This window comes from Spodoptera frugiperda, chromosome 26, assembly GCF_023101765.2.
Source record: "Spodoptera frugiperda isolate SF20-4 chromosome 26, AGI-APGP_CSIRO_Sfru_2.0, whole genome shotgun sequence".
Taxonomy (NCBI): Eukaryota; Metazoa; Arthropoda; class Insecta; order Lepidoptera; family Noctuidae; genus Spodoptera; species Spodoptera frugiperda.
The window spans coordinates 12,041,097-12,093,133 of NC_064237.1; the positions used below are offsets into that span (position 1 = coordinate 12,041,097).

A 52,037-nucleotide genomic window follows, 5' to 3' on the forward strand; every position below is an offset into this window, starting at 1 on the left:
CTATTATACAACTTATCATCTAGTAACGTTGTCACTAAAATGATAAGCACTCAAGTTGTGAAAATTGTTAGACAATCTGTAATTAATCTTTTGACCGTCTGCTACAGACTACAAACAAGAACAGGGCTAACATACCATTGTTGGCTACAGCCGACAATAAAACGTTATTTTAAAAGTACATCTTGCGTAACGTCTGTCTATTATAGCCGAGCATGGCGGTCAAAAGGTTAAGGCAAATGCCTTTCCAAAACAAATGGAACAAAATACAAAATAAATAATAGTCAAACCGTCATTTTAAACATGTTGTATTTCAATTTGCTTATAATGTCATGATAAATATAATTTATAACAATTACATACTTAATAAAGTAATCATTTGCCATAAGTGATAAAAAAAATCTTACACCATTTACATTTCAAGGCTTTGGATGTTGTTCATTGTTCGTTCGAGTCCATGCGTCAATTGTCCGAATAAATTTTTAAAAACACTAAACTGGCCTGATTCTCCCTACTATAAATTTGTACCTTAACATTTTCTAAATAAAGTCTATTTTTCTATTCACTGGAATTAAAGTACGTAGCCAACGTCGTACGAAGCTGGCGTGCTCACTGTCTGGCAAACGAAGACAGCGCCTTATGGTACCCTTAGACGTCCACACTTCAAACGTTCCATAACAATTATGTTCAAATGTTAACGCAATTATACTACATATACTTCTGTATCTATTAACATATATCTTGCTTGCATTATTGTTCCTGTTGGCAGTATCGGTGAGTCGACCACTATCGGTATATACATATGTAAGAAAATATCAACATGCCCGCGGCCCACGGCCGGCCGGGGCTCTACTATAACTTGGTTAGCACGAAACATTTGAAGTATCACGTTTAAATTATGTAAGCGTAAAGTTTTCGGTATAAATAACCATTAAGTATAAGAGCGCTACACACATTGTGTATTTATTTATAATCCATCGATAACAATGCAGTATCCACAAACATACATATTACTCCATTACCAAGCTAAAAATGTAAATTTTCATAGACCCCAAAACGATTTTTATATATTTTTTATTTAAATCACAAGACACTATTTATTTAGACTAGTTTTTGATACTATAATGGCAACTAAACAGTTGTTTATTTATTTATTATTTATATATTTTTTACATAAAAAATATACTTATTACATCCAAGGTCCATTTATTACTTTAAAATATCACTGCATTGTTACATGACCATGTAAACAATCGGGAGTTGTATACAACAGATAGTTCATGATGAGTACACGTACACTAAAACGAAATATAAAACATCGCAACTAGTACGTCTCGGAGTAATTACAAACGAAGTGAGATTTTCAACCTAATATCGACCGGCCCGGTGTACCGACTCACCACGAACCGTCCGGCGGACCGACACACTCGCTCGCACAGTCGCCGTGCCGAGGGCACTACGGCGGCTACTATAGCGGCGCGTGCCGCGGGCACAGCGCGCGCAGCTCGGCGTCGTGCAGGCGCCAGGCGGCGGCGCGCGCGCACGGCAGGTGTGCCCGGGCGCGGCAGGCGCGCGCCGCGCACGCCAGCGCCGCGCCGGCCGCGCCGCAGTGCGCGCAGCGCGTGTTGCGCGCGCCCCACACGGCGGGCCCCAGCCCCCACAGGCGCGCGCCCGCCGCCAGCAGCCCGGGCGCCCACACGCCGCACGCCTCGTGGAACCACGCCTCGTCCGAGCTGTAGCGCCGCCGCGTCGCCTCGTCCAGCGCCCTGCGGGTAGTGCTATTAGTAAACTCGTTCTGGACGTGTACTTTCGCAGCGAATTCGTCGTTTTGGGTCAAACTCGGCCGCACGTACCATGTCTCGCTTTGAATAAGCTTCCGCTCAAACAACTCAATGATTCACTACTATACGATGTCAGTCAATCTACAGTTGAAATGTCAGTGTCATAGTTCAAGTTAGTCTCAGTAACATTAATTGTAGAAATTGTAAGTTTACGTAGACTGTTGGTACTTGGTTTTGTTAAATAAGTAGACAACCGATAGACATAAAGGTTTAATTACTACTACATTGAAATTGTTCCTACATATGATAAAAAAATACAATGTACAGTAACGCTCGTACTACAATGACTGTCACCGTGGATAGTTTCGTCATAAGATATATAGAGGCGGTGGAGGTACCTGTACTCGTCGCAGTCGTTGTCGAGCGTGTAGGGCCCGAAGAGGTCCCCGAGCGAGGCGGCGTGGGGCCCGCGCTGGCAGAAGGCGCAGAGCCAGGTGGCGTCGGGCGTGCTGGCGTCGTAGCGCAGCCCCAGCGTGGAGGCGTGCAGGCCGCGCACGGCGCGCACGCCGCGCACGCCGTTGCGGAAGTCCTCGCCCCCCTTGCGGCGCCCGCCCGCGTCCTCCTCCTCGCCGCCCGTCGTCGTGTTCATCACGCTCACGGACAGCGGCGAGTCGCGCGGCCCGCGTATCTACCACAGTTACGGACAGCCATCACTATATACATACATACATACATATCGTCACGCCTTTAATCCCCGAAGGGGTAGGCAGAGGTACTTCGCCCGACCCGGGAATCGAACCCGACGCCCCTTGCCAGCAGTCGCACTTGCAACCAGTAGGCCACCAAGGCAGTTTATATAATACTATATAGTGATGCAGTAGCATCACTATATAGTATTATATGAAGTCGTTTTCCGTTGTCCTGCTCTACGTGTGCGTTATTAGATCTTTAAAACTACCCCGGATTTTGGTACGACTTTATAACAGATAGGTAGAGTGATCAAGAGGAAGGTTTATATATTGTATAATAGCATGAGTAAGCTGCTAACGGCAAGCTAATATCATATAAAAGTGTCTATCAATAACACACTGTACTAGTTTCAGTTGTAAGAAAAAATAATGTTATATTATTGTAAGATGTATATGAAGGGTAACATTCGATAATCATTTAAAGCGTGCAATAAGTGGTCTGAACCTGTATGTAGGGTCCCCGCGACTTGCTGGAGCTGGCGTTGCTGCCGGAGTCGTACGCGTCCCGCGCCGCGTCGCGCGGCCCCTTGCGCGGGCGCCGGGCGTCCGCCTTCTTGCGCTGCGCCTTTTGGCCGCGCTCCGACCGCGCGGGCGCCGAGCGACGCCGCTTGCGCGCTGCCGCGGGGGCCGTGGCGCCCGCCGCTCCGCCGGCGCCTTCCGTGGCGGGCGCGGCGGGCGCTGGCGCCTCGTCCGCGTCCTGCCCCAGCGGCTCCTCCTCCAGCCCCGCGAACATCTTCTCCAACTGGTTCTCCACCTCCACGAAGCTGACGGCGGCCGGCTCGGCAGTGCGCGCGTCGCTCGCTTCGGGTTCGGCCGGCTTGCCTTCCGAAGGAGATTCCACGGGCACGTTTGGGGCTTCGGGGTTAGACGTCCGCGCACTACGGCGGCGCGGGGCGGCGGCCGGCGCCGGCGGGGGCGCGGGCTCGTTGGCCGGCGCGGGGGTGCAGCGGGCGCAGCAGGCGCGGCGGGCTCAGTGGGCTCGCCGGGTGCCTCGGCGGGCGCCGGCTCGGGTTCGGGTGCCGGGTCCACTGTGTCTGAAATCGAGACTTCGCGCCGCCTCGGGGCTAGCCAGAACACTGCGCAGCTTGTCCACGGTGACGGCGGCGGCGGGGGAGGGAGGCGCCACGGGCGCCGGCGCCGCTATCGGCGCACGGTCCGTGTCTGCGATCATGGCGGCGATGTCGTCTATCGTCTCGGCGGAGCCCGAACGTGTTTTTCTCCTAGCGTGCGGCTGGTCGGGGCGCGGCGAGGCGGGCCGCAGCTCGGCCGCGTCGGGCGCGGCGTGCGCGTCGCCGTTCTCACGGGGGAGCGCCGCGCTCGGCGCCGGGCTGGCGGCGGGGGCGCGGGCGACGGCGCAGGGGGCGCGGCCGATGGCACCGGCGGCGCGGGCGGTGGGGGCGCGGCCGCCACGCGTACGGTGCGCTCTGGCTTGCGTTTCCTCTTAGAGCCAGGCGGAGCGCCACACGAGTCCGCAGAGTCCTGGAATGACATGATATAAGTGACTACTGTCAATTTAATACACCAATTCCTAAATCATTTCTTCTCTGAACAAAAAAAAATTTACGAATAGATTTGCATGGTGTCTGCATATTACTTTTTGTATGGACTTTTAATAAGATTGCATTAATTGATGTCTAGTATTTCTTCTCAGAATGGACAGTGAGGAAATGCGTTTCTCGTATGGTGCACATGTAAAGTGTTAATTTAGTGACCTCGTTGGAGGAGGGCGGCGAGGGCGTGGGCGCGGCGCGCGAGTGCACGATGACGGAGTGCGGCGACACGGGCGACGGCGCCAGGCGCTCCAGCAGCGCGTCGACGCGCGCGTGCGGCAGGTGCGCGTGGCGCCGCGCGATCAGGCTGTTGATGGTGGGCGCGTCGCGCACCGACAGCGCGGGGCCCGCGCCCCCCGCGGGGGCGGGCGACGTGGCGGCGCCGTTGGCCGCGCGCCCGCCGCCCAGCGACAGGTCCACGCCGACCCGCGTGTACGCCATCAAGTCATCCGCGCGCAGCTTCTCTGCTGTAATGAAAGAACCAAATTGAATGATGTAGGTAATATAACTGTTCCTCCATACTTGTTTTAAATTTAAGACACTAGTTGCCTAAGGCGAGTGACATAAACACATGGTGCTATAGTATATAACAATCTAGGTGTAAGCTATGCTTGTGTAAGAAGTAGATAACGTTACCTCTCGATGGTGCCAAATGTTGATATAAATCTACTGGTGGTAACGCTGCACTCGCCTTAATGTCGCCTGGGGATGGGGTGTGCCTGAAAACATAGCGTACAAATATTTATACATCTGTTTTTGTTAAAATACAAATCAGAAACTGACAATAGGTTATCAATTAGAATAGTATCAATATTAATGCTTTCTTATACAATAAATCGGATGTTTAATAAAATATATTTAAATATGTAAGGAGTTTGAATGAAGTAAATATCTAGAAAACGAGGGAGCGGGTTTGTCATCTTCACGCTTGGCAATTGGGTTGGAGTAGCTTACAGCGGTTTAATTTCAAACACAGTTTCTACTATAAAGATATATAATCAGATGGCTATGTCATAAAGAGCTTACCTCATGTGATGTTTGTCGGGTGGGGTGGGTGTGTGTCTGTACAGTTCGGGCGGTGTCGCCGTGTGTCGGAACACTGAGTTCCCGCTGGCGGACTTTAACGCCTGCAATTGCAACAGACCCTACGATAGTAATCGATAAGGTAGATTAATATACAGAAGTTATTAGTATGCATAGTAGTATGGCTGTTATTTCTATACAATAGCTTAACAATGTAACAGAATAAATGCAGTCTATTGTAGGCAATAAGGCTTAAAAGAAGGTTCCAATCACGTTGTTGTAACTACTATATTATGTATTGAGAAAAAAATTGTTTTACGATTTATGTCAATTTATTCTTCGATTTCGTTACGTTTATTCTGTTACACCTTGTATAGACTCTGTACGATCTGCAATATAACATCAACAATATGGCTAGAATATGGCCAAAGAGCGGACACTGTGGTACCACGTACATTAAAGCTGAGTGAACTTTTTTTTTATATCCATCTCGTAAATCAGTTTTTTTTAAACTTAATCATTAAAAGAAGGACAGTACCCTTAGTACGAGTTTGCTTTACGTTTAGTGTAATCGAAACGAGAGCGTGTTCGGCGCTCTGATTGGTTGGTTTATTCGAGCTGGCCATGTATTTTATATGTACTACAATATTTGACGACGATTTAAAATATTGTATGAGGGCATTTAGGTATAAATAATTATATATACATCTGCGAGATCGGACAGAGTATTATACAATATTGTACTTATGAAATATTATGATTAATGTTAAAATCTACAATGAGAATAAAATCCAATGCCAAAGCTATGATCTTATATCAAATGATTAAAACTTCTTGGCAATGACAGTATTAGTAGTTATTTGTAAATATTAATTAAGCATATTTTGTTATTACCTAAAATACAGTAGAATTCACAAGTAAAGTAGTATTAGTATTTTTGACTTTTCAGTATTAGCATAGAGGCTGGTATTGAGTAGTATGACAATAGGCTTGCCCCCTACTATATGGAACTCATAACATATCTGACCCAAAGTAGGTGTCTCACTAAATATGTAAAGGTATATGATGTTAATACAATGTTGCTGGCACCATGCATAGTTAAAGTTTATGTCAAATTTATGTGAAAGTTGCTGCATGTTTGCTGCTCTTTTACGCAAAAACTACTGAATAGATTTTAATGAAATTTAGTACAGAGGTAAATAATATTCTGGAATAATACAGAGTATTGTTTACCCCGGAAACGCGGGTGAAGCCATTGGCAGAAGCTAGTAGAATATATAAGTACCTGAAGGGGGTCGGGGGGCGAAGGCGCCGGTACATGGTAAAGGTGAGGCGGCGGGGTGGGGGTGTGCCACGTCACGCCGCGGTCCGACGCCATATGTGCCTGCGGAGCCCGCGCCAGCAAGTTCGCCATCTGTAACTAATTTACAAACATTCTCATTGTGTATGTGTAAACCATTATACATACAATGCATCCTATACTAATCATATCCATATTATAAGTGTACATTTTTGTGTGTTTCTTACTCCTTTACACTAAAAATGGCTGAAGAGATTGGGAGGAAATTTGCAGTAAATGTCTTAAATAATATATAGGATAGTTTTTATCACACCAGAACGCAGGTGAAGCCGCTAGCAGAAGCTAATAGTACATTCATATAGGACATCAAACCTATGTCATTAATAAGGATTAGATTTGTAATTTAATCCATATTACTTTGCAATATAGAATACAGTATTATAATTTATTTTGTATGAGAAGCAAGAAGATTACAAAATGCTAAATATTTGGAGCTTGGAGTTAATAATCAAGTTTTATTCACACTGGCCTAGTGTCATGAGTGACCTAATTTTGGACTGAAATAGCCAGATGTGTCTAGATCCGCAGTAGGTTAGCTATATTTGTTTGTAGTAAAAATGGAATTAGACAAATGTAGTAACAAACCCAGCACAATACTAAAGCTCCCTTTAAACTACTCTTGGGTACAGGAAGGGTGCACATCATAGTATACCTCACTGATGGAATAGAAATAATTATTTGCATTAACAAAATGTAAACAACTTCCGACAACTTTTCATGAAACATGTGATCAAAATTAAAGAGAAATACTATCTGAAAGTTACTATTGAAATGGCACATTTAATACCAATCTCTTCAGCCATTTTAACATGACAGATTAACAACATACACACAAAGTTTTGCATTTATGATATTAGTAAGAAGTAAGATCAGCATAAACTGGCTAGTATTCTCATGATTATTTATTATTAGTAACACAGCTGTGTTAACACGAAACTATCCTAAACATACCTCTATCTATCCCTTAGGGAAGTAAGATGGGAGACATTCTTTGGCTTACATTTACTAAACACAAAAATTCCATATTTTCTTGAGCAGAACTGATTTTTCTATGACTAATAAAACATCTGTTTTGTACAACACTGTCAACTTGACAAATATTTTGGCATAATATACTTTAAATGCTAATATACACCATCTGCTTGTTTGTTACCTATTCCATAACAAAATGGCACATAAAAATGTTAAATAATAATAAAAAAATCTTATATTTAGGTCCCTTTCTTAAATAGGTAATTGAAGTTACTTAAAATAGGTTCTTTAATTAGTGTTTTTCAATACTTAGGTATTTCAAAATATTGACAAGTATAGTTTTGTATGATCATTTTTTAATTTAATAATTTTATGTACACATAAACAGTTCTAAAGACAACCGATTTAAAACTTTAAGTAGGTACATTTACAGCGCGGTGCGACATATCTATATTGGAATTTTTCAGAAACACCGACATATCACCAGTTATTTTATGAATCTATGAGTCGACTGTGGTCATTTCAAAGCTAATACTTTTAGAGAGAATATCAAAAACAATGTTTCCAATATTACTCGCACCTGCAACAACTCAGCAGGTATTGCAATTTCAACTCTAACTCTAAAAGTAAACAGTTTCAATTTAAATCCTTGGGTCCTGAGTACGAGGTGACCACTACACACTACTAAAGTATTACATAAAATATATTTTTTGTTTGAAATAATTTGTTGTTTTTTTGTAGTTGTTTTAATTTATACAAATTAAAACAACTACAAAATATAACAGTCTTATTCTTGATGGCCATACGGCCATCAAGAATAAGATTTGTATAGTCATAAGACTAAGACAAGTACAAAAAGTCAGATTGATCTGTTGTCAGGAAGGGGGGAGAAATTTTAATTACTGACACAAACAAACAAACAGGTCACACTAAATAAAACCATTTAAAACTCAATTTGATTTTTTCGTTAATCAAATAAACATATGATGATTAGTTACTTTGAATTTGATGCCTTTTTCTCAGGATTTTATTTAGTTATTTAGGCTTGTCCTAGTGTTTGTAATCAAAACATAGACTTAGTTACTGGACTCAAGTCCAGGTAAGAGAATTAAAAAATTTAAATCATACTATTTCCAAAACTCACATCATTTACCTATACTGAAAAAAAATAAATAATGCCCTTTGTGTTTGAAAAACTGGCTTAAAACATTTATTAGGTTTTAAGTCCTGAAGAGTCTAAATATGCTTATAGGAAAGTTGTTAAAAGTTTATTTTTGCACAGAAAGTTATTTCAATAATAATAGGTGTATTGTAATAAAGTTATATAAAACTTTGGGTATTGATATTGAATAAAAGTGAAGTTTAAGCTTGACAACGGCACTAGGTCAGAGTACCCATCACTGTAGGCCAGTAGGTTAGCAGCAAACAAGGTAAGCACTGTAGTTTAAACTTATTGCTGACTAAAAACTTTTTACTGTTTACTCCAAGCAACTATAAACAACATATTGATATCTATGGTATATTCACTATGATAGTAGGTACATGCCACTTTATGTGTCACCAGCAAGTGTGTCAATGAAAACAGCTGATTGGTATGTGATTTACACACGCTGATACACACTCAGGGGCAACTAACACAAAGGATATTAACATTTTAAATGATAAATGTGTTTTCGTAAGTATCACTCGTTTTCATTAACATTTAATGTTAAATCGAGACATGTAAATGAAACACTTCCGACAGGATGTTATGAAATTCATATAGGTTAGTTAGTGATCAACAAAATGTGAATAATAAGCACCACCTGCAGGGGGCTCCATCCTGAGCCCAGCTGCGATTGTCGACCATTGGGGTTGTGCTGCGAGCCGCCCGACATGGTACGCGGCTCTCTAGCGGCACTGTTTACTACACGTATTCAACACCAATCCGTCAACAAACACTTCTTCAGTCCACCATAATGATGCCGGCAAGTTTGAAGCCTTCGCCCGCGTAACTGCGCTCCCTTACGACGTGTACAGATACTTCTGAAACGTTTTCATCAGCGCATATTAAAATTTCAACTATCCTTAGGGTACCACACGTACTCCAGATGTGATTCAACTCACTTTCAAATGCAGTAAACACTTATTCCAAAGAAAACTTAGATTATTTAGTGCATGGTATGGTGTTCACAATTTTGATGCTCACTTCGCGTGACATTTTGAACGCATTTACGTTTTGAAATTAAGCACTTCTAGCACAAATTGAAGTTCAGATTCAGTTGCCGAACTACTGGGCACTGTATCTTACCAAATAAAACTTTATATTTCGCCGATAATTATCACAGAAAACGTAAAAATCCACAAAGTATTCAATAAAATCGCCTTCACAATGGTGGCCGATTAGGTTTTTGAAAGCACATACAACGCCATCTTGTGTCAAAACTTCAAAAAGATGTCGATAAAACAGTGAAACGGAAGCATGTTTTCTTTTGTCTTTGGTATACAAAAACATCTCGTGCTCAGAAAAAAGCTTAGTCGTAAATCATTTAAATTACTGGCATTTAATGAACAATTAATTATTAGGTATATTTAAAAAGGCGTAGTAACTAATAATTTTATGAGATTCTCAAAGAAGTTAATACATTGAATTAATTTATCGGTTTTTAGAAAACGGTCCTTTTGTTTTTATGCTATGGTAACATTACTGGGGCGTTGCTATAGCAACGAATGTTTTGTTTTCATTGTTACTGCTATCGTAATCTAATAAGTTTGTCGGTGTCTCACTGAGTTTTAAAGTTATAACTTCAATGAAAGACAGTGAAATCACAAAGTTTTTAGTGTCATTTACGGGTCAGATTGAATATGTGACTTTTCCTGGTGGTGTATTTGACGACCAATTATATGTACAGTATGAAACAGTTTGGGGACCTGATTGGGAGCCTGTTTCTGGTCTTACATCTGGCTCCAGTCAAATGGCACGTTGTGGGATTGATCCCGAACGAGTCGTATTTAATTTACCTTTAGAAATGGTTTTTAATAGCACTAATGTGTCGGGTTGTAAGTATTTCCGCAAAGGCCGCTAAGATAGCCTCTTATAGTGATATCTATTAGTTTAATGTACCTATAATGTTATTGTCATAAAATTTCCGTGGTGCTTGGCGACTGGGCTTCTCCAAGTTGTGCAGTCTCTTTTGTGCCTTAAGGCTTAAGTCATTCTGTCTCCTGCATTAGATTCACCGAGGAAAGTGGAAACTATTGTTTTCATTTTGCAGTTTCCATTAACAAAAGAAGATTTACCACCATCTGTCCAATAGAAAGAAAACAGTTTAGCTTCACCCAAAATTTCTTTAACTTTTTAGGTCCACACCTATATAATAAAATAAATAAGGAACTAATTATTCATTCACTCACCAAAACTAAACTGAAAAAAGAGGTCAGCGCATGGCTAAATAAGCTGGACTACGAGACGACTGAGCGCATTCTGAAACCTCTTTCATAAGATATAAATTAATAAATTAATGATATTTAACTCACATAGATACACACACACTCGCTCACACTACAATATTACAAACATACAGTGTACACAAATCTAATTTTATTTTATTTTTATTTATCACTCATTCACTCACTCACCTAACATGTTTGTCCATGTTTTATGTTTTATTTTTATTTTTTAGTTTATTTTATTTGTTTAACTTTAACTTAGGCTTAATGTTACTTTATGTGTTTAGATTTAACTTAAGCTTAATTTGTTGTAAGTTTTCCAGATTATGGTTTTTTGTATTGTTTTTGTAATTTAGTATTTAATACTATAATGTGATATAAGCAGTTCGACGTTTCCGGGGGTCACCCGGGCCTGGTGATCTGTAACACAGGTTCAACCTTTAACAGACACCAGTCTCATAGCTGTAGAACTTTATAAATGTTAAATTGTAAAAGCTTGAGAAAATAAAGATTTTTATTATTATTATTATATTATATTATTTTCTTCTCCTTTAATAACATCTTCTGATTTGTTTCGTTGCGGGATCCAATACAGTCATTCATTTGGGACGCGCCGGACTTCAGTGTTCCGGTGTTTTCATGTTTGTATCTACTGTAGACCCTGGCTTACAGGAGTTGCAGCGGTATGGGAGGTTGTGGCGGGCTAGTCCCAAAAAAAAAATACATCGACAAACAACAATCAGAGCAGTCAGATAACGGAAACAGTAACCTTAGTACGAGTTTGCTTTACGGTTAAATTAATCGAAACAAGAGCGCGTTCGGCGCTCTGATTGGCCGGCTCTTATAAACCATCTAATCAGAGCGCCGAACGCGCTCTCGTTTCGATACAAACTCATACTAAGGGTACTGTTTAACACCGTTATAGGGAGGCAGGGGTGACACTGTTCGAAAATAAAGATATTTGTGTAATTTTCAGGGCCACAGATAATTATTACTGTGAAGGCCCAGAACACAATCACAGGAGATGCTTTGCGGGGCTATTCTTTATTTCTGTTGCCTCCTACTACTGGGCTGGGTTTGACCTCAGCCCCCCTAGTCAGACCTCTCGCAGCCACACTGCTGGGTGAATGGGTTGCCTGGATTACTGGCCGATATCCAGAACTGTCAGACCCAAGAATGTTGGCTAGTGGCAAAGATAATTACTGTAAGTATTTGGGATAATGTTGGTAGTGAAATTCAGACATTATTAGATGTTAGGAGCTTTTGTATGCTATAAAAACAATTGCTTTAGCTAGTTATTTTTTTATTTGAACATTAATCTAAACGTCTGCTTGAAAACTTAGAAAATATTCTACAAATATGTTCTGTTAGTATTCGTTAATTACGTGAGAAGTTTGAGGTCGAGACAAATCTCAGTAATCTTGCGTTGGGGAAACAAAAAAATACACACTATTTTGGTTCATTATTCAATGCCTTAAGAGTGGCCAGATTAGAACAATGTTGAAGGAGCAGATAATTTTACTGAAAATTATATGGTCATGATGGTTCCAATAATAATCTCTCTTGAGCCCGCACATGATTCTCTATGCACTGTATTAGAGTAGATATTTTTAATTGTAGTAGAGACGAACTAAGTATTCTATTGTTCCATTTTTATTACACTTATAACTTTCAGCAATATTAATAACTAGTCTTAAATAGTCGTAAAGAAAAGCACGAAGCACCTAATTTTTTTCTTTCTATAATAACAATCTAATACGCTTACTAAGACTTACTAACTACATAAGAAACCTACGGTAGTGTGTACCCTATAGTTCTATACAATCCTTACACTACAATAAAAAAAAATCACGGAAGATTAGGGGATGGGGAAGGGGGTTAAATAAAATCTCACGACATCTCACCAAGGGGGGAGGGAGGGACAGAAAATTAAAAAAAAAACACCTCACGTAATTTATGGTCGCCCCATAACTTATTCTATTTTTTTTATAATGTTTCCAGTACTAAGGACGGAGTCTTACGGTAGTGTGACAGTTTCATTGTCTATGGTGTCAAAGGACCTACGGAAACTGGGCTATGACAATCAGCCTCCTGTTTATAAATTGGTTGCTGATTTTCAATGAATGCTTGCAAATGCATTTCGACATTAAAATAATTTAATAATTTTAAGTTGAATTTTATCGTAACGTTAGTAATGCCATCTAGTGTATAGTCAAAAGAAACAAACATAAGGGTGTACACAATTTAAATATTTTAAAATAAAATGCTTCAATGAAAATGTATTTTTATTTACATTCCTGACAGCTGGGGCCTTGCATCCGTTGACTGGCGAGACGGTCATATTCCGTTATAATTTGTCCTAGATAATTATGATAATTGAGACGCATCTTAATTACTAAGTGAAAACCTTGCCCGCATGATTGATAACTATGTCTCTAATTATGAACATATTTTTAACTTCATTGCCATATATTTGAAATTATGCGTTTGAAGAGATGAAGATTGTTGCAATACAAAAAAAAAAGAGAAATAGATAATTGAAAAGTCGAAAATACGAAATGTTATTAGGCTCTGGATTTTCGAAAATTCTCTGTAATAGCTTACAGACATCGCGATGTTTGGAGTTGTTAAAGAATTTATATCTGGTTAAAAGTTGTGGACTCATATCCACATAGTCCATTTCAGGAAAAAGATATCGTTTTGTGATGTCTTGCAACATGGATTTTAACAGAGTAGAAATCCCCATTACGATTTACCCCGCGCAGTATTGTATGGCGATTCGAATCTATACTAGGTGTTTTTAATGGACTAAGCCGGTAAACGAGCAGACGGATCACCTGATGGTAAGCAATCGCCGCCGCACATGGACACTCTGAAACACCAGAGGCGTTACAAGAGCGTTGCCGGGATTTTAGGGGTTGTTGGGAAATCGGGAATTGGGAAGATTGGGAAGGGTAATTGGGCCTCCGGTAACCTCACTCACACAACGCAAGTGTTGTTTCACGTCGGTGTTCTGTGAGGCTGTGGTATCACTCCGGTCGAGCCGTCCCATTTGCTGAAGCATGGCTCTCCCCAATTTGTACCTCAATGTCTTACAAAATATTTTAGGTAATTTATAAATCGAGTTGGTAAATATTATATTATGTGTCTACTTAGTTAAACAGTGATTCTCAGTGTGTAGTAGAGTTATCTTATTCTCTGTTATCTTTACTCTTAATAGATAATCTTGTTCTAGATGTACAGGAAAACATTTGAATCGTGGTAATATAGTTTTATGGCGGCTACAATGTGGATACATATTTACTTTTATGTACAAATATGTACGTAGGTGCTGGAACGATCTCAATTCAAAATTTGTGTATTAAGATTGATTCTTTACAGAAATTCAATTGATTATGTATCCTTATGAGTTTGCTTCACGTTGAACGAAAACGAAACGAAAGCGCGTTCGGCGCCCTGATTAGCCGGCGCGAATAAACCAACTAATCAGAGCGCCGAATGCGGTCTCGTTTCGTTTTCGTTCAACGTTAAGCAAACTCGTAGGTACTAAGGGTACTGAATTGAGATCGGTCGTCGTACGGTTGTTACACGGGGGTACGGAACCTAAATTTTCCGCAGCCTCGCACATGTGGACGTAACCAACTCTAGCGCTGGGTTGACTATATGATTGATCCGTGTGAACCGCATTCAAGTGTGGGAGAGCCATGCTTCGGCACGATACCACGGTCTCACAGAAAACCGACGTGAAACAACTCTTGCGTTGTGTTTCGTTGTGTGAGTGAGGTTACTGGAGGCCCAATAAATTACCCCCCGTCCCTATCTTCTCAAGGGCGGCGTCGATCGCTTACCATCCGGTGATCCGTCAGCTCGTTTACTGGCTTATCCCATAAAAAAACACTCCGGGAAGAAAAGTAAACAAATAGTGTGATTTAAAACAGGTACCTAGGTATGGTAGCAAGTAAGTACCGACTATAAACACTGCTTACGTGTACATTTGACGCAAGTGGTGAGTAAGGAATACATAGAAAGAATATTACTTTGCTTGTTTTGTTTGTTCCTTGTACCTTTGGAATTGGTTTATTTGTTACAATATTACTATTGACTTCTACGTGATTGTATGACTGCCATAGTAATAGGGTTGTCAGATGGCCGGGATTTCCGCGATTGTCCCGGAATGTTGTGTGCTGTCCCGTGTCCAGTAATTTTACTTTGCTGTCCCGGAATGAAAAAAATACTAGTATTTTTCACAAAAATACAATACTTTGACTACAAAAGTTAATCCAAACGTTCGCAAGTCGCGTTGCGTGAGTTGAGGAAGAGGAAGGGTGAGCGGCTCACTTCGCTTCGCTTTTTTCATCAACCAATAGTTCTAGGTACCTACTTAATTCTTAATTTTGCAGTTTAGTCTCGGATGGGACACCAAAACTCAGATTTCGTTCGTAGCCCTTTTTTTTTTGGTGACGGGGGGAACCTTCAAAAGGCGCCTAGCTTTTCGGGGATAAAAGACTAGGGAGTGTGGGATTTTTACCTCACTAAAACCACCCCGGTGGCCACCCTCTACACCTGTAAGGGGCACCGGGTCCTCTTAATAGACCTGCTCCGGAGCCCCATTTCGTTCGTAGCCCTAGGTCTAGGTAATTATCAGTCTGGATCTGGCGACCCTACACAATAAGCTGGCCGGTACCACAATAAGTGGAAACTATCGTTTACTTTTTCTTCTCCTCTAACAACATCTTCTGATTTGTTTCGTTGCGGGATCCAAGACAGTCATTCAATTCCCTGGGACGCGCCGGACTTCAGTGTTCCGGTGTTTTCATGTTTGTATCTACTGTAGATCCTGGCTTACAGGAGTTGCAGCGGTATGGGTGGATGCGACGGGCTTGTCCCTTAAAAAAAAAGCTGGAAGGTAGGTATCTGCTGTATAAAATACCATAATTCAGATCCGTATTTAGGTTAGTTTGGTGCAGTTTTCGTCTTGGCTAATAGCAACCAAAAGTTTGTTTTTTCCTCAGTAGTTGCGTACAATAGGTAGATCCCCGACACTTTCCTGTTAGTGGTAAACTGGTGCCGGCAGACGTCAAACACTGAACTTTAGCTTACCTACGTGATTTCAACACGTAAGGCCCACACTAGGGACAAGCCCACTTTTTATTGCGTCACAAATTATGAACAAACTCGTGAATCTGTACCTATTTACCCGACTGAGCCAGAAGGAGGGTTATTTAATATTATATTTTTTATATTATAAAGCTAAAGAGTTTGTTTGTTTGAACGTGCTAATCTCCGGAACCACTAGTTCGAAATGCATAATTAATTATAAATCAAATAATGTTTATACTAGGTATATCATATAATTTAGGGGTAAATGTTGCAGATTGTTAGAAAAGAGACAAAGTAAAATTAATTATTTTGATAAAATATATGAAAATGCATAGGTATTATAAACACATCCAAATATTATTACTGAATAACAGAACAATAGGGACAAATGAAAACGTATCCACTATTTTATCACAGCTACGAATAACCAATGAAATATATGTATAAAATGTGTAACGAAAAATCTTTCACAGACATCTAGAAACAATGTGATTGAGAGAAAGTAAACCAACATTTTAACAAGTTTTTAACGACTACCATTAAGTAAAGAAGTCGATAAAAATTGTATTTATAAATAGATAAATGTATTATCCTCCCTTTTTTTTGAGGGTGGAAAATCATCCAATGACTTCTCCCGCCTTGGGTGAGGTGAGAGAGAGTGTCAGACTCTTACTGACTAAAAACCACCCCGTTCCTTCTCCTGCTTTTCGAGCCGGAGCCCCGGTAAACCCGCTAGGTAGTCCGCGGCTCCGAGTAGTCCGTAGCTCCGGGCCTTGTACTAAAACACTAATGGACACTAATAATTCTGATTTTATTGGTTTATAATTAATGTCTTTTATACGAATAAGAATAATAAAGAAAGTAATACGATGTTTGTCAACAGATCATGAACAACCCTATCTTCTTTTTTTTCTTAATTAAATGTGTTTCGCTCAAGGGATTTGAATTTGATTTTTAAAACAAGATGGCTTTGATTTGACGCAACAATATTAAGATTATTTAATTTTCGAAGTAACATATTTACTTCTTTTTTTACGAAACACGCTACGGCGTGTTTACGTCTACAGAGTGATACCACGGCCTCACAGGAAACAGACGTGAAACAACGCTTGCGTTGTGTTTCGTTGTTTTGTTTGTGTTTTTGGTACCTATAAGTAGTCTTCACTTCTACATAAACAGCAAAACTGCAGGTTTCCCGCAATTAATACAACTGATTAACCAGGGAATTTTACATTTATAATTATAGACTAATGTAATGTGATATTATTGTGGTATTTTCAGAATATTTGAGTCAGACATTGCGTCAAATTCTTTGGATTTTCCTCGTAAATGGATGTGCGTGTCGCTGGTCACGCCGCCCGTCGCGCCGCGCCTCCAATTCCAGTAATATTTTAATTCTGACGCCCCAATATTGAAATGCTACTCAATTTTAAGTCGTACTTAAATATCGTGCTATCTCTATCATTTTATAAAGAATTGATAGTGACAGAACTACATTTGAGAGCGTTTGAGTATTCGGGCGTAAGTCGCATAAACTATTTGACTAACAAACCATTCATATATTCCTAGAAAGGTTGAGCAATGTGTCTTCTTTTACATATTATGTTAAATTGTTGCCAAGCCTAATAATCAATTAAGAAGTTATAAACTTGTGATCTACTACTGAAAAAGAGAAGTTACTTGCTCGTCCTTCTCTATAGAAATCTACTCTTTGAATTGAGCAAATAGGTAGCTTCACTATGGGTGATCTACATGACAGAGAGACACTTTTATTCTTAAACTAGCGACCCGCCCCAGTTTCACATGGTTACAATGGTGATATATTATGCATGTGTTATACATATAAACTTTCCTCTTGAATCACTCTATCTATTAAAAAAACTGCATCAAAATCCGTTGCGTAGTTTTAAAGATTTAAGCAGACAGAGGGACAGAGAAAGCGACTTTGTTTTATACTATGTAGTGATATTCTGTTTAAATTTCAAAGGACCTTTTTTTTTTTAATTCACTTTAACTTGAACAGCGATGTGTGTTCAGTGATTTCTTTTGTAAAGGATAATGTCCTTCATTAATGATTCTCGGTAGATTATAATCTAAATCCACTCATATTTCCTGCTCTCCATCTCAGTAGGTAACTATATCAACCAATGCAAAACTTTCCTTAAGTTGAAAAAAACCAGGGTTTCTTAGAATTCACAATTCAATATGCGTCGGCCCTGGTATTTAGTCGTTTGTCTTATATAGATACTCCAACCAGTTTGTTCAATAATTCATATCGAACGCATCGTAAATAAACGCTTGTCTCTTACATAATACTTCTGCCAATTAATTGACGTTTTAATTAACATCTTCGATACCTATAGCTTGTGCTCTAAATTCTCACGTAGTATCTAAAGAAAATTAATGAACCGTATCGTCGTCGTTTGATAGAAGAACAAAATATCTATGTAATTATACACGGTGTACTTAACAAAAAGAGGGTATACATATGTATCAAGTGTACGGTTTCTAGATAACATAACAAACGATACGGGAAGGGTTTTTTAAACTCATGTTTTCATGGAACGAAGTTATGAATTTTTCCATTTGTTTTTCATGCGAATTAAAATTAGGTAGATAGGTACTAGGCGATCAGATTTACAGAAGAAATGTTTCGTAATTAGCGAGTGACACGTCCCCTGTAGTGTTGTGACACATTTGTATGATTTATAAAATCAAGAACAATGCGACACCAATTATTTGGTACCAATATTTTTTAAAACGTATTTTAAGCTGAAACTTTGTGTAGAGATTCTATTCAACTTGTATTCTTCAGTGCTTCTTGATGTATATGGGTATTTTGTTACACGCTGTATAAAAGAAAGTCGTTTTACTTACACTACTTATAACTAAAGAAGGGCTAAATTAAATTGGTTGAAAATTGGTCGAAGGTACTTTTATCCTTAAAGACTTTCCGAACATCCTATGGGAAAATGCGTACGAAGTCGCGGGCAGAAACTAGTGTTTGAATAGATTTTGTATAATGACGACTGATGAGCCGAGCGAATTCTAGCTTTCAGTTGGTGATTGGCGGGACTCTAGCAAAAACTAAGAGTGAAATGGCGAAACGAAATCTCTTATTGGTGACCCCTTGTGTCTCTGATCCAACGGAGTAAGTACATATGATCCGTAGCTGCGGTCTATCTAGCGGGTTTACCAGGGCTTCGGCTTGAAAAGCAGGAGTAGGAACGGGGTGGTTTTTAGTCAGTAAGAGTCTGACACTCCCTCTCGCCTCGCCCAATGATTATACCGCCTTAAAAAAACGGAGTAAGTAGTTAGGCAAGTAAGATTTTGCCTAAAAATCTTGCTATTTCTGTTTTTGTAGATATATCGGAATCAACAATTGCATTGCATCAAAATGCAACGCATTTTTCCTCAGTAATAGTTGTAGGTGTCCGAGAGCGATGTTGAAAGCTTACTATCAGGTGATCAGTCGTTTACCGACGTATCTTAAAAAGAATATATGTAAACAGACAAATAGGCAGTTTCTACTGAGAACACTTGAGAATTAATTGTTTGGCTACTTAATGGACTTATCATTGTGACTATATCTTCGAGGGTTTTACGTATTAGCAATGGAATTTACACTCAACGGTGATTTTACCTACTTATAGCGGTGTTCTTGATCGATAATTTATGACTTATTATTTGAAGTAGGTCTTCGTACGTAATTTAATGATAATTGGTTTTTAAGTGACACATAGTGTGATAAATTCAGGATCTACCTTAAAAAAAATAAGTATATTACTGCGTACAAGGTACTAAAATTCTCTAGAATTATTTTTATAAGCGAACTAGCTGTTACCCGCGACTTCGTCCGCGTACAATAATGACTTGTGGCAGAATTTGGGCTTTTGAATTATTTTAATTTTCTTTGCTATAAACCTCACGGAGCCCGAGACCTTTCCAACGAATGCAAAACCGTGGAAATCGGTTTGTGCGTTCTGGAGTTATAGCGTCAGGAAGGAAAACTCGACTTATTTTTATATTATAGAAGATAAAGAAAGTTTCTAATACCTAATTTAACTCAAATATTAATTCTGTCCACCCCCTCTGGGGAAACGAGGCATAATACAATTAAATATTGCATTACTCTCAACAATACATTTGCCATTTCCCTTCGAACACATATGAGTGGATTCAATCGAGTTTCCTTCCTCAACAGCGAGCAAGGCCAGGAGAAACATGGGTGTGTCATATATTTGTCATTAAAACCTATATAGTATGTATGTAGCTAGCTACTTCCGTGCGGTTTCACCCGCTCTGCTCGGCTCCTATTGGTCATAGCGTGATGATTTATAGTCTATAGTCTTCCTCGATAAATGCACTATCCAACACAAAAAGAATTATTCAATTCGGACCAGTAGCTCCGGAGATTAGCGCGTTCAAACAAACAAACTCTTCAGCTTTATAATATTGGTATAGATGTGTTCTAACTCTTAAACCCAGACGAGTCATGTCATCCTTACGTCAGCTAGCGGCCATGTTGTTATATGACGCACTGAACAAGCCCCCATGCTTGAACTTCGCAATAAAATGATAAAAATATAGTACCTAGGTAGTACGTACTTAGGTAAAGTAGTGCACGATGAACTTAATGCTCTGACGTCACTGAGCTAGGAACTACGTACAATATTCTATTAGCATACATATGTAATGTAATCATGTATCACATAGTTACTCGTTGGGGCAGGCACCGGTTATTTTGCAGTGTCAAACGATAATCTGTATTTAAGAAATAAGAGAGCTACCTACTACGAAATTTAAAAGAAAGCTAAAAGACTGGCTTATTGAAAAGGATTTTTTTAAGTATAGAATATAATTTTATGCTTAGTAACCCTATACTTTAAGTTTTCGCATGCCTACTGAAGGCGAAATGTGCTTAGCTACATAATTACTGTTACCACCTTTTGTACCATATTTCGGCGAATAAAGATTTATTATTATTATTATAAAATAGCCACTGTCTGAATGGCTAGTTAAACTTTTCTGCGACGTAACTTTAAAATCAACCAATTCAAAAAGTAAGAAGCATAGAAGTTCATTTTATGGAACTTAAATAAAAGAAAAAACTAAGAATAAAATATAATTTTATTATAACTTTCGTGAAACATACTAAATTAATTATTATGTTAGCGCCTCGCTTCTAGCATAGCTTGAAAGTAGTCGAGTTCCTCGTGAAACAGTTACGTGAGTAAGCCAATAACATAATAATTAATTAAAATACTAATAATTCAATAATTAACATTTTTATACAAGCAACGCCACGGGCACGGGTAGTATAATATGTATAAAACACATATTACATACATACATTCATTGTGCAATATTGCTGTATTTATGTTGGTGACACTAAATAAATAAGTAGAAACATGATAATTTCCAATAATGTAAAATGATTAAAATTGATAAAACTTTTTCAATTGAGTTTTCATAGAAAATGCTTTTTTATTCTAATAAGGTAAATTACTTTTTTAATTTATTTCAATGGCTGCCTTGCAGATAATAAAAAAAATAGACGCGCACTTTTTATTTTCTTACAGAAACAAATACTTTCGACAATATATTGATTCGAAATATCGGGTGTTTCCGTTTTCATCCCAAGTTTTCATCCCACGAATATTTTATTCCGTTTTCTACCCAAATCTTAGTCCGTGTTCTACCCACAATCATAATAATAGTTGTTTTTTCCGTATTCTACCTAAAATATATTCCGGTTTCTACCCACTGCAGTTTAATTGTTTTTTTGTACAGACAGAAAAATAATCTTAAACTATTTAAACTTTTTATACTTATAATTTGATGAAGAAAATAAAAGAACAAGTCAAATCTGCCGATGGTCGCCCTATTCAACAGATCTACGAAAATGAAGTTTTATTAATAAAAGAACAAGGGTTAGATTTAGTAGAAGAAATCCCCACGTTCTCAAGTGTGAAACCAGCATTTTTCGATGCCCGAAACAGAAGTCAAAATGTTTCTAAATTAGTATTTAAGAACAAAAGGGAAGTAGAAATACTGAACACCTTCAAAGATTTTTTACTGTTTGATTACGAAGATAGCAATAATAGAATAATTGCGTTCGCTACACATGAAGCTAGAGATCGAATGAGTAAACTTGCAATGTTTTTTGGAGACGGAACATTTAAATGTTCCATACGACCATTTATGCAGCTATATGTCATTCATGGTGACATGGGCAGCACAGATGTAGGATGTAGGATGAATAATACTGTTTACTATCTGTGATTTTTTTAAAATGTAGAATTGATAATAGTACGAATCTGTGATTTTCTAGATATCAATATTCTAAAGACTTAGTTGTGTTAATTATGAATAAAGATTTTTCTAACAAAGTTTGTTTGTCTGCTAACGTTACTTACATAAGTACATAAGTTACTAAACAGTTATGTACTATGCCGTGGGTTGAAAACGGAGTCCATTTTTGTTGCGGGTTGAAAGCGGAATAATTATTATTATTTTTAACTCCTGGGATGAAAACGGAAACACCCGAAATATCGCGTGACGTCACGTCTAGGTAAGTTCTATACTTAGAAATGATGTAGCTACCCGGAGCTGCGGACTACCCAGCGGGTTTACCGGGGCTCCGGCTCGAAAAGTAGGAATAGGAACGGGGTGGTTTTTAGTCAGTAAGAGTCTGACACTCCCTCTCGCCTCGCCATCCATTCCTAAATGATTCGTTATATAAGTATAAGTGTTAACAGGTTTTTTTGGGACAAGCCCGTCACAACCTCCTAAAACCACTGCAACTCCTACTCCACTGTAAGTCAGGAACTACAGTAGATAGTGTTCAACAGTTACGTATCTTTGTTACTTCAAGTACGATATTACCAAAGTACCCATCAGTTTGGAAACGTCTACTGCCCTGTCTCTGAAATACTTTGCCTTAATCCCCACACCTCGCAGGTGGTCAAGTCACTGAAAATTTTCATGAATCTTGTTGCATGTCTGTCACTTAACCCCGAAATAGATAACAGTACTCTCAGTATGAGTTTGATTGGTTGGGTTATTCGAGACCGCCAATCAGAAAGCCGAATCTCTCGTTCTTTTTTATCGCCGCCGCCCATTTACACTTGGAACACCAGAGGCGTTACAAGTGCGTTGCTGGCCTTTTGGGGGTTAGAAATTTAAAGGTTGTTGGGGAATCGGGGATTGGGACGATTGGGAAGTTGGGTAATTGGGCCTCCGGTAACCTCACTCACACAACGAAAGCGTTGTTTCACGTCGGTTTCCTGCGAGGCCGTGGTATTACTGCGGTTGAGCCGGTCCATTCGTACCGAAGCATTAAAGATAAGTTAAAGATAAAGAGCAAATATGGGTTATTACAATATCATTTGTTTAGTTACATTGCGAGCTAAGCCATATTTTACCACGAGGCATGCAAATATAAATTAACAAATTATAAAAGTTAAAATTGAAACTCAAATTATATAAAACAAAATTAATTTATGTCAGAAAAAATATTTACTTGAATATAAACAAAAAAATAAATAAACCAAAGTCACATTAACAGATACAATGTCAAAAATTGCTCTCCTACACTTAATTATTTGTTTCTATTACTTTAAATGTAAAGCAAACTCGTACTAAGAGATAAGGATCTCGAGATCAATCTTTTTTTTACATCGATTTATAATTTCGGCAGTTAGAGGTTAGTCGTGGACGGTGGCAAAACTAATCTACGAAAAACGAAGTTCCATCCGAAACTTCGCAAATTTGGTACTACAATTCCATTTATTGCGAACCTTTGTGAACAAAAATGAACGAATGAAATCAAGATATAAATAATAATAAATAGGCTTTGATTTGAAATTAAAAATAAGACGTTATTTTAATTAGTTTCATTAGTAAATCAATAAAACCTACGGCTGAAAATTAAACGAAACTTCGGATTCGAGAACCGGAGTAGGCCCCCTGATCTGGATCTGATAAATCCCAAAGAACTATGTTCTTTATAGTAATATTTCTTTCAACTCGGACGTCGAACTCAGGGCTTAAGGACTATAGCCCTGTCAGATAGTGAGTAACCCCACACCATACATATGTCATGAAACAATAAACTATTTTTGAAGAGAAAAATAAATTTTTGTTTTCAGAGAAATACGCAGACCTTTTGTATTTTAAAGAATATAATACGTATTAATTATTATTGTTCACTGACCAGTATTTGTCTCCAAGCCACCGTAGGTACATATTGGGCAAAAACCCACAAATTTTCAACACTACATATTTTAAACGTCAAAAAAAAAATTACAATAATTTAAGACAAAAAAAAAGAAAAAATGTACTTCTAATTAAAAAAACTAAAGCTACATTTGTGATGTTCTTATCAAGTACGGTGTGGTATAAAAGCATGCGCGCGCGCCGCTTGCATGTATTCACGAGTGATCTTCAAGGCGGTAACTGTCACTTGTCGCAGTCGTGTCCGTGTTTGCGACTCGAGCGCATGTTATCGATCTATCCCGACGAAATGTCGAATCGATAAAATCAATCGATTATTAAATGATATGATATAATAATTTGATCTTATTCTATTTGTACCAGTGCATAATCCTAGTGTAGTTTCAATTCGTTTCGTGTATCGAGATATCGATTTTAAATTCAAGTTGTGATCGGTAATCCGTGAAGTGAATGGTGTCCTTTTGTAAGGTAAGCTGACATTATATTGTTATTAAATTATTCTTAAACAGGTATTTTATTATATATAGCTTTTTTAATAGAAAATTAATAGAGATATAGATACAGGTTCCCGGAGCTGCGGACTACCTAGCGGGTTTACCGGGGCTCCGGCTCAAAAAGCAGGAGAAGGAACGGGGTGGTTTTTAGTCAGTAAGAGTCTGACACTCCTTCTCGCCTCGCCCAAGGCGGGAAAAGTCATTGGATGATTTTCCCCCCTTAAAAAAAAAAAAAAAAAAAAAAACCTATGACACAGAAGCCTTTGGTTACCAGTGTACCATAAGATTTCTCTAGAAAATTATAATATTATTATAATAATAAATAAACATATGAGATGTAAACTGTTCCACAGTTCAAAAGATTTAACTAAATATGTATGTGTATATGTACTTAAAAATATCTTTTAAAAACACAATACAAATGAGCAAATGTATTGTCTAAAGGAAGTTCTCACAATGAGCTAAATCTCGGTGGTGTTTCGGTTTTCCTCTTTTGTCTCATTTTGACAAATGATCACTCGATGTGATCATCACACCTGACATTCTTCAAAGGGATAGGCAGAGGAGCTGATGTTAATTTAACACCCATTTTACACCAGATACATCGAACCGTTGTCCCAGAAGAAAATTATAATGAATATGATTGACCGAAACCAAAGTCATCCACAGCATCCGTAGCATAGCACATCTCTGGTGGAAAAACACCCTAAACATGTTGGATTAAGATCGGTTATTGAAATTTGCAGTTAGTACGAGTAAGTTAAAGTTTAGAATAATATTTACATTGTAATATGAAGCGATTTACTTTTAAATGAACACCAAAAAGTACTACGTGTATAAAACCGAAATTTGGTTTACACGTACAATAAATATTTCAAAATTTTAACGGGGAAAAACCATTGTGTATTGTGTTTTGCGCGTCCGAAGTAGCGGGCGGAGGCTAGTCAAATATTATGACGTGTTTTATAAATATAGGTATTTTGTTACCTTTTTTTTGTAGTCATTATTTTATGTATTATAAGGAAAATTATTTATATTTAGCAGAATTCCTCTCATTTCCTGCCAATGTTTAGGTGTTTCATGATTTTTATTGCAGTGTTAATGATCACAACCACATGTATTTCTATTCATTAATTATTACCTTAATGTTCTTATTTAAGTGCCTGATTACAAGTAATGACTGCCTCGTTGGCCGAGTGGTTGCGAGCGCGACTGCCGGGCAAGGGGTCTCGGGTACGATTTCCGGGTCGGGCGAAGTATTTATAGGCTTTTTTCGGGCTTAGAAAAACATTTAGTAGTAGCACAGAGTCTGGAAATGTGCCCGGTATATACCGGTATGTATACATATATTTTGGCTTAACTACTGGGCCATTTTGGCTCATTTTTTGCACATTGTCAGTATAGACGATAATAAATATGGTAGAATAGAGGAATGGATAAGAGTCTTATCCATACGGTATGTCAATAGGCTCAGCACCTATTGGAGTTATGTACAACATAAATTGTGAAAAGTTGGTGTACAATGTGCACCACTGCCTACCCCTTCGGGGATAAAAGGCGTAACGATATAAATTGCAGAGCATAACCTGATTACAAGATATATTTTGCAGTGCCAAATCTAATAGGTGTAAAACTTTAAATTAGAGAATACTAATTCTAAGCTTGAAATTACATAGTTACTGACACGGAACAGATAATGGTATTTCTCTGTTCTGTTATTATTTTTATTTTTTACATTCTGTATTAATGGAACTAGAAACAATTTATTTTTGATTGTGTCACCTATTTTCAGTGCCCAATAAATATCAACATAGATAGACTAATAAATAAAATTGAAGCTTTTTATTACATCCATATTGATATACGTACCATACGTAACATATACTAATATATATATTTTTTATATTTGTGTGTCTGTCTATCTGTTTGTTCTGGCTAATCTCTGAAATGGCTGGACCGATTTTGTATTTTTAGGCAGGTAGCTAATGTAGATACTAAGAAGTAACTTAGGCTACTTAGACTTTTATTTTAGAAAATATAAGTCACAATGTCCGTATTCCACGCAAGCGAAGCTGCGGGCATAAGCTAGTAGACAATAATATCTAACCACAGAATAATACTTTTAACTTCACAATCATGACAACAAATAAATTGCTAGTTTTTTGTTATCGAAACGAAAAAAACTAATTACAAAACATATTAAAAAAAACCGGTTACGTTACTATGTTATAAATATACGTATAAAACGAGTTAAACTGCCTTTACAATCGTGAGGACTAAAGTTCGATTCCTGGGTCAGATAAAGTACGGTACCATTTATTGGTAAAAAAATAAAAATACGAACTATGTAATAGATTTGAGTTTAGCATTTATTTAGTCGTTAAAGTATTACTGGGCTTGTTTCGGTTTTTCGCACAATTTCTCACTAGTACGGAGTCTGGAATTGTGCCCGGGACATGGTATTAGGCTTACCCTCTATTACATGGGACTTGTAACACAAATTGTATAGCGGCATTACGTACCGTAATGCCTCTGCCTACCCCTTCGAGGATAAAAGACGTGACGTTGACTTGACTTGGGTATTTAGTCAACAGTAAGAGACTGACACTCTCCTCTGGGTCTATTTTTAAGAAGGGAAAATTATATAGCATTGGATAACTTTCCCTCCTTGATAAAAAAAACACCGTTTATATTCGAATAACAAACGAGGTATTAAATAATGAAAAGTAAGCCATGTAGTCCCACGCTTTATAAAGCCACAACTCAGTACAGTTGGACAGTGTTTCTTTTTAAAACACGTTGCCTTCACACTAGGATTTTCTCCTGTGTGGTGGCTGCGTTTACATACATACAAATTCACATACACATGACACCCAGACCCGAAACAACAATTTGTGGATCACACAAAGTTGCTCCGTGCGGGAATCGAACCCGCTACACGTTACGCAGCAGCCGGTTGCCCAGCCACCGCGCCAACCGTGCAGTCAGTTTGGTAGCCATTTTTAAGCGCTTAGCGAGTTGGACACTTTGTGTGTGCATAGGTACTGACATTAGAATATATTGTGTATATGCCAATCAAAGGTAATTTGCGGTCGCGGATTTTCGCACTGTAATTAATCTTGTACATAATTATGTTATTATGTGTCTTGTGAGGAGTTATGTAATGTTGCATCGGTACATAGCGCATAGAGACACCTCGAGTAATCTCCAAGACATTTTTAACTTTATTTCTTTTGCAATAGGCTTGTAAATCTGTTACATGAGCAGCTTGATGTTCTGGTATTGGTACCACTTTTTAATGATCTTGAGTGACGGTGTATAAAAAATAGTAAATCAGTGTTTGGTCGATTTTAGGTGGATAAAATCTGAATTATTTAGGAGAGACAGGGCAGCAACCCTCTGATAAAACTCGACTGCACGTTTGACATGGCGGCTGGGCAACATGACTTCTCTCGCCAGGGCAAAGCGAGAGGGAGTGTCAGACTCTTACTGACTAAAAACCACCCCGTTCCTACTCCTGCTTGTCGAGCCGGAGCCCCGGTAAACCCGCTAGGTAGTCCGCAGCTCCGGATTAAGCATCAGCCCTACTGGGCCCCATCTGTGGTGGTCTGATGGCTCTTTGAGGCGCGCGCGGAACGCAAAGCGCCGTACGCACGGGTTTGGTTCTGGTCGGGCGGCGAGCTACCCTTGCTCGCCGTCCGCAGACCCGCACTTACGGTGGCCGGAGATCGTCACGCGATCCCCGACGCCCGGAGTGTCTTTCGCGTCGGCTAGGGCGTGAGGAAGTTCGTTCCCTCACGCGTCCCGCCTCCTCCTTAGCTAGCATAACTGCTTCGCAGAAGGAGGAGACGGCATCCCAGTCCCCCTCGCTCCGCACCATGGTCTGAACCAAAGCCGGACGCGAGAGGTCGCCGTCGCCGATCACTTCCCTGAGGGCACGGCGGTGCTCAGCCCACGCAGGGCAGACCGCAACCGTGTGTTCCACCGTGTCCTCCGGGCGGTCTTCGCAGTGATGACACCCGGGCGTTTCCTCCCGCCCAATCAAAAACAGGAACCTACCGAAACTCCCATGTCCGGTAAGCACCTGCGTCAGGCGGTAGGTGAGGAAGCCATGGCGCCTCTCTAGCCACACCTCAAAGGTGTAACGGGTATTGGGTTCGCTTCCCGCACGGAGCAACTCTTTGTGTGATGCTCAAATTGTTGTTTTGGGTCTGGGTGTAATGTGTATGTATGTTTGTAATGTTAATTTGCGTGTTTGTAAACGCACCCACGACACAGGAGACAAACCTAGTGTAGGGCAACGTATAGGGCGAACCATCTGTAAGTAAAACACGCATAATCGTCTTTATAATCCAGCAGTAGTCTAGTCATGAGCAGTTGATTTAAAACATCGGAATAATAAGGAAAGGAGAAAAATATTCTATGAGTAGACACGGGTCAGCTATTACTATGAAATAAATAATGCTATCTTTAATTGCCTAAGAACTACAAAACATTTCTATCTTTAGTTTGAAGGTTTACAAATGGCGGACACACCTAATAACTAACTATAATCGTTTTATTGATTGTTAATTGGTTAGGTGTTAATGAAGAGTAGGCTATTAGTTTAGGTTACCTAAATGGATCTAAAGATTGAGAATTTAAGGCAAGAAATGAGTTCTAATAATAAATTGCCGTTTCATTTAAAGAAGTTTATGCAACGTCACGCCTTTTATCCCCGAAGAGGTAGACAGAGGTGCACATTACGGCACTTAATGCCACTATACAATGTACATCCATTTTTCACCATTTATGTTATAAGTCCCATGTAATGGGGGTGAGCCTATTGCCATATACTGGGTACAATTCCAGACTCCGTGCTACTACTCTTACTTATTTACTTAGTCAGCTCCGTTTCTTATTTCACACCAAGCGCCGTCAAGCATTTTTAATGACAAAAACAGTGCACATTAAAAATAAACCTTAATACAAATAAGCAAAACTCTGTTTTCAACGTGATAAAAATTTGCTCTCATCTCCAAGCCGGTCTGTGTGAACGGACCCTTAAAATGCAGTGTCTAACAAATTGCAACACAGAAATAAATCCGTCTGACCTTCCTACTGATAAGGTTATCATTAACTTATCATGAATATCTTTTATCTGTCTATACACATCTTGACAAATATTTTGCACAATAGCTCTATCTACTCTTTCAATCTTATTTTATCTGTTTTATTTTTGACTATATGATGTAATAGTTAAAAATCTATTTCTGAACAGTAAGAATGGTGAGATATGATCTAGGCTTCTCTGCGTTGATCGATTAATTAGGATTTTATTGTTCATATTTATGAGCTCCCGTCGTAGCTTGAAACTAGTTGAGCTTACTCCTCGCACAGTATATGGGTAAACTGTAGTGTCTAATATAATCTAACTATAACGTAACTAAAAATAAAGTACAATTTACAATTATTGTACTTAAAATTTTACTCAATATAATTATGTATAAACTCAAATCGCAACAAATAAGAAAACCAGTTTTTAAATACACGTGTACAAAGTCGAAATTACAATAAATTGTTGTTACATAAATTATACCATCAAATTTTTTTATTGTAATAATAGATGTAATCTGTATTCGAGTTTCCATAAAGTAAAAAAGAAGATTTGGTTTATGCTTTTAATTAAATGTCGAATATGAACATAATACATCTTTATAATAAACTAGCAAACCTGGCGAACTCCGTTTCGCCACCATGTTTTGCTATAAACCTCACGGAACCCGAGACCTTTCCAACAAATGCAAAACCATGGAAATCGGTTCGTGCGTTCTGGAGTTATAGCGTCAGGAAAGAAAACCCGACTTATTTTTATATAATAGAAGATAACTATCGTTAGATATACTAAATTAAATAAAATTCACGTAAGTTATCGGGAAAAGCTCTATAGGTAATTAACTAGTAGGCTGCGCGACAACGCCGCGTCTGCGTACGCTGCCATGATGAATTGATTGAATTGATGATTTAGTTAATTAAGAAACATAATAATATTTATTCTAAGAATAAAGACTAAGTACATAAGTGTTGTAAACGTACCCCGTATTCCGATTGATTCAAGTTCTCGATTAATATTTTTCACACTCGTTAATGAATGTTTTCTCAATAAACAAAAGGATTTCATCATTTTTATTTTTAAAACTTTGCTAAATCAGTTACATTTCCTTTGTCATGTATTGTGTTATCTATGTATCATTATGTCGATCTAACTTTGTTATGTAGGACAGCAAGAAAATGCAATCATATCATATCATATCAGATCACAGTAAAGTCCCGATTGATAAGAAACAAAACTGCAACAATATCAATATCAATGATCACAATTAAATTAGGTACAAACAAAATTAAACAGCGCAATAGGTCTCTAGATCATTCTGGAGTTTAGCATACCTAACTACATTTTTAATTAAAAAACATCATCATCATCATCAACAGTTTATAAGTGGCTACTGCTAACCAAAAACCTCTTCGCTCACGGAGAAGGTTTGAGCATTAAACACCATCTTTGCTCAATGCAATCTTCAAAAAACCGAAAAATACCAATACTTTGCCCGACCCGGGAATCGAACCCGAGACCTCTTATCCGGGAATCGCACTTGCGACCACTCGACCAAAGAGGCAGTACATATAATAACGTGTGCAGTGAAAAGTGTGTGCACTATTAAACTTTCCTGTTTACTACATGAGATAACAAGCGTGAAGATATTTTGCGACCTCAGTAACAATGACACAAAGTACTTGAATCCTCAAGTGTTTGTTTGTCTGTTCTACCACGTACCGGTAATCTGAAGCAGGTGATTCAAGTTATCTTATCATATATTAGACAGTAACAATATGACTGTTGATAACACTCTAGGACTTGCAGAGATCAACACAGCATATCAAGTTACCCTCGACTACTTAATCTTTGAAGTATTTTTAACTTTATCTCCTTGATTATAAGACATCTTTTTCCTTATTTATACACCAGAATAAATATCAAAATAATTCATTTGAAGTAATGTAAAAAATATATATTTAGTTAGCACTGTTTTATGATAAGCAGGTATCTTTACCATCTATTCTATGTATAGTACTGTCGTAGCTATAAACATAGACAAATCCTTCAAAGATTTTCCTTATTTTCAACAATTAAGAGAAGATGCTACAAATTATGTTCTTAAGTACTTGCCTAGACGAGGGATTTTTGTTCGAATGACTTTACTTAACTGTTATTGTAAGGCTTAGGACGCACTACACTACTGGTTTTACCCACAAACGATTAACCGCGAAATCGCTTTACCCACGCACCACGCTACCACGCTTTTAGACTGCGAAACTTGCAATTTAACCATCCAATAACAACATTTTGTAGACGGTTTTAAAATCAGTCGCCTTTAAATTGTTTGACAAGGGCAAGAGACACGAAAATTAATATTACTTAATACTCTAATATCCGGGAAAAACTGCAAGTGCAGCGGATTGTTTTCGTCTTCTTGTTTCATTAGCTTATGCGGTTAAAAACCGCTGCGGTTTAGCCGTAGTGTGACTAAAGCCTAAGAGGCTAAAAGGCAATATCGTAAAGTCATAATAAGTACATAATGGTGGTATATAAGGAAATAAGTTTTCCTTCATGATTTGGTACCTTTTTATTGACAATGACCGGCCTAGAGCGAGACGTGCCTGGAAAATCGGTCTTCCGGCCGACATAAGAAACCAATTCAATGATTTTTGTTGAACAGTCATCACGATGATGTACCTTTACAATGAAACATGCGTAATCAGATAACTGACTGTCTGTTGTCATTGACACATATTAGTTGGCACATATGACTTATATATATTTTTTAAATACTGTTGCCTCACGCTCTAGTATTTTCCTATACAACCTACATAGCTCCGTCCCTCTCGCACTGCTCAGTGATCGACCATTCTGACACAATTGTAATAGCAGACTTGCCCCAGTTGGCATTACGTTTTCGCGGCCTTTTTGCGTAGCTCATAGCGCGCAGCTCGTACAGCGTAGTTCGTACAGCGTAGTACGTATGGCGTAGTACGTATGGCGTAGTACGTATGGCGTATTATAACGTAGAGCATTGCTCGTAGCACGTAGTTTGGGGTGAGTAACTCATAGTGCGTAGCGCGATACTCGTAGAACACAGTTCGTAGCACGCAGTTTGTGGCGCGTAGCTCGTAGCTAGTAGATCAAGATTACATACATACAGGTCAAACTGAGCACCTCCTTCTTTTTTTAAGTCGGTTATAAAACCGTATTTATGTTGTACTACAGTACAAATCTACAATTGCTTTTCAAAGAAACAGAAATGTTTAAAATTCTTTTGAGTATTCAAATTACAATTTCACGCCTCAAATGTTCTTCTATTCAAAAATAACTATAGAATACTTATAATTATTATTGTTTCAATATACTCTGTATGTACAATAGGTACAATTGAGTAAGGAATTCATATAACATTATCTACGCTACTTGTATTCTATTTCTTACGATCAGTCACGTGTTTTCCTTTTGATTCCAAAACCAACTTTACATTTATGTATGTATGTGTCCACAACTTAGAGTATTGGTACTTACAATTTACAATTATTCTAAGTAGTAATCTAATCTATTATCCTGAGATATATGACTAGGTTGCCCAAATAATCACTCCTTCCTTCAAACCTTCTTTATTTTGACACGAAAGTAAAGTTGTCAATAATTTTCTCGACATATTACAATATCATAGTTTGGTACAAAACATATACATGATCATTCATATAATAATACAATAAGCTATTAGGACGGACAATGGGTAGTTAGGAATCTTCAAATGATTAAAGAAATCATTATACGTCATCATATTTTTATGGTTTCACATATCAGTCGACCTATGACGTCACTGTCATCTATGGTCGTGCTATGATTCTCTCTGTATATTAGTGTGGGATAGGATTTTGAAATAAATAATAACTCATCTATATTTTAACCACCTTTTATTTTCTGAGCATCCGTCTTAACGTCTTTGTGCCAAATCTCAATCGCCTTCGCAACCTTCTTCCATTCGCTTCCTTTAATCGTCTATATCCCTCTCTTTCACACATAACACTCTCTCTTACACTTCCTCTTGCGTTCCGTTTCCCACATTAGTAACAATAAACTAGTCTATGGTTAATACTAAGTACCGGAATACTACTAACGGAACTGAGCATAAGGTTTAGTACGAGCTTGTTTTACGTTTAACGAGATCGGAACGAGACCGCGTTCGCCGCTCTGATTGGTTGGTTCATTCGAGCTGGCCAATCAGGTGCCAAATATGATCTCGTTCAAAGTGACATAAACTCGTAGTAAGCCCTCAACGGTGCTCCATTCAATTGAAAAAAGCTGTGACAAGATCGTATCAGAGTACGAATAATTACATATCTAATAGACAAAAAATAAATACAAGTCGAAATAAATTGAATAGAAAACCCAATGTTCATTGTGAATGTTTTAACTATCTTGTTTCGACTTTGATAAGTATTATTTTATCCCACCCCCTTGCTCGACAAAATTATGGTTACCGCCGACTCCAGTCCAGTTTTTAAAGGTTTCACGTCATAATCCAAAGCAATTATAACAAAAAGAAACATTTTAATAATTAATACAGAATCAAACAGTCACGCTCGGCCGTCAATTGTCTGATAAAAAACAAGGCCAAGGGCATCTATGGTCTATGAATAGGGATGCTAAAATAGAACGAGCAAAAACTACTACAGATAGCTAAACGTAAATTATGACGTCAGTTTTTAAATTGACATGGTCACTAACACTATCATTAGAACTTAAGACGGGATATTTAGCAGTTCATCCGTGATCATGGCGCTTGTAACAGTGCCGAAATATCGGAAACTCATAGACGTAAATAAACATCGTAAATATCCCGTCTTAAGTTCTCTTATTTATTATTTTAATGCTTTTACATATAGATAAATTTGAAATGGAACAATTATTTTTGTTTGCGGTAACATTCAAATTGTTTGACGCTTTTTTTTTGACTTGACTAAAAACCACCCCGTTCTGACTCCTGCTTTTCGAACCGGAGCCCCGGTAAACCCGCTAGGTAGTCCGCAGCTCCGGATCAGTCCGCAGCTCCGATTGTTTGACCCTGGTGCAAATATCATTAATAACTTTAATGTACTATAAGGGGGTCTTCCTTATGCCCTAGTTGATACCTGTCAAGTTATTTGTATGCTTGATAGATGCCGGATTAAATATTAAGTGAGATTACTTGAATTAATGGCCTTCCGAAGCTATCATGGTCACCGTTAGTAGGTCAAAAGTCTTATAAATATTGGTTTCCGCCAAAATAATCCTTTCACAGCGATTGTATGTTTGGTAATAGTTGCAGAATAATAATTAGTAATAATCTTCTCCTCTATGTATCTACATATATCTAAGGAAGGACAACGAGTTTTGTAATAGGGGGCTATATTTTTATTGATTTAATTGAGCTGTTGAGCTTTTGGGGGTCTCTGGATATTTGCAAAAATAAATGTTGCATAAACAAAAAAAATTGCTGGACGGATATCAATAAAATTTGTTATCCAGATAGACGTCGATCTAGATTACACACTAGTCTAACACAGGATACCTAGTCATTTTCCAGTAAACTGAGCGCTTCTTAATTAAAAATAATTTTCCTTTTACTTGTAACAAAAGACATGACCCGTATAAATAAATAATTACTTACTGTGCGTTAAGATTGCGGTAAAATCAATTTGGAATCAAGCATGGCGGATAATTTTTCTGCGTATACGCCGATTGAGTATAAAAATAATAAGAAGTTGTTTGTGTAATCGACTAGTTTCGGTATGACTCAGTCATTTTCGCACTACCTAATGATTTAAATTGAAAATAGTCATACGGTCTACAACTGGCATTTAAGAACCTGTTTGTAAGTAGAGCTTCTTCTTATATGCTTTAATCTATATTTGGTGAAATTAGATTCCTAACACGGCAGATATTTCGTCTATATTCTGACTGATTTTGAAGCAAACATTACCTCTTCCAGTAAAAGGATTTAAGATACTTTTGGTAATATGTAACATGCATTTCCCGATCAGGACTCTTATCTCAATAGTTATTCAATATCATTACTATACAACCCCAATAGTAACTGCTAAAGTAGCCAAACTCAATCCTATGTAGTTCATTTAATATATCCACGCAATACGGATGCAATGGGCGTTAGTGTTGCAACTCTAGAGTGCAAATTTTCGCAATATTAATATCGATCGATCGGACTCGGATTCAAGAGTAAGCCCCTAGCCCCATTTGCGCACGACCTAGCGCGTTACCGGGGCTACGGCTTGTCAGTAAGAGTTTGACCTTATTCAAGGCAGAGCAAGTCATTGGATGATTCCCATTGGATGATACCCCCCACAAAAATGTAACAATTACCATTTACCATTCGCAAACTTTGTAATTATTTGTTTTATTGCCAACACACGTTCATAATCATTTCATTGATCACGAAATGAAGTTATTGCTTTGAAATCTAAAAAGTAACGTCAGTATACATATATACTGAATAATAACTAGTTAGTTAAAGAATAACTGTACAGTATATACAGTTGTACATACTATACAGTTAGCTATACGTGTGACAAATATAAAAATAAGAGAGGAACATGTGATCCAATTATTTCCGCTGATAGTACAGAATTATACAATCCTGATACGGGCTGTAGTATAAATTCATGATTTAATATGTAACTGTATTTGCTCTGCTTGTAGTAGGTAGTACAAGTACATAGCGTGAGTATGTACAACAACAAAATTATGTTTACATAAGGTTATTTGTATAGCCACTGAAATATCCGTGTTTTCACTGATGTTGTTCCTAAATTAGGTGCAAAAACTACAAGTATTTAATATGCTTTTATCCGGAGCTGCGAACTACCTTACCTGGGCTCTGACTCTAAAAGTAGGAGTAGGAACGGGGTGGTTTTTAGTCAGTAAGAGTCTGGCACTCCCTTGCGCCTCGCCCAAGGCGAGAGAAGCCATAGGATGATTATCCCCCCTTAAAAAAAAATGTGCAAAAACTACAATAAAAGTGTTTAACATTCTGCTTTTGGGGGATGTCTTATGATCAGTTTTAGCCAAGTTTGCTATAGATAGGTGAATTAGGTGCTATGCATTATAATTATTTTAAGATAAGGATTCTAGAAAAAGAAACAAATCTATGAGGCTTCGTTTGTAATGGCCACGTGACATATCGATGACGGTAAACTTCATACATTTAGTATCACGTGAAATATAGCAGATATATGTACTTGGCTAATGGCTGAAATGAATAGCTGATCTCAATCATCTATTCACTCTCTTCATTTTCTGTCAATAGGTTGATCTCAAGATTTTAGATTGAGACTGGGAATTCATTTCGGCGGTAAGCCAATCTTAATCGTTGCTAAAGAAGTTTCTCCGTCGCAAACAGTCCCAAAAGAAACTTTTGGAAGGCCCCCTTAGTATGAGTTTGATTTACGAAAATATCGAAACGAGAGCGCGTTCGGCGCCCTGATTGGTTGGTTTATTCGAGCCGGCGAATCAGAGCGCCGAACGCGTTCTCGTTTCGAATACTATAAACGTACATAAATCAAACTAATACTAAGGGTACTCTCATTTTGTTGGCGTTTCACTTTCAACCGTCTCAGTAAGCAAGTTAGATCATTTTCCCAGTTACTGTTGAACCAGATACAGAATTACGCAATTATCTAATACATAATAGTCACAGTTTTGTTTGTCAATAAAAGTAAAAGTATTCTCATTGTGTTGTGGTGTCACTCCTTGCGGTTATATGTTTAACGTTTGTATTCAATCGGTGTGCCCATACTCAGCTGATCAGTACCCTTAGTACGAGTTTGTTTACGTTTAAAGTAAACTAAACGAGAGCGCGTTCGGCACCCTGATTGGTTGGTTTATTCGAGCCGGCGCGGCGTATCACAGTGCCGTGCAAACTCATAGTAAATACTCGTACAGGTTTCGATATATTACAACTCTGAAGGCCATTTTCAACAACCTCTCCTAAATTTTAAAGAACCTAGCTAGGATAGATGACGTTGATTACACGGTTGGTGCGATAGCTGGGCAAACGGCTGCCACGCAACGTGTAGCGGGTTCGATTCCCGCACGGAGCAACTCTTTATGTGATCCACATATTTTTGTTTCTGGTCTAGGTGTCATGTGTAAGTGAACTTGTATGTTTGTAAACGCACCCACGACACAGGAGAAGATTCTAGTGTGGGGCAACGTTAACAAAAGGGATGGCATTTTGATTTTTATTATCTTATAAGTGACGCCTGACAGTAGACGTAGTTAGTTTAAGTGCTACCTCAAGCCAAGTGACTTTAGTTAAGTGACTGTTTAAACGCCATGAGTCAATAATTAATTAAAAAGACTATAAAGACTACATTTTATGTATTCTCTCCATCATTATTAAATCGATTTCAAACAATGGTGGTGATCTAACTGCGACATTTTGTATTTACATAATTAGAGTGGGGTTTCATGAAAAGCGACGCCACTATGTTATCAGTAATTAGGTAGAACGTGTCAGCTTCGAATACAGCACTTACTTGCACAGTTCATGTAATGAACAAGGTTATGTTTTCTCTTCATACTTTCTATTTCTATTTTCTTAAGGATATTGGAGACTAGACGAAGAACTCTTTGTCTAATAAGTAAATGTATTTTCTTTCTTTCTTTCTTCTTTCTATGCTACGTTGCTGTGGATGCGTTCGGCTTCCACCAATCATATTTAATGTTACACATAGCTTAGCACTGGTCGAAACGGACTCAGTTCAGCTATGTTTTTTATATGGAATTGGAATTTATTATTTATGAAAGATGCGTGCTATGAACGTGTGGTTGCTTCCCTACTATCGATACATCGCATACTCGAGCTGCACATGTTCCTCGCACAGCTACTTTGCGGCGGCGCATCTTCATAGCACACCTTAATCACATAGCTACATAACTTAGTATCAGTGGAAATGGTCACATAGTTTCACAGCTTAGCTATTACATCTTTGCCGCATAGCTACATAGCACATCTAAGGTGAAAAAGCACCCTAATGCCTAGTAAATATATGATATATTTTATCCTGCATTATATGTGTAAAGCTTGTTTAATATATCGGTTTTGATAAATAATACATCTACTCAGTAGCCTTGACTTTACGATGTCTAAGTTATTATGCTACAGTCTAACAGTTGATTAATTGTGACCGTTATAACTACGCTTTTCTGATAATAATATTAGTAGTTTTAGTAACCGCACGTTTCAAGTATAAAATTATTATTAACTAGCTACTTCCGCGCGGTTTCACCCGCTCTGCTTGGCTCCTATTGGTCATAGCGTGATGTTTTATAGCCTATAGCCTTCCTCGATAAATGCACTATTCAACACAAAAAGAATTATTCAAATCGGACCAGTAGTTCTGAAGATTAGCGCGTTCAAACAAACAAACAAACAAACTCTTCAGCTTTATAATATTAATATTAGTATAGATAATAAAAGAATTTTATTTACTAAATAAGTTAGATAGATAATAGCCGCGTCGTTTGTTTGAATGCTGCTCATGAATATGAGTCTCTAGCACGGCATGAAACTAATCGAGTTCCTCGTCAAATAGTTACGTGAGTAAGCCGATAACCTAATTTTATTTAGTATGTCTCAAGAAAGTTATAATAAAAATAAATTAGGGATTTTTAACACATTGAACGCCGTGGTGGTCACCAGTGACCGACGACAGAGGATTTGCTTTCAACAGTTTTATATTGGCAGTCAAAGACACATTATTAAAATGTAAAAAAGTGGCCTATATTACTTGGTAGATACTTTCTGAAAGGTCACCTATTCTCAAATTGGCCTAGTAGTTTCGTAGCCTATTCAATGCAAATAAACGATCATAGTTTCTTCTCATCATCACTTACTTCGATATATAGTTGTTAGATCGTTGTTTGCTTGCAAATTACAACATTATATTGCAATAAGTAACGAATCAACCAAATTATATGACTATTTATCCTGTTACATTGATTAATTAAAAAAGCCAAGGATTTTTACAAAAAATGCTATTTTACTATGTATGTATGTGTTAATGAAATACGAACAAACGTAACCCTGTCTGCAAATTGGCAGAACGACAACGGTTCATGGTCACAAAAATTTGCTCAACTTAAACTTTTTATACAAATTCAATATGGCTGGCGCTATTTGCGAAATAAATTAATAGTCTATGCCTATGTGTTAAACTTGTTTGTTTAATATCTTATTGTTAGACGACAAAAATGTTTAAAGTCAATTGCTTTTTTTACATAATAATCAGTTTATAGTATGATTTAGTTTTTATAGCACTTGTAGAAAAAATATAATGACTTAATGCGGAGGCACGGTGGTCTCGTTAGGTTGTTAACCGAATTAATCGTTTGAATAATTTGTAATGATGAAGTCGTCATGGTGAGTGGCCGTAAATGGTTTTACACATTGTGCAGTACAAGTCGATATAATAATACGTACTATACTCACCTACTTTTACAGTTTAAAACCTCGCACTAGATACTGGTGTCTTTTGCTAAAGAGACCATTGAAACCAAGGACATTACTCAACACGAATAGAATTAAAAAACATAGAAATGGTTTTACTAAATACCCAAAGAAATTAGTATTCATAATTACTGAAATTACTTCAAATACAACTGATTTCTGAGAGCAAGACCGTACCGTGCAATTGTATATTTATTTATTTAATGTTTTGTAACTCGTTTCAGATGCGGGAATTCCTGATTCTCCTGGTGGCGGTGGTGGCGCTGGCCGGTGCTGCCGACCTGCGCCCCACTTGCAGTAAGCCCGTCTACTGCGAGAGCGAACTCCTCCATCGAGTCCAAATGGCCAGGCTCTTCAACGACTCCAAAACCTTCGTCGACCTCCAAATGAATTACGATCAAAACCAAACATTACGTGATTTTGAAACATTACTAAATGATACGAACCAAGACCCGTCAAGAGAACAATTGAGAGAATTTGTTGACAAATACTTCTCAGATGAAGGTGAACTCGAAGAGTGGACTCCACCGGATTTTAGTAAAGATCCTAAATTCATATATACTATAAAAGATAAAGCCTTAAGAGAGTTCGCTAAAAACATCAACGATATTTGGCCACTCCTTGCCCGAAAAGTCAAAGATGAGGTGATTCAAAACCCTGATCGTTATAGTTTGGTCCCTATTACCCACGGATTCATCATCCCTGGAGGACGGTTCACGGAGATCTATTACTGGGATACTTTCTGGATTATCGAAGGTCTCCTGATAAGTGGAATGCAAGAAACCGCTAAAGGAATTATTGAAAATCTGATAGAGCTTTTGAATTTGTTTGGTCACATTCCCAATGGTAGCAGATGGTATTATCAAGAACGCAGTCAACCGCCAATGTTGACAGCTATGGTTGCTACTTACTACCAATACACTAACGACACGGAGTTCCTGAAAAACAATATCGCATATTTAGAAAAGGAAATGGACTTCTGGTTGGATGAAAGATCAGTGTCTGTCGACAAAGAAGGTAGTAGCCACAAACTGCTCAGATACTTTGCTCTCAGCTCAGGTCCAAGACCTGAATCGTATTATGAAGATTACGAAAACGCAGTAGATTTCGATGAAGAACGTCGCACAGACTTCTATGTCGATATTAAGAGTGCAGCTGAGAGTGGTTGGGACTTCTCGACGCGATGGTTCGTCAGCAATGATGGCAGCAACAACGGAACTTTAAGAGACATTCACACCAGATACGTCGTCCCTGTTGATTTAAACGCCATATTTGCCGGTGCTCTCCAGAACGTGGCAAACTTCCATGCCATTTTGATGAACCCTCGTAAAGCCGCCACGTATGGCCAATTAGCCCAACAGTGGAGAGATGCCATTCAGGCCATTTTGTGGAATGAGGAAGATGGAATGTGGTATGATTATGATATCAGAGACAAGTTACATCGCAAATATTTCTACTCGTCTAACGTCTCCCCGTTGTGGCAACATGCTGTTGATCCCAATATAGTGAAAGCAAATGGGGACAGAATTCTGAACAGTCTTAAGCAATCTGGCGGTTTAGACTTCCCTGGCGGAGTGCCCACATCCCTCATCAGGAGTGGAGAGCAGTGGGACTTCCCTAACGTATGGCCACCAGAAGTGAGTATTGTAGTTAACGCCATTGAAAACATAGGAACGCCTGAGGCGAGTGTGCTGGCTTTTGAAACTGCACAAACGTTTGTTAGGTCTTGCCACTGGGGCTTCCAAGAATACAAACAGATGTTTGAGAAGTATGATGCAGAGAATCCTGGCAAGTTCGGAGGAGGTGGCGAATACAACGTGCAGTTTGGTTTCGGATGGAGCAACGGTGCAGTGCTAGAGTTTATGAAGAAATATGGAGAAGGTTTGACTGCAGACGACTCTAATGACTTAGGTACTACTACTACTGTATCTCCCTCCGACAACGGCGATCCTTCGAACAATACCGCATGACTAGGCGTGGGTGTAGTAAATAACTTTTTAATTTTTCTATCAGCGTTCAAAATATTGTTTGATATTCATAATAACTGAAGGTTGTGACTATATATAATAAATTAGCTAATAAAGTGCCATAAGGACATAAAATGTCTGAAACAAACACAATGGTACAAGTATTGTCAACTAAATATATAAGTAAAATATTGTGATAGCGTCCTTATAATCTAATTAGTGACAGATTTTAATAAAATTACAAACACAACCAAATCAGAGATACCTAAAAGCTAGGAAACTATGACGCAGTATACCTATAAATGTAAAATAATTTAATGTTGAGTCAATTGGTGTGTTATACATACATATATTGCCACACCAACCATAATAATTATTATGTTATCGGCTTACTCATGTAACTATTTGACGAGGAACTCGACTAGTTTCGACAATCGCCGCGTCGCGTCGTATTGTATATCGCGGAATGCTGCTCATGAATATGAACCTCTGTCATGGCTTGAAACTAGTCGAGTTCCTCTTCAAATAGTTACGTGAGTAAGACGATATCTTAGTAATTAATTAAGTGTGCCTAACGAAAGTTGTAATAAAACATAATGATTATGTTTTATGACTGCAGTAGAACATTTTACTGAGATGCAATTTTATTAACCCCTTGGCTGTCGTGGCCATTTTGATTTAAATAGTTCATCTGTGGAACACCAGGGGCTTAATATCTTCAGGGTCTTCAAACGAAGTTCCTTGCTAGTACCTTAAAGGTATATCAGGGTACAAATACATAAATGTGTTACCTATTATATTAATTTATATACAATATACAACTTTATAAGTAGGCATTTATAACTTATTTAATTTAATGAAACAAAATGTGTATCATAAGTCCTTACCTATTTACCTTAAACAGTTACCAATGTAAATACATTTAAGATTATTGTTTTAATTACAATTTTGTTGCTAAGTTAAATATTTTATTGAATATTTTATTTAATAGTGTTAACTTTATCTGGAACCTTTCAGTAGTAACTTTAAGTGGGTATTTGTATCTCATGGTACATAAGTATAAACTTTTTTTTCTTCTGATAACTCAGTTTCCAATGTTGTCGACTATACTGCCAAAGTATAAACTTAAATTCGAAACTAACTAATGGCCATACTCAGAATCATTTAATGGTTACTTAACCCAGACCTTAGCTATTGTTTTCTACACAAAATTGTTACTAAGGAATAGTTTTAGTAATCATTAAATGACTTTGAGTATGGTAGTAAGTAATAAAATGGCAAAAGTTAAGTCAGGGCGATCTTATTCTACACTAACGCCATCTGCGAACGCTATAGACAATCTAAATGAATCAAAAAGTCTTAGTACAATATTTGATAGTAACTTTGACTATGAATAAAAAAGACCGACTGAAAGATTCTTCGTATATTAAGTAAAATATTCGATATAAGTAATTATATTTTTTGTCCTTAAGTTTGTCCGTTTCAAATATAATACTAATAATAATTTATTCTATATGTTTACCTGTATTATTATAGTTGTTATGTTGATGCTATTTTAATGTGCTGTAAAGCTTTTAAAACCTGTTGTATGTTACATATTTAATTAGAATAATGTTTTTTTTAAATGGCCAGATCCACCATATTATAATCGATATTATCGCGTTCGGCGTTCTGATTGGCCGGCTACAATGAACCAACCAATCAAAGGCCTAAACGCAGTAATGTTTCGATTTCATTACTCGTACTGAGTCCTCAGGTGCAATACAATGTATGGGAAATTAATTTATAGATTATAATACGGCTACTAGCACTGATTGGCTAATATCACGGACCATTTACCTATGTTTACCAGTTCGTAACTATATGACAAACAACATTGTACCTAAAGGTTTGTTGTTAAAGTGTTTTATTGTTTGACTCGGAAGGTCCCTTTACTTTGAAACATGTAGGGTTGTCCTATATTATAATATAATATTATGTTTCAGTTAATTACGCCTGTTGATAGATATATTATATAGAGTTTGTTCAAATAACTACCAATGTGTTATATAAAGGCTGTGTCTAAAGTATGTGTGAGTTTTATTTTCCCACAACTACCTATATATACCTTTACAGTATACAAATAAATATCTATGTTAGACTAAGAGCTCGCGACTCCCAGACCTTAGCTTAAATTATATAAGCTGAAATATATATTACGTATCGACGGTTAAAAGGAAATAGGGTATAAGCGACAAAAAATTAAATGTTCAGGAGAACCGTATAAACTCGTCGGTCGTCGAAAGAATACTAGGAAAAGGTTTTTTTTTGTGCTGGAGTATAAACGCCAGAAATGTCATCGTAGAGCCATGAGAGTAAGCGTATTCGAAAGAGCGGAAAATTTTAGGTAGAATAGCATAATAAACTCATTTTTGACCAAAATGTCGCTTATACCCTATTTCCTTTTAACCGTCGATATATTAACACTATTATATGTACATATATAAGTAAAAAGTTTATCCCCTATGACTGTCTCGTTGGTCGAGTAGGTGCAAGTGCGACTGCCGAACAAGGGTCCTCGGGTTCGATTCCCGGTTCGGGTAAAGTATTACTTGGTTTATCGGTTTTTCAAAAAATTCTCAGTAGTAGCACGGAATCTGGAATAGTGCCCAGTATATGGCAATAGGCTCACCCCTATTACATGGGATTTATAAAACAAATGATGAAAAGTGGGTGTACATTGTTTTTTTTATATTAATTATTTATGTTTATTATTATTTTTTACATAGTACAGCGGCATTACATGCCGTAATGTGCACCTTTGCCTACCCCTTCGGGGATAAAAGGCGTGACGTTGATCGTTGATTGATATCCCCTATATACAAGCAAACCCAGACGATAGAACCGCGGTCGCAGGTCGCGGTGGCTTTGGGAGTTAACGGGTAGTAAAGGTGAGTAAAATCAAAGGCAACTGGTATAGATATAGCTCAACCTCTTACTAAATTAAAAAAAAAAACTTAAAAGTTCAGTGTGTTTGTAACGACTTTTGTTAACATAATATTCTAAATTTAACTTCATTCTAGTTGTAATCTTAGCGCAAGTGTAAGTTTATGTGTTTATTTGTTACTGATGATTTGTTATTGATGTTTTTTTTTACCATATTATGGTCTGAAATAACGCAGTCAGAAGCTAGACCTACGTCCGCGCAATTTTCGTAAATAGGGGTCCAAAGTTTTTACATCACGTATTAATATATAGATATATATATATAAATAGAAAAAAAATTATACATACTATATACACATACTAGAAAATCAAGATCGTTGCTCATTATAATGTTATATTCACCAGTGACCTCCAGACAGCCGCGTGGCTTGTGTGTTTTGAAGATAATAAGGTAAAATATTTTTATTATAACTATCGTGGAACATACTAAATTAACTAAACATCACGGTTTACTCATGTAAATTAATGATATAGACTATACTTTATTGTATTACTGTTATTACTATTGTATATTTTAAAGAGTAACAAACATACATACATTTTACATTCAGACGTCCATTTAAATATTCTCACGAACTAAGCAATAACTTAAGCATTATAATAATTTTAACAGCGTCTTAAAGTTGAGTGACATTTGTGTGTTTGTCCATTACAGTATTTATCTATATATTAATACGTGTTACGTGATGCAAAATCTTTGGACCCCTTTTTACGAAAATTGCGCGGACGTAGGAGCATAAAGTTTGGTACACTTATAGTTTATGTGTAGGAGAAGTGCAGAATACTAATATTTTTCAAAAATAATGCTTATAAAGTACATTAAATCAATAAATAAAACATTACACACACTACCGTGCATAGTATCTGATCGTATTTGACAAAACGCCAAAATCGACAGACATTGCGATGATATTCTCACGTCTCATATGAATAGAGTTTTCCTGTTCATGATGCGTCGGAATATATTAATTTTAATTTTACAAATCTAATAGCAATTTGTTAAATAAACATTTTCTTGAACGTATGTTAAGTGGTATTGTAAATTAAATCGTATATGGTCGAATTTCGACCACTAGGCGACCAATAGTTTATTTAATTGTATAGAACGGCGCAAGAAACGAATTACACTACTCAATACATTATAAAAATTAAACGAGAGAAAAATACCTACATACAATTTTAGACTATTAATATATTAATCTATTCATCTATCTCTGTCCATATGATACGAGTATACTGGGTGACTTTGAATTCGACGTATTCCTCTCAGGAGGTAATAACACAACAAATTTCCTACAAAATTAGCCCTGAGGTCCTTGGGCGGAAAGTGGCTAGTTTCTGAGATGTTCAACATTTTTGGTTTTGGTAAAAAAACCTGAATTGATTACAAAAACATCAATAAATAAAAAAATACAGGTTGGATTTAAGTTATTTTAGTTTTCGTCAGTTGGCAATATATCAGTAATTATTTATAAATACTAATAATGGCAGAAATATCATGCTTTTTAAAATAGCAAGTAATTTCTTATTAAATTTTGCTACGTGTCACTAATTTGGTCAATAGAAAACTGGATTTATTATTAAAAAATATGACACTAAGCGTGTAGCGCGCGTAGAGTTTAAAGAGAAAAGGGCAATTTCAAAAATATCTTCATTTGCAAAATTTCGTTTAAAGTGACCTCCCCTATGACAAATCCATGCCCGAACACGCTTCCTTATGTCTATGACGGTCGTCACTCTTGGACTGAATATGCGTCTTATTTCGTCATTATCTTCAAATATGTACCTATCGGAGAAGAATTTCGATACACGGCCAATTCCGTCTAATCAATTCGGGATTTTTTTACCAAAACCAAAAATGTTGAATATCTCAGAAACTAGCCACTTTCCACGCAAGGACCTCAGGGCTAATTTTGTAGGAAATTAGTTGTATTATCACCTCCCGAGAGGAATACGTTGAATTCAAAGTCACCCTGTATATAAATGTTATGTCATATTCAAAAAAATTTAAACAATCAGGTTTCGAACACAAAAACGATGCAATACTAACCGGATCTACAAGTAAAAATAAAGAATATTGAATAAAATTCAGGTTAGATTTGGAGATTTTTATGGTTCCGTAGCCAAAGGACAAAAATCAGAAGTCTAGCATTTTTTTCAGAGGGAAAAATCATCCAATGACTAGTAGACTTAGTAGGTAATACATTTAACTTCTGTAAACCGCTTTCCGAATCATTTACAAAAATAAATATTACGTAGGTATTGGTTTTAGGGGCGGCTTATACACCGTATGGACAAAACTCGTATGACCTAATTTAAACCACATATTTGTGGGAAAAGGTTTTTTTTTGTAACCGTATCGTAAATGTTAGGTTTCAATAAATAATATATAAAAATATATTGTTTGGTCGGCTACTGTTAAATGATATTGCTACGGAACCGCCTGCGACGGCCGGCGAATCCGACTCGCACTTAACATATTTTTTTGTTGTTTTTAATATAGTCAAATTGTATAGATAAGTTTGCACAAATAATACACCTCGATAGTAAGTTAATTTTACGAGATGTTATTCAGTAACATAAACTTTAATATGGTCTGGCAAAGTAATTATTTCAAGATTATGTCAAATTGTCCCACAATTTGATTAGATAAAAACATTCTTTACTATTGAAAAGGGTGTTTGATTTATTCATAGCGCAAGTCTTGGCACATCTTTCGATGTAGGCACCTATTCGATAGCGTTTAACTGGTATTTAGCCGTCCTATCCCAATTCATTATTTTTTAATATTTATTAATGAATGTTCTCATTACTTCCAGATGCAGGTATTTCCATTTCTACTGGCAGCTGTAGTAATGCTGGCCGACTCTACGGATGTACTGCCTTCCTGTAGAAAGCGCGTTTACTGCAACAGCAAGCTTCTACACCTAATGGAAATAAATAAGGTATATGCGGGTCCTAGGGAGTACATCAATCTGCGCATGAATTATGATGAAAACAAAACATTAAATGATTTCGAGAAATTACTCAACTCAAGTAACAACCCGTCTAAGGGTCAGTTGATAAAATTTGCTAACAAGTACTTCTCTAATGACAGCGGAGTAGAACCGTGGGTGCCACCAGACTTCAACACTGATCCTGAATTCTTGAACGACATAGAAGATGAAACTTTAAGAGACTTTGCCAGAAGCATTCACAACTCCTGGCCTCGGTCAGGCGTCAAAGTCAAAGATGACGTTGTTCAAAACCCAGATCGTTATAGTTTAATTCCTGTCCCTAATGGATTCTTCGTTCCCGGAGGAGCGTTCCAGGAGATGTATTACTGGGATTCTAATTGGATCGTCAAAGGCCTGCTAATAAGCGGAATGCAAGAAACTGCAAAAGGAATCATTGAGAATCTTTTCGAACTAGTAGATAAGTTAAGACATGTACCCGCTGCAAACAGATGGTATTATGAGAACATCAGTCAGCCGCCATTGCTGACGGAGATGGTTGCTACTTATTACAGTTACACTAACGATACAGCATTTCTCAGAAAAAATATTAAATACTTGGAAAAAGAAATCGATTTTTGGTTAAAGGAACGATCGATTTACATCAGAAAGGATGGTAAAAATTACAAAGTCTGTAGATATTTTGTTCCCATTGCACATCCTCGACCCTACGCATATTATTCTGATACTGAGGTGACGGAAGATTTAAGCGAACAAGATGGCAAAGAATTCCTTCACAGTGCTTGGAGTACATTTGAGAGTGGGTGGGACTTCTCATCGCGATGGTTTAAAGATCCTAGGGATACCAGTGAAGCAACCCCTAGAAAAGGCACGCGTACCATGCACATCATTCCTGTTGACTTGAACGCAATCATCGCTAATGCTCTCCAGCACATTGCAAACTTTTACACTGATTTGATGAATACGCAAAAGGCACAAGCATACGCACAGTCAGCGCAACGAATGAAGGCCACCATTCAGTCAGTGTTCTGGAATGAAGAAGATGGAATATGGTACGACTATGATCTTAGAAAAAATACACATCGAAAATATTTTTACACTTCAAATTTCGCACCTCTGTGGCAGTCTGCTGTGGCATCGGATTTTGTGAAAGCTAAAGGGGAGATGATTATAGAGTATCTTAAGGATTCTGATGCTTTAGATCATGCTGGGGGAGTGCCTAATTCAATGATAGATTCTGGAGAACAATGGGACCTCCCTAACTTATTTCCTCCATCTGTTAGTATTATGGTAAACGCTCTTGAATCTATAGAGACTGACGAAGCGAAGAATATGGCTTTTAATATTGCGGAAAAATATATTAGGGCTTGTTACGTGAGCTTTAAGAAGTGCAATTATATGTGTCACAAATATAATGTAAATAGAATTGGTGAATGTGGTATTGGTGGTAAATACCAAACACAGGTTGGTTTCGGCTGGTCCAGCAGTTTGGCGTTAGAACTTTTAATGAAATATAATAAAAATATGAATGCCAGCGATTTTATTGACCAGCTTGCCAATACAGAATCAGAAAATTTTCACTGCGAAAGCCCGAACAACAGCGTAGGAATTGGATTCGGAGTAATCAACTGCATTATAACTTTTATGATAAGTTTAAATAATATATCAAACTAACAGACCCGGCAACTTTGTACCGCGTTCTCTAGTTTTAGCGGGTCTAACGAACAGCAATTAAATTTAATTAAGTTTTATATACTTGTACAGATTAGTGCTTACCTATTTTTTACTTCAAAGTACGGTTGTATCTTTGTACTTTTAGTTTTCTTCATTTGGTATGAATGGACGATATAAGTAAAAGTATCCTGATGTTAATACATTATATCTACTTACCTACTATGACAACGGTTGTGTTTGTGTGACCAATGGTTATCAGCGATTGTGAATGTTACAGATGAAAGTACACATGTACTGTATTGTTGGATTTTAAAGTTGTTACCTGATAATGGATTAGTTGAAATAAATGCTTTGACTTTGACATTGAATTTTATTGCCTGTGTCCATTTTTTTTACATTTAATGGGCGACGTTTGGCCGCTATCTCGCCTGATGGTAAGTGATGATGCGGCCTACGATGGAGCACGTCTGTCCATAATTTATTTTTCTTTCTTCTTTGCATAGTGTGTCTACCCCTTCGGCGATTATAGGCATGACGATATGTATGTATGTAAGTACTGTAGAAGAAACCAAAACCATTGAACTCACTTTTTTTCGATATGTTCTGACGATAAGCCTTGAGCCATGCATCTACTACTTTCAATTGCAACTTTTTTTAAGGTGGGAAAATCATACAATGACTTTTCCCACCAGTGTCAGACTCTTACTGACTAAAAACCATCTCGTTCCTACTCCTGCGCGTCGAGCCGGAGTCCCGGTAAACCCGCTAGGTAGTCCGCAGCTCTGGATCAGGCATCAGCCCTACTGGGCCCCATCTGAGGTGGTCTGATGGCTCTTTGAGCCGCACGCAGAACGCGACGCGCCGCACGCACGCTACCCGTGGTCGCCGTCCGCAGACCCGCACTTAGGGTGGCCGAACATCGACGCATGAATTGCAAACTCTTCGTTTATAGACAACTAGCTACTTCCGCGCGGTTTCACCCGCTCTGCTTGGCTCCTATTGATCATAGCGTGATGTTTTATAGCCTTCCTCGATAAATGCATTATTCAACAAAAAAAGAATTATTCAAATCGGACCAGTAGTTCCAGAGATTAGCGCGTTCAAACAAACAAACAAACAAACTCTTCAGCTTTATAATATTATATATATATATATATATATATATATATAGTATAGATTAAAAACTACCTCAATAGGGATCTAACCCCGTTTTCCCTCTCGCCAAAGGCTGGCGCTGTGGTCACTCGTTCTTACCGTAACTCCGTGGGCGTGCCAATTGCTTACCATCGGGTAATCGTTGCCGGCTTTTTGGGGGTTAAGAATTTAAGGGTTGTTGTTCGGGAATGGGGGATTGGGAAGATTGGAAAGGGGGAAAGGGAATGGGAATTTTATATTATTTTATTCAGGGAACTATAAAAATAATGTTTTTACATTTCCCAGACACTTTCGATGGTCGAGACGCTTCCCAGACGCTTTCGAGGTGGTGATGATGGATGATGATGGATGTGAAGATAGGGGCTTCACAGAGACATTGAAGTCTACTCCAGGCTTGAGCGCGTATACCGTATGGGGATACCTCTTATGACTTAATTTAAACCACACATTTGTTATCATCTTGGCTGACGATATATGAAAAATGTCGAAGTCCATTGAAATGTTACATGAGCTTTACATTTTTTAGAGGACGCAATTTTATTTTTTGAACATTGGGGGGGGGGATCAATAGCCACCCTTGTCCCCCGGCCGCCATCTTGGAAAAGGGGGTGAAAACACTTTTTTTGTTATATCTCGGAAACTATGCATCGTACAAAAAATTTTTAAAATCATAATTTGTAGAAAATTATTTTGCCTACAAATATGTTTATATTACTTTTTGCTCTAAATTGACAATTAAAGAAGTTATAAGTAAAATTAAAAAAAAATATATAAACATTTTAATTTTTGCTCTATTACTTTTTTTTACATTTTATAAATAAATTACTTCAGACCAATCTTGTAGAATATTTTTCGAGAAAAAAATTTCCCTACAACTTTTTTAAATTTCATTCATTAGAAACCCAGTTACAGCGCTCCGAAGTTAACCGGGTTCGTCAATTCTCATGAGAATCTGGTCTTCTCACAATTTTTATAAATTTTTTTCACTTTTCTACTTATAACTTCTTTAA

The 52,037-nt window shown here is 37.7% G+C and overlaps 4 protein-coding genes across 4 annotated transcripts; 3 read left to right on the plus strand and 1 right to left on the minus strand.

The window, feature by feature from the left end:
• Positions 1-289: 289 nt before the first annotated feature.
• LOC118264380 (uncharacterized protein CG5098) lies at positions 290-9,861 on the minus strand. Its single transcript, XM_050704906.1, is given in 12 exon segments — positions 290-1,763; positions 2,177-2,466; positions 2,973-3,469; positions 3,526-3,553; positions 3,555-3,851; positions 3,854-4,006; positions 4,240-4,544; positions 4,714-4,796; positions 5,104-5,222; positions 6,386-6,520; positions 9,235-9,457; positions 9,539-9,861. Coding segments are annotated over 11 exon segments (2,280 nt in total). The 5' UTR covers positions 9,310-9,457; positions 9,539-9,861; the 3' UTR covers positions 290-1,465.
• Positions 9,862-10,129: 268 nt separating this feature from the next.
• On the plus strand, positions 10,130-13,120 carry LOC118264512 (B9 domain-containing protein 1). Its single transcript, XM_035577040.2, has 3 exons — positions 10,130-10,471; positions 11,838-12,065; positions 12,863-13,120. Exons 1-3 carry the CDS (start codon positions 10,222-10,224, stop codon positions 12,982-12,984), a joined length of 600 nt encoding a protein of 199 aa, XP_035432933.1. The 5' UTR covers positions 10,130-10,221; the 3' UTR covers positions 12,985-13,120.
• An 11,268-nt stretch (positions 13,121-24,388) lies between these two features.
• On the plus strand, positions 24,389-44,328 carry LOC118264318 (trehalase). The gene is made up of 2 exons (XM_035576793.2): positions 24,389-24,667; positions 40,517-44,328. The coding sequence occupies exons 1-2, from the start codon at positions 24,650-24,652 to the stop codon at positions 42,260-42,262; spliced, it is 1,764 nt and encodes a 587-aa protein (XP_035432686.1). The 5' UTR covers positions 24,389-24,649; the 3' UTR covers positions 42,263-44,328.
• A 1,186-nt stretch (positions 44,329-45,514) lies between these two features.
• LOC118264825 (trehalase-like) lies at positions 45,515-50,233 on the plus strand. The gene is made up of 2 exons (XM_050704880.1): positions 45,515-45,635; positions 48,064-50,233. The coding sequence occupies exon 2, from the start codon at positions 48,064-48,066 to the stop codon at positions 49,870-49,872; it is 1,809 nt and encodes a 602-aa protein (XP_050560837.1). The 5' UTR covers positions 45,515-45,635; the 3' UTR covers positions 49,873-50,233.
• The last annotated feature ends 1,804 nt before the right edge of the window (positions 50,234-52,037 follow it).

Excerpts from the sequence above, each read along its gene's own strand:
- LOC118264512 (XM_035577040.2), top strand. The coding sequence starts at position 10,222 with ATGAAAGACAGTGAAATCACAAAGTTTTTAGTGTCATTTACGGGTCAG. Across the intron at positions 10,472-11,837 it reads TAGCACTAATGTGTCGGGTT|GGCCACAGATAATTATTACT; the intron begins GTAAGTATTTCC and ends TGTAATTTTCAG. Across the intron at positions 12,066-12,862 it reads TAGTGGCAAAGATAATTACT|TACTAAGGACGGAGTCTTAC; the intron begins GTAAGTATTTGG and ends TAATGTTTCCAG.
- LOC118264825 (XM_050704880.1), top strand. The coding sequence starts at position 48,064 with ATGCAGGTATTTCCATTTCTACTGGCAGCTGTAGTAATGCTGGCCGAC.